We start from the raw sequence: 70,818 nt of genomic DNA, 5'->3' as shown, positions 1-70,818 counted from the left end.
GCATCCCCAAGGCATCAATTTGTTTTGAGTCTCTTTATGGAGAGACTTGTAGGTCTCTTCTGCCACTTCCGTGCAATCCCCCTACAGGTCTGCCAGTACTTTTCCACTACTTTCGCCGTGGAAATATACACGGTGGCCCAGAAAACGCGTGCCCGCGTAATACTCTCGAATTATGGTTTTGTTAAATTTGTCCGGAATTGTTGTTTCCATTGTTAAAAATAGAACCGACGATACGTAGAGGAAAGTCTTCTCTTACGAGATAGGTCTCTAATATCATTTCAACGCTCAAATTCAATCACAAATCTTGCTTTGCAACAATTGCACAATCTAACGATGAATTTTCCACTGAACATATTTCGCTCCAAGAGCAAAAAATTCATGGTGGGATCAACAGATGATGATAAGCGACGCTTCTAGATTCTCACGCGGTGAGAAGAATCGCTTCACTCGGGTGACATTGTCGCGTGTGATTGACCTAACAAATCCATAATTAAATTGTAGGTGCAATTTATTAAATTGCCGTCGAGCGATTCGCATATAAAACAGCGCTCCGTGCGCACGAGGCTCGCTACGTGGAGCCGCGAAGATTCGATTAAAAGGCATCGTCGCCAATAAAAGAATGATAGCACGTGTATAAAGTTCTGGTACTCATACAATTAAAGCGGGGCCTTGACGGTAAAACTGTTAAGGTTAACCCGAGGAAAGTATAAAAAGAAACCGGTCGATCGATGTCATTTATGTACAAAGGTACAACGATTGGGCGGCATCGCGCAAACTTCGCTCTCTATCTATTTATATTTCTCTTAGAACATTTCGGTAGAACGTTACGATTAATAGCCACAAACAGCCAATTCGGATTTAGCTCTGTACACGAGACAAACTCGTAAATGATGACTCGATTAACTTTATCGATAACGTTAATAAATATTTTCATTCTAGGTCTCCTTTCTGACAGTAGATAAACATAATTAGCCAATTACGGGAGGTTGAAAAGCTTTTCTTTCGTGTTTCCTACAAATCTTCTTGCAATCTAATCTGACGAGTGAAAAAAATGAAACGACGCAGCAAACTAATCAGCACTAAAAAAAAACTATCTCACTAACGCAAGTAGATTTTTAAGTGTCGCGACAAATATTGCTCGCTATTTTCTTGTATCTGTTAGACACCTGTTTGTAGACTGCAAAATTTACAGCAGCAACATTCCAGCAATATCTTCTGGATAGTTTAGGTTCCGTGACTAAATATTGATCGTTTGCATTGGATAAAAATGAATTTCGGTACCTTAGCTAGAACAATCTTCGTAAGGAATATAACTGCTTATGTACCACAACCAAGCGTTATAATGAATGGGCGCCGCAGAATGGCTTTCTTCCTAACATTCGCTAACAGTTCAGATAGAAATTCTGTTTCTGTTATTTAAATTGACTAATTACAAAACATATGCGATTTCGCAGCACATTGGCTATTCATTTACATGTCTTAGTTATTTTTTCGTACCTAGAAAATTGTTGCTGCACTTGCAAGATCATTTTTTTTTCAGTTAGAAAGATTGCGATAACTTTCCTCCCTCCCTTCTCCCCCCCCACACACACAATCGGTACGACAACTAATTGATAGGACGATAGGACTAATCAGTCTCCCGTCGACGGAACTTTCTCCTCGCGCAACGAGGCACCCGCAACGCGTCGCGTCGCCCATTTCGATGAACCAGAAGCGCAGGCTCACCTAGGTAAGACCTCTTGCAGTGCTCTTCTAGTAGATAATTGTTGAGACAGTCGAACACCTTAACGCCCATCTTTTTCTCTCCCGGAGTGAACGTCGAGCGGGCCACGGGGAGGCCTGCTTGCTCGGCGGAATTCGGCGGACCGTCTCGGCGACGGGGCTCTCCTCGCGCGGGGACACGTTGGCGCGCACTGGCTCTGTATATAGACACGTCGGATCGCAATGTCCACCCCCGGATCAATATGCCCCGCGGATATCGGCTCGCGCTACGGACTTCCCTCTGCCGTATCCTCCCTCCGCGCGCCCTCGGAATCACGACGCCGATGAAGATTCTCTGGGGAGACGCGGACGACACCTCGACGCTCAAGGTTTACGTGGACTCGTCCTCCTGCGAATTTTCGCGAACGACGCGTACGTTGTCGGAGCCACGGAGCAGCTGATTGCGAACCGCGTCGACCACCCGAGTTCGACTCTCCCACCCTACTCCTTTTCGCAGCTGGCGGGGTTTTCATCCCCCCGTTGGCGCATGTTTCTCTCAGCGCAACAGCCAGAAGACATCGTGTGAAAAAATCGGTCGAAAAGTGCAATCTGGCCGCAGGCCTGATATAATGTATTGAAATTTTCGAGATTTGTTCAAACAAAATTCCGTCACTGTCTTTTGAAGGAATCGAATCAATTTTTGTGGAACAATGGCAGCTAGGAATCATTAAAAAATTTTTGGATTTCTTCTACTGAAATGTGCTTACACGAATTAAAATTCCTTGTCAAAAGGCGCATGAAATCAGTTCAATGCTCTAATTACCGCGCTGTTAAAAATAGATCTCAAAGAAAAGAATTACACGGCTTCGAAATAAATCGAATCTCAACCTAGACACTACGTTAATGCTTGAAACAAGAAGCGACGAAGACTTTGGCCGGTCCAACTAGCACGTGATACGAGCGTGATGACTAACAATTTCGAACGACGTTCCTGTAAACTTCCTGTCCTTCTTTTAGCTCTTTCTTCGTTTCGTCTCCTTTTTCTTACAAAAAAAATCGACTATGCAATTTAACTTCTTCTTTCCGCCATTTGTACTCTCCTGCACTTCGCAGAAATTCCCGATAAAAGCATTTTGTATGGAAGCAAAAAAATTTTTACCGGCTTCGGATATAAATGAAGATATGATCTTCTCTATCTTGATTTTGATAACGAGATACATATCGGAGAAATTATAAATCGATGGCAATCATCTTCTGAGTTCTTTCAATAATTTCTTAATTAGTAATAAGAATATATTTACTTGGTCGTTTATTTATTTCAGATATACATATATTTTAAATTTCTGTGACTAAAACTATAGAACAAAATTTGTCTAAAACAAGAGAACGCTTATCAAGGCAGTTTTCCTTTCCAAAAAGGAAGAATTGTATGTGTGATAAGAAAGTATGCAGTAGCCTGTTCTAACTGCAACGATGCAAGTGGAACCTGCAGAGTCACCTAAAGGTTTCAGCAGTTACTTTTTAACGCACAGCATTTATCACACGGCGATAAATTGATTACTTTAGTCCGCTGAATTTCGTAACCGCATTATTACATTGCGGATAATATGAATTTTAAATGAATACTAATCTATTTTCGGTTGTGAAATTACGGTTTGTAAATAATAGAATTAATTTTTGGCCATAAGAATTAATTTAAACGTGATGTTTATCGTATGGGTATTGGGTATACGAGTGGCTTCCAGCGCGAATGTCCTTGAGCAGGTATAAAAAGTACTTTGCAAATCATTTCTGATGCGGCTATATATCCATTTGTATGCAGATTATTTCGATCGACCGTGAGTTCGGATTTTGACGCTCTTTCTGGTGTTAAAGAGAAACAGGTTTTCTGTATTAATAACTACTGTACCAATGAATCAACCTATCTCTTACATCTTACCTGAATTAATTACACATTAATTCAGGAAACAATGTTTTCTAGTTTTACAAAAGAACCGAGCTCTGTTTATCTAATATCCTTATTTTTTTTTCTGTACATGCAGGCAGAGATTATACAAGAGAAAGAAGACATACATGGACATATTTCATGTATAATTATATACACGTACAATTTATGTATATTTTAATATAAAAAAGTTTTGACCGGGTTCGAATTTAAAATCACGTTCAATATACTCTGCAAATCGCTATGTAATCTTATTCGATATTTAACGACGATACCCTGCTGGAAATAATTCTACAAAATCTACAAAAAATTAAATATAACTGCCTAAATCTAAGAAATTCTACGTAAATGTAAAAAGTGTTATAAAAATCTACATGAAAATGCTAGAATTGGAACACTCTTGTTAATTTTTGTAATATTCTACAAGTAAGCAGATGTTTTAATCCTTTAAGATTTGGTTGTTTCTCAAATTTTTAAAACTAGTAAAGTTTTGCACTAACAAACTTGTAAGTTTTACAAAATTGTACATTTTCATGAAATACTACTTGCAATAATTTCTTGATTTGAGAACATTGTAATTTGTGGCTCTATTTCGTAGATGCTTTTACAAAAAAATTAATGTTTCAACGAAGATATAAAAATTTCTACAAATTTTTATTTCAAGTCAATTTTTTTGTAGTTATTTATAGAAATTTTTTCCACTAGGGTACAACGACTTATTGCGAGTCACCCCTCACCACGTGTGCGATCGCGAGACCTTTAACTGTCACCCCTCTTGGCACGATCTCGAATTCTTTACAAAGCGAATTAATTGCTACTGTTACACTTGAAGTGCCTCTTGTTAATATACTATACATATATATATAAGCAAGGATACTTACGCAAAATGATGTTTCCCAGTTGATATTTTCGCGAGAGTACACCAATATTATTGACGGGACAAACTGATCGCTTCGTCAGACAACACAGTCGCTTTATATTGAACAGTACAATTTCCAGGCCCGCCGGCAACGTCGCCTCCCCTTTTCGCTGCCAAACGACTGTTATCACGAGCTTCCGATAACGGGTGAGAAGATAGCTGCTTCTCGGGGTCGTTCCGGATCGACCCTTATCCGGGACCGAGAAGTTTATCGCGGCTCGTGACGCGGTCACGCGCTTATATAGCCCCGAGAAATCGACGGACACATGGTGACGACACGACAAATTGGAGGAAGAAATGTGTACGAGTAGAGAGGGAGATATGATTCGCAGAAGCAACTGCGCAAACAAAGGGCCCGAGATCTTTAATTATTTATAAACGGACAACGTCATTGTGCACGATGCATTTAGTTGGAAATGAGAAAATGATCTCCCGCTCGATCGGCGCAGCCGCTGTCATGTCTCAATTAATAAACAAAACCAACTAATTCCATTCTGAGAAACGTAAACTATGACAGCGAGTATATTTTATGTATTAGGTATACATATGTAAGTTCCACGCGCTTTCTTTTAACTCCATTGTCAGGCAAGATGAATTTTTAGTTTTTTAAAATTATTACTAATTAATATACTGCATTGTTATTTGTCCGATTCGTTGAATCCGAAATCCATCATATCACGATTCGTTAAATCCAGAATTGAATACACGGAGACAATTTTCTTTTCAAATTTATCCTGAAAATTATATGTATGAAAGAATTTTAAGTTCTTAAAAATGCCATGTTGTTTCGCGATCATGTGATTTTTAGGATAATTTTTAAGAGAAAATTTTTTCGTGTAGTGTAAAAGGAAAGAGAATGTTTTTTTAACTATTTTTTCTTATTTTAATAAGACCGGCGATGGCTCCTCTGTGTCCGCTAGCTTTGCCTTTTAAGATCCATCGGTCGAGATGTAACTAATTGTAAGTATTGACGGACGGTATTTCTTGCGAGCTCGACTAGCACAACCGCAAGAAGTGTAGCAATCGGGAGAAGAAGCGTGGCAGTGAATACCCGACTTTACTTTGCTGAAAAATGCGCAATCGTGAAATCCCAGGTTTAATCAATATTTACTACGTTCTCTATTACGAAGAAGTAAGTCATTAAAGCGAAGACATTGCACATATTTGCACATCGTAAGCTCTCAATTTAAAGAAAGGTGGAAGGAATGCCCGTTGCTACAAAAACAGGGCTGTTTTATAAAATTAATATAAATGAAATTACGTAATGCAATATAGTGTACAGTAGAAAATGATTAAGTTATAATGAAGAATATGCAATATTTACTCACTTTTTTAACAATGTACTTGAAGAGCAGTTTTGGTAGTTTCGTAAATTAGTTTTAATTTCTGTGCCACGTATTTAATTCACGCTCTTCCTCAAAATCCTCCATCAGGTTTAAGATTTCTGATTTATTTAATAATAATTTTTAAATTATTAATAATAATTTTAACTTTTTACCGTTATTATTCTAATAATTAAAGTACTGCATAATTATTTGTCCGGTTCATTAAATCCGAAATCCTTTCGACATCCGTTAAATCGAAGATTTGCTGTAATTGGAAAAAGAATGTTTCTCATGTCAACGCGAGTGATTACTATATTCCAGAAGGGGGAGAAGAGCGTCCCGTTCCATTTGCGACGCGTTCGAGTGCATGACCAGTGACACATATCAACGACGGGGCCAACGATCCTCTTGACACGCGAGAAATTGTTTTCATTCGCGGTGCAAAGTCTCCTTACAGTCTGCAGAAAAACATGCGCTCTTTCGTAAGCCAGCATACAACGAAGCGGACGATACCAGCGAAAGCTGTTACGCATAACTGATTTCGGGCAGAAATCAAGCGAGATTTAATGTATTTATCACAATTTCGCATTTCTCGGAGTACAGCTTCTGGGGACCGTATCTTTTTCTGAGTAATTACTCCTTTGAGATACAATATTTCGTTAATTCGCTATACTCATATTGCCTGACACGTTTATCAAAAAATTGTATTTCTTATTCGCTTTTCTGTACACAGCAAGAGGTAATCTTTTATCTTCTGCACAGAAAAAAATGTGTCAGATTAGCTCGTATAATATACACATATTAATGCATTCCCTAATAGCACAGAAATATTTTAAAAGATTCAATATATTTTAAAATATTTATAAAGTATTTTAAAAAGATTTTAAAAATCTATAATCTTAAAAGCATTTAATAATCTTGCACTCCAACAATATTACAGCTTTATTTAAATACTATTATACAATTGCCATTTTAAGAATACATATAATTATTTTAACAATAAAATTATTTTAATCATTATAATCTGCGATTTGCAAATATGTTATACTCTATCCAATATTGTTTCCTTTTCATTCAAGAAAATTATTCTTCAATAACAAGCATATATTTTTCTTGATTGAATTGTATAAAATTGCTTCATTCAAGTAAGTTTTCTTCTTTTAACGCTAATATATTTTCAAAAGAAGAATATTGTTTTTTCTGTGTATTAATTTAGTTTATTTTGTTTTTATGCTGCTTAGATGAACACTTCGTGCAAGTTGCTTCAGATTATTTATATTCTGATGAAATATCATTAACACAGGCACAGCTTCCCGGTGAATTAAGATTACAATATCGCATTATGCAAGCGCGTTTAAAATCAATGCGAAATAAATATTTATACGACAAGCAAGATATACTACGCGTGATGATATTTTCTAACAATAAGTATGACGAATTGAAATGTCACCAAAAGTTAGCATCGAAATATCATTTCTTTTGCGGAAACTTTATGTGCACAGAAAATAAAAGAATATTCTTCTTTCGAAAAGATGTTTAGTTTCAACGTGAATATCTTGAAATGAAATTATATTGTGTTAAAGGAAGAAAAATTTATTTGAATGAAGCAATTTTATGTAATTCAACCAAGAAAAATATAGACTTATAATTTAAGAATAACTTTTCTGAATAGAATGGAAACAATATACATATATTTGATAGACAATAACATATTTTTAAATCGAAGATCATAATGATTAAAATGAGTTTATTGTCAAAATAATTATACGTATTTTTGAAGTGACAATTATAGTATTTAAATAAGGCTGTAATATTGTTGGAATGTAAGATTATTAAATGCCTCTAAGAAGATTATAGATTGTTGCGTATACACAAAACTATGAACGTGTCAATTTCAACATACAAGAGTGGATTTGACACTTTTTTCTGTGTGCATAAATTATAAAACAATTAATTGCTCTCGAAATCAAAAACTGACGAATGGCAAATTGAGACAGCGTCATTAAATTCGACCTTTTTCGGATTCCGCGCTCCACGTGTCCGAGATAAAGTGCAGAGGCATTAATGCTCATTCACTAACAACTATGCAAATAGCGAAACGCGTGCAGGGTTAAATAGATTGAGAGTTATCGAGGCTCGTCGGACCGTTTGTAAATTATGCATCGCCGAGTGCGACAGACGGCGCGCGATATCATTCTCGATTTATTCGCAATGCCATGGAAATTAAGTGCTAATCAGAGTTTTTTGTCGCATCTGCATAACTGGCAAGTGCAAGTGACTGGTCGAGCAAATGTTGCTAATCAGAAACGGTTTATCTGCCCGTTAAATTCTCACTTCTAACGAAGAGACTTTTCTACAAACTTTATTAATAACAGATAAACGGCCGCTCAAATAACTACTGCTGTACTTTTCGCTAATGCCTAGTATTTGTTACTTGTACACTGTACGACGTATAATGATCGCATGAGTGATGTTAATCATCGCGATTCTCGTCGAAGCAATAGTCTTAATAGCGGTAACTTTAATACCGCGATATTAATAACCTTTAACTTTCTTAATTAATTAAAAGCCAATCCAAGATGCAAATTTGCGAGTAACTAATATAGAACCGACAAGTTCGATTCTTCCGCGAACGAGAAAAAATGGTACCGCATACGTTATCATAAGTTAGTACACTATGACGTACAAACACTTCCTGCTTTGAATAATTCATACAATAAGAGGTAATCCGTATTAATAGTTTCGTCAGAATATTAATAATTACTGTAACTTTGATGAAGAGAAGTGCGCACGGTCCTCTTTTCCTACCGCTGGTCGGGATTGTCATTTCGTAACATATATGATCGGTTAATCGGCTTAAAAGCGGAAGGTCAGACGTAATTAAAGTCAAGCGGTGCGTTAAAGCTGCCCATTCTGTTTTACTTTCTCTACAAATCATTATTCGCGTGTTTTATTAGTGCTAGTTTATCTCTTTGCAAAAAATATACTTGCCGGTAAAATTATGCATAGATATGCACAGTACACAATTATCTATTTGCGTTATTATTTATCTTTTGTGCATATTACGATGATATATAAACTTTCTTCCCCAATTTTCCTACGTCTTCGCAAACTAGTGTAACTTAAAGAAAATCATACACGTGTTGCGGAAATTGAAATGTGTCTTTGTGGAAAAATATGATTATAATTAGGGTTGCATTTAAGTACTTCAATATATATCTAAAAATTTATGTCAAATTTAATAATCAAGTTTTATTTTTTGGGATTTGAATAATCTTTATAAGAAGTAATATTTGACACACTGTACTTGCAAAATAATTGGCTAGTTAATTTCGAATTCTAGAATGAAAAGCTTGCAAGATTCCAAATGTACTTCTAACTTTTCTCTTGTAAAAAATCGAATCTTTTACAAGTAATACTCAAACTTTAAGAATGTCTTAATCATATTTTTACCATATTATGTTAAATATTAAACCCAGAATAAAAAATTCGATTTGTGATTAATATAATTTTGATCGAAACAGTGAACTTATTGTTAACCCAATGGCAAATTTTATTGAATTCGTTACAACATTTGACCTTATTTCAGGTCCTTTTCAAGTAACAATACTACAAATTAACAAAATAGAAGAGATTAAAAGTATTAATTAAATGTTAACATTAGAATCAAGAAGTAAAAAGACAAAATACAGTTTCAATGGATTGCGTGACTCATAATAAAAATTTGATCCTAAAAATGTATTACTCTCTCATATATTAAAGGTTTGAGCGAAAAAATTAGCACTAAATTCAAAAAGTTAGGTTTAGACGCTATTTTTACCTAAAAGACTCGATAGACTAATCAAAAGAGGTAAAGATCAATTTAATTGGGACAAAAAACAGAAGTCGTCTACAGTATCAAGTGTAATAACTATAAAGCTTATATTGGGCAAACTAAACGACACTTACAGACTCGCATTAATGAACGTAAAAACGACATAAAAAAACACGAAAGCTGCTATTCCGTCGTTAGTAGACAACGCGTATTACATGACCATGAGTTTAATTGGTCGGCACCAACAATCTCACATACCGAATGTCTAACGAAGAAACGAGAAATCGTTTAAATGTTGTTTGTCAAAAAAATAATATTTTAAATATTAAAAATAAAATTTATGGCGTTACGTACGAATCAGTTCAATTATGGCGAACCTCAGTAACGTTTGGATGTGCGCTTATTTTTATCTTTTGACAGAATTCGAAAAAAAATTGTGATTGAATTTGGACGTTGAAAAGCTGCTATCTCATATTAGAAGCCCATCTCATAACGGGGGATTTTCCTCTAGTACTTTTACCTTTCGTAGTACTTATAGAGGATTCGTATACATTTCGTCCAGGTATACTCGAGTAGGTACACTTGAAGACACTGCTTTCATTTTTCAAAGTAATCAAAAAGAGTTCGACGCTGCACCAACGGATTCGAAGCTCGCAAAATACTCAATCCCACTAATTATAATCTCATAAAAAAGTACTATGAAACAAAACTCGATCTTTCGATACGTTAAACACCTAACATACGCTAACATAACAGCTCAATACCTTACATAATTACTTAATTGCGCTCACAATGCGCTATGTAACCACTCGTGGTGTTTGTTTGCAGAATAATTAAATGCAACGCAATATTATCCTCCTCGGAAAGCCTACATCCGGATAAATGTAAATTCTTTGATACCTGAATTTACAGATTTGATTCACAGTAGTCTTCCAAGAGCCACGTGTCGCCAATTAAGATCGAGAAGTCATCACGTGTCCGTACATAAAGATAAGATAGATCGTAATTTGCTACCCGCGAAGCCACCATAAGGCAAACAGTGAGTAACGGCTTTATGTGCTAAGGAATTTGGAATTTCACTTCCAAACGTACACTGGAATAATTTGCGTATTAACACGCACGTTTGCCACATTCGATCGGCCATGTGCGACTCGTTCTCCTCTGACGAGCCGGTTTACACGATGGTCACTTTATCGCTTTCGGCAGAGGCTGCGGAAAAATTCATACCCCTCTGCCATCGATATTTGCGATTGACAATTGCGGATAAGCTCGCGAAAGTATGCAGTACAGCTTCGCTGGTTATCATCGCCTTTATTTACCGAGTCGTGATAGTACAGGACACCGGCGAGGTACAAAACACATGGCGCGATGCCGATTTTGGCATTGTTTCTGCGATGGCACTTGGGAAAGGTGAATACGCGAAGAGAGAGGGAACCGATGATGGAGCAATTCCGAGCGGAAAGACACCGACGAAAGCGAAACGTACGTAGGATCAGGTCTGACATCTTATTATTCGTTTCGTCCATTTTATTATGTCATTGGCTCATTATAATCGTTATTCAAAAAGAGCTTTCTCATTTTTTTGGCGATATAAATCAATGTTTGCGATCTTACGATCGGCAACAGTGATTGCGCGTCATTCGGTCCAAAAGAATCTCTCGGTCCCTGGCGGAGATGTGAATCAACGAACTGCGTGCAGCGGTCAAGCCAGTATGCGCTGTCCTCGATGGAAGCATTTTGCTAAAAGTGTCACGAAATCGGGGAAAAGTGAAATAAAAGTGATTGAAAAATTGAAGCTAAATGAATCTCAAAATGAATCATAATTTTTCTAATAAAATTTAATATAATACGTAAAATATAAGGATAACATATAAAAACAAACTGTCGGGAATAAAATAATTATGAGATATTGAAAATTATAAAATTGATTAAACACTGAGAAAAATATCCTGGCCTAATCGGATAATTCAATTACATTTTGAAACCTTTCACCGATTCCCACTAAATAAAATACCAGCCATCCTTCAGAGACATTCTATTTCCCCGAAAGAAAAGAGCATGACATCTCCTTTTTTAAAAAAGTTAGAGACCGGATAAACTTTTTGGACACATACATACATACGTACAGACAGACATTTTTTACAAGTGTAATTTTTAGACGTTTTGGAACATTCTAAACATACTGGCAAGTAACCTCGAGAAAAAATTATTTCACGAAAACAAAGCAAAAGACCGATAGTTAATTTTTCATCGAAAACACTACTTAACTGATTTATCCAATAGAAATTTTTCTCAGTGAAGAATTAAATTTATTAAATTTAACTGAAAATGCCAGAAAACTGTGTTACTTCTAATCAGAAATGTTTGAAATAAATTTGCACTACATTTTTACGAAAGAAAATTGATGGAACGACAATAAAACGGAGTAGTAGGAGAGATTTTCAACTACATTACAGCAAAATTCAGTAAAATATTTCACCAGGGTGAATATATTACTACAAGTAGAGTTCTGATTTTTAATCTCGACACGATTGTCGTAAAAATTCCGCACGAGTGTGTCAGTCTGATGCAGAAAGGCAAAAGTTGCCTCGACGACGTCCGAACTTCTTGAGTGTCCTTTTTCGAATCGTGCAGGATCTTCGCAAAAAGATCGACTGTTAGAAGTGCGCGTGTCCGTAGAATGTAGTCTGTGCAAATTTTGCGAGCCAAAAAGAGTGTTCCTGCGCTCGTATATCTTGTACCTAGATACATTAATTTGCGATCAGTCGTAAAGAAACACCGTAAAATGTCTCCCTATACCTGACGCGCGGAAGGATATCCCGTGTTCTCGCGTGGGTGTGGGTGCAGGAGATGGCCTTTTCCCGTTGATATGCGAGAAAATTGTGTAGGTTCTTTTAGGAACCTGTTCCGCCCCACCGTTACGCGACGGACGCCTGTCGTCGCCGACGTCGTCATCGTCTTCCTCGCACTTCTTTCGTCCCGACTATACCTTTGAGCGACTCCAACCAAGGAAATCAGTTTAACGGCTATCGCGCACCACTGTGCATGTGCAGCTGAAGAAACGTTCCCAAAGAACATCCCTCTCAGAGTGGGGCACGCGCTAAAATCGACGAACAAGAGTTGCCGGTGGTACATTGCGGAGTATTTCACTGTCCGCCCGGTCGCTGCGTATCTTACACTTGAAATCCTTCGTCGACGATAGACAAAGATACTTTAATGAAACCTAAAGGCAAGTTATTCCGCCAACTCTTCAACGTGAGATTTTTGCAAGTTCTATTATCTTTAAACTCTTTCTGAAAACGTTTCTGTGCGTTATCACAAAACATATAGATAGACAGTACAAAAAAGATATTATAAAAATGATGTAAAAATGTATATACGTACACACGCACATGCACACAGGTACACCTATATATGTATATACATACTCAAATGCCAGAAAAACTGGAATACTTGTCTCGTAACGCGTGAACCCTTCGACACGACAATTGCAGAGACATCTGTACTTCAATTGAAGAGGATACCATGAAATGTGTGCGGATGTGATAGCAAATACTGGGGATGAAAGCGACTGTCTCAATTTTTCTAATACCCGAGTGTATATACATATATTTATACCTTTTACACAGTAATATTTAAACTTTCAGCAAGAAATATTGTTCTTAATTTAGCGTATTTATTTATTATTACCACTTATAGCTAATATTATCTTCTATATATTTATTACTAAAATTTTTAAGATATTTAATTTTTTTATACTAATTTACTTTATCGTAAATTTTCGCTACGTGGCAGATGGTAGACTTTCCCTTGCACCAATAACTCATGTCTTTATGAATTTCACGGATAATTCTTATAAGTTATAGATTAATTGAATCCATAATTTGTAGAGAGAATGAAGATCAATTTTTACACAATTTAATTGTTCCATTTATTACACGAACAATTTCATAAATAGGTGAATTATTTATGAAACATACTTCTCAGCAATTTCTTATTTGATCACTTATTTTAAATTTTCTTGATTTCTTTAACTAAATTGCATGTATATGTATCACTGCCTGTCATTTGAAGAAAAATATAATTTATGGATGCAAAGTTAGCGATTCATAAATACAAGTATGTAATACGTAATGACCTCCTGCGTCAATATCTCACAACATTTCTTCAACTGTCTGCAAATAGGTATGTAACGGTCAATCGGAAAAACTTCGAATGCAATCTACTAATCACGATCACTTATTAATGTATGCACTACGCATAAAGTCGCTTGTATTAATATTTACTTCCATTTATGTAAAATTTTATTTAACATATCTTTTCCGAAAAATTTAGCGGTATTATTTTCTTTAAATAATTTTGAGATATAATATAAATGTGCGATGTATAATACAATATATAAAACCTACTTTGTTCAAAATAATTTTTAATGCACATATTTAAAAAAATTAAAACTATATGTATGTAAAATTGTGTTTAGACTTTTTAAGAAAAAATCGTTGTTTTATTTAAACACTTGGAGATATACAATACGCATAAATATGATATATACAATATAGTATATAAAACTTACTTGCTAATTTTATTTTCATGTCTTTAATGTACTCAAAACACAAAATCTACATATACATATATACATAGTACCTACTGTTCATAGTAATTCAAACGACGCATTAGAAATTGTTAGGAATTGTGTAATGCATGTATTGAAAATTATTATAAAATAAACCGAAATGTTTCACTTTTATTCTCTAAGAAATTAACATTCGTAAAGAACAGGTTGAGAGAAATATAATTGCTATGTAAAATGAGTTTAATGCTTGATGGAATTAACGGTTTCTCTTTCTATTTTTAATTTTTTTGTTTCCAAATCTCTTTTAATTTTGCTTCTCATCTATTCTATTTTAGCACGATATCATAACATATTCCACACGCATTAATGCCTGCATTATTTAAAGTGTCAGCAAATCATAAACATTTGAAAACATTCACAAAATCTCATTATATTAGATACCGGAAAAAATTAATGAATTTTAAATAAAAAATAAAACATTTTATTTTCTAGCCTAGATTCGTCCACTTGTGCGACGTTTGCACATCTTTTTTGTGAGTTTAAACTAGGGCTTTTATTCCGTTTTTCGAATAAACGTCTAGACGTGAAACGTTTATCCGTTTACACGTTCTTCCAGAAAAACGTTTATTTGTAGAAAAACGTTTACACGTTTAAACGTTTACTAAACGTTTACTAAACGTTTGACAAACATTGAGGAAATTTCACTGCGAATCGAAATGTTTTATAAGGAGGTACGACTATTACTTGTGAGTAAAAAATGCAACTGAAACAAATGTCACTACAGCGATCCCGAATTAGATGCAATATTAGTGTAATGAATTATGGATGCTACTTATGTGCTGCATTCTTCGTAAATTATTAGTGCATAGAATATTAAGAAATATATGTGAGCGTCAACGACTCATCGAAAATACATTTGGCAACGTTGCGCTTCAGTGACAGATCATGGCGAGTGTGGCGGAAAATAAAAATGAGGTTCAGAGCCGGTATAAAGGTAAATTTTGTACAAAAAGAAAAATTAAATGGAGAGAGAGTGTTGTTGCTGCTAACAAACGAAGACGCACGGCATATCAACAGCCATATGTATAATATATATGTACAGGAGAAAAAGTAAAAACCGTAAAAGCGCGCGCGTTAGTGCGCGCTGTGTGTGCTAGTAAAACACTTAAAAAAGGAATAAACGTTTATAGAAAAACGTGAAAATATTGAAAAAACGTTTTTAGTAAACGGATGTACTAAATATACGTGTAAACGTTTAAACGTTTAAACGTTTATTAAGTAAAAACACGTGTATTCGGAAAAACGTTTCTTATAAACGGATAGCTAATTATACGTATAAACGTGTATCCGTTTAAACGTATAATAGCGAGCCCTAGTTTAAACGCGTATACTCACGTAGTTTATTATCTTCGATAACAGACAAACGTCCAGTACGCGGCCTTCAGCGATTACTTACCTTCCTTAAATTGCTTAAACCATTTTTATGATAAACAACAGAATATTGAACTAATAAAAAATTACGTAGCGTATAATAGACCAAACGACATAGATCTAACTTTCCGCTGATAATAACTTCATGCATTATATTCTTGCGAATTACTGACTGAAATCTGACTTCAGTTCATTACTAACAAGAAAACCGCATGAATTTTCCTTATTACCTAATAAGGTCCTTGATGGTAATATAACTATACTAAAGTTTGGAAAAATCTCCAGGTACTATAATATTTTATGAATTTGTCGAAATTTGTGGGGCAATATTCTTTTGGACCTTTGATAATCAAGAAAAAATATTAGATAATACGTTCAACTTGAGCTACTAAAAAAATAGCTTATTTCCAAAAGTCTCAGAAACGTTCCATTACAATATTGAAATATTGCATAAATGTTACAAAATGTAGATTCAACGTTGAAAAGACATTGCAAAAACGTCTAATATATGTCCACTAAATTGTAATGTCTTGTAAACGTTACAATTCAACATTCAGAAAACATTGTTAAATTATATTGAGTTAACATTGGTTGGGTTTAGCAGAATATTTTTTACAACTGTTGGAAGTGCTGAAATTGAATTATTTCACTAAAGAAAATAATAATCCAATCTCTTAGCTCAGAAAATTTCTGCCCGTTGCAAAAATATTATACATAAATACATTTTATAATTACACATTTTTTAAGTATCTGAGTGACTCCTTGTCATATTTTGTAGCGTTGTGTCATACAAGAGCTCTTTTGCAGAAGCTATAGGGAAGACGAGTTCTCTAAATGCTACAAAGTGCTCGTTGGAAAGATTAATAACGAATTAATATTTTATTTAAGATTTAGTATTTTTTGTATTGTATTTTACAATACAATCACTTATACATGTTTAGCATGTCTTATATCTTATAAATTAATATCGCATATACATAGAACAGCACATGTAATTCTGGTAACACATGCAATAACCCTTTCGTTCTCGAGGAGGAGAAGAGAAGGCTAAAAATACAGCCTAATTAGTATTTTCATTTGTATGTCTATTCTAGTGAGTAAAAATTACTATATTTACCACACATATAATTATATTTTGTATATAATTTTATTTTGTTGGAAAATTATTACTGTTTGTTTCTTGTAAATGTGGTCCTCATTCTCACTTTGATAGAATAGCACACGAGCTATAACAAAGAGCATTTCAATTCCATCAGCCATCAACAGCACGTGGAAAATACGTAGCATAAAATTCTGTACAAAAAGGTAGCATTTCGAGCACTTAGATGTGCTTTAAAGTCGTATTTGTTAAAAAAGCAGCTCTTGGAGCATAGGCTTTTATAAAGAACGGGAATGTTATAAGTGCTACGCTTACTTTTTGAGCATTTGTATGATGTAGGTTTTCGCCTCGGGGAATACAGGAATGTGTATATCGCATTACTGCGTTAGATTATCTCATGTATGTAGGCATTGATTTATTGTTATTTAGGTACTGCAGAAACGTACGCTAAATTATATTAACGATTAAGATTGTAATTGTATAACTTAATTGCAATTTACTATTGATTATACAAACCAGTCTGTCGGAAAATTCAAAATTTTATTGCATCGTGTTTTTCAAGAAAGCATCTTTATGCTATTAAGAAAGCCCGAAGGGCTTTAAATAATTTCACCGATCAATTATCGGAAAATTCGCCGAGTTCGATAACGTTTGAAATCGTAGGACGGTTCTAGAGTGGATTCTTAGACGATTTTGAGCGGCGATATGTATTAAGACGAATGTTGTCAAAATAAATCCTTAGTCGAGCTCGATCCGTCTCGCAGTATTCACGTTGATCGACGTTATCTTTCCGATCGCGGTAATCCTCAACTGTGAGATAATGCTGTCGCGATTACGAATTATCATGCAAATTGGAAGTGCATCTAACAAACTGCGTTTTATAATAAACTCGTAAAGCTTCCAGCGAAGCCGGAAAAATTAGCCAAACGATTATTGCAATTATTTTTTTTCTCATTGCGAGTGTATCTCCGCGTATTATCGAAGACAATCTGTGTTTAACGGCTGTGAAACTGCGTGCGACGACTTTAGAAGAGACAAATCCAATAATGTCAACAGATTCTTCGCGCGGTAGCGCGACGTGATTGATACCGTCCGATGTATCGTATGATAAACCTGTCTCTCCTGTAGTTGATTACGTCCTTATAAATGATGTTAGTTTTAATTTAATAGAAAGTCTAGTGACAGCACTTTAGTGTTAATTGAAAACGAGTTGTACGGTGATCTTATCGTCGTATACAGTGCCAAATAAAGCTGATGCATCCGCGAAGATAGTATAAACTCTGTTTTGATAACATGAACGGCGTTTCACGCGTCTATATATATATTGACTGTTTTTCCCAATAAGTTCGTGCGACGAACGCCGATTATATGTGCGTGGGCTAGTGGCAAGTGTAGCTGTGTTTGAATGGCAAATGGCAAAAGATGCTTTTTCGACATTTTCTTGATTTATTTACGATGTATAGATCGTACAGACACAGACATATGCGTCGTTTATCAGGTGTTAATTCAGTTTTAATTACGTAAATCTAAAGCAATCGCGTCATCAGGATTTGTAACTAATTGCTGTTTCCGCTTCCAGACGAGGAAGTAAAGCCTGAGGATTCTGGTCCCGCAGACTTCGAACGGGCAATTATAGCGGCGGGTAAGTAAACCTAAATAAATTATATAAATTATATATTACATCACTTACTTATTTAACATGTTTATTGCCACATTAATCACTTGTTCAACATTGTCGTCCTATTTTATCTCGCAGAATAAACCAGTGAAGTATGCTTGATTAAATTTTTAACAAATACTCACAATATTTATAATAAATGAGAATAACGGTCTAATTGAACTTCTGTCGGCATGATACGCACGTGGCTAAATATTATTCATTCCACAACAACGTGATGTATCGGCCGTTGGTCGTCCTCACGGCGTTTCATGTCAATTTTGAATATTTTACTCTTTGAACGCGGAGCCGATTTAATACATAAAAATAACTTCGTCCGTTTGCTCAGGATATGGAAAATTTAATTACTTGCTGCTGCTGGCGGTTCTACCGGCCAGCTTCTCCAGCATCTTTTCATCGTCAGCGATGTCCTACGTGCTACCGTCCGCCGAATGTGATCTCGAGCTGACGATGTTCGACAAGGGACTGTTGAATTCGATGGCGTTCGCAGGTAGTATCTCGATCCGCTTAACAATTGCATAACAACGCTTTATTACAGGTGCCAGAGAGCTCAATGAGAGCCCTGGAGCACTAGAGCTTGCACACTTAGAGTCTCTATGATTATCGTGCGGTGTACACTGCAGTTCATTGTAAGCAATAGTGAGGGCAAACGCGAGCTCACGGTAAATACCGTATCATTTTATTTCTTATCGCATGCGAATTCTGACCGGCCGACCATTTTCGGCCAGCTGTTTTCGACAGCGATCGCTTTCGACCCGCGAGCAACTAGCGGCCGATCAATTGGCTTCCGTAGGCCTAAGGTACAGCCATCATGGGGCTCTCCTCGCAACTGGAGCTGACATTGAGGGAAAGCTTTGTACCAATTATAGACATTTGTACCAATTATAAACAATTTTTCGCTACTGTAGCTAATCACGCTAAAAATATTTTGCTCCATTAGCTATAAATTTCTAAACCACAGTAAACGATTTGCTGTCGCACCTAGTACAATACAATAGGCACAGTAGCGAAATATTAGCTATCGCAACTAAACATTAGCTGTCCATATTTTACAACTAAAATTTAGTTGCCACACGTTTTCCCCTGTGTATTACTTTTCACCCTACTTTTATCGTAACGCAAAATTCTCAGAAAATTGAAGGCAGAATCGGCTCACCAGTTGGCTTTCTTTTCAGGGATGATCTGCACGGTGTTTTTCTGGGGTTGCGTGACCGACATGTTCGGTCGTAAGAAAATAATGTTCTACGGTTATCTGCTTACCGGTCTATTAAGCGTGGCGACGTGCTTCTCGCACAGATCTTGGCTTTTAATAACGTTTAAATTTTTGGACGGCATGATGTAAGTTGGAATTGCTAGTCAGTGCGGTATAATATTACAACTTACGTACCTACATACGCGCGCTATAATTATGTACATTAACTAAGGGAAAAGCTGAATATTTTGTTACATGTAAATATTACGTAATGGTTGACATCGCGATCAACAAATTACAGCATATCTGGCCCGTATGCGGCACTTATGTCGTACTTGGCGGAAATACACAATGAAGCACATCGATCGAGATCGTACATGTGGCTTGGCGTGTTCTTCTCGCTTGGAAACATTTCCTTGCCATGTAAGTACAGCCTTGAAACAGTATGTCTACAGATCGACGGAGGTTAAATTACAAAGCACCGATTTTCAAGCCGGAGACGCGTGCAACGGTAAAATATGCGCATTGCTGCGCACAGAAAAAGGATGTGTAGTTCAACTCTTATATACTCAAATTAACACATCATGGGTTTCTTTTCTTGTATATACGCAACAATCCACAATCTTCTTAGAAGCATTTAATAATCTTGCACTCCAACAATATTACAGCTTTATTTAAATACTATAATTGTCACTTCAAGAATACGTATAATTATTTTGACAATAAAATCATTTTAATCATTATAATGTTTGATTTGAAAATATGTTATTGTGTATCGAATATTGTTTCCTTTCCATTCAAAAAAATTATTCTTCAATAATAAGGCTATATTTTTATCGATTTAATTATATAAAATTGTTTCAGTCAAGTAAGTTTTTTTTTTGCTTTAATATAATTTTATTTTAAGATTTTTACGTTGAAACTAAACATATTTTTAAAAGAAGAATGTTCTTTCTTCTGTGTGGTATTGTGAAATTCGCTGGTAGCCAAAAGAGTTAAAATCGATTTGGAAATTTAAAACGAAAGCGCGAAGAAGAGGCGCGCAATATTCCATCTCACTCGAGTACAGTCTTATTTATTAATGCCTGGACCTCAGTTCTACTAGAATTCACATTTTCCTAATCTTTATTCCTATCATCAATGAGTTTCAGGCTGTAGTTCACACAGCTTCTATAGAAGTATGTGATGGTACATACATACAGTCTGAAACCCAGTGATTTGTACACTGAAAAAAAAATTTTCGCTACCATATAGCTGAGCATGGTTTGCTAGAAACATTTTGCTGCCATAACTGCAAATTTCAAAAGCCCAGCAAACGATTTGCTGTCGCACCTAATACAATAGGCACAGTAGCAAAATATTTAGCACAAATATTTATCATAACTAAATATTGGCTGTCTATATTTTACGACTAATATTTAGTTGCTCATATAGTTTTTTTACTACGGCAGCTATATTTTTCTTTACGCGTATAGATGAGAAAAATGATGATGAAAATGCAGGTGCAGGCATTGATGAATAAGTCTGCACTTACGTTTCGTGTGATAAATAAATTTGAGTTAGAATAAAGTTATAAACTTCTGATTTGTATCTTTCAACTGGCAGGTATAGCGTGGCTCATAATACCTCAAAAGTGGTACATCACACTTTTAAGCGAAACAAGAGAGATCAATTCCTGGAGGGTGTTCTTAGCCATTTGCTCTCTGCCCGAGTTTATAGCGTGCGCCACACTTTTCGCTTTCCCGGAGAGCCCGCGTTTCCTTATCCTGAAAGGTCGGCACGACGAGGCACTGAGGGTCTTCAAGAAAATCTACTCGCTCAACACTGGGAAGGATCCCGACACGTACCCGGTAATATGCATGTTAATAATGATGTTATTTTCGAAGATAATAGTGCAATGTATTTGTTTGAAATAATTCAAAGTTCAGCCACTTAAGACTGTCTTCGTTAGATTAAATTGCCTGATTGAGAAGTTTGTTAACGCAAATAAACACTGCTCGAAGAATTTTGGCATTAACCTGAAACCTATCATTGTTTGTAGACTTTTTTTATATTGAATTCAAATCCGGCGGTAAAATTTCTCTGGCACGCCAGAATTTTGGGAAAAACTCATTGTCAGTTAATTATGCTAGAAATGGCTATTTTGATAGTTCTTATCATTTTCTATCTTGACGTACCATATGTATGTAATTACGGCTCAAAATGAAGGTTGGGAGTTGTACTTTATCATTTAGAGCCGTAGCTACCTGCGACACGTCAGAACTTTATAACTAATGACTGAAAACTATCAAAATGGCAATAAATAAATATGATAATAATCATCAATATAAAACGGCCGTTAGAGTAAAATAAGTGAGTAAGTAATAAATTATATATTGAACATTAATTGGCAGTAATATAAGTTACATGGAAACGTTGGCAATAATTAACAAAATAATAAGTTACATAAAGTCGAATCTTATGAACTAGATCTTTTGGTTCATTTCCAGTGCAAAGAGTTAAAGGTCGAAAATTACAAATGTAAGCTGTCAGTAATCTTAATATCTACAATATAAATAATAGAAAAGTCACTTATAGATGACTAATTAATAATTTTAATCTCGTATATTTGTTGATTTGCAGTAAAATTAATAGAAAGGAAAGGCAATAAGAGCCGACGCAGATGTTAGAAGTCTGACTTGAAATAAAACTCAATTATAAAAATACGGTGCCACGTTGAGTCATTTCGACAATGTTTTAAAATACGTACGATAACTGCACGCACAGCGTGATTATAAAATCGTTATGTCACATTTACTTAAACACGTAAATTTATTTCACAAAAGGATTATTACATAAAAGATGAAAAAGATAAGGCTATTGCTATAATATTTGTTGCTATAAAATTTGTATAAAAAAAGATACGTTATTCGGAATGCAAAATTAATTATACAGCAAAACAAATAGGGCATAATCGAAAACTAAACTAAAATGTATGCATGTAAACGGAAGCGTGATGAAATTGTAAGAAATGAGATTGGATAAATGAAGCGATTACGGAATGAAAGAAACGGTTAATATGAGAATAATGACATAACAATATGATTGTTTTATGATTAATTGACAGATAAAGAGTCTGGAAGATGAATACTCCGTTGAATCGTGCGAAGAACGTATACAGGACAAGCTGAAAAACTGCTTGAAGCAGATGAAGCCACTCTTCGTGCGACCTAATATTTTCAGATTGATACTCGTATCGATGATACAGCTAGGTGCAACGATAGGGTCAGTTTAATCGACTCATTGTCTCTCTTAATTGTTATGAAAAAAAATGAAGTGACGTAATAATTCTTTATTTCGTTAAAATACATAAAGCAAAACTAAAATGGATGGAGCCTAAAGAGTTCAATTAATGCCGATTGCAGGTCGAACTCGCTCCGGCTTTGGATGCCGCAGCTGTTCGCAATGATCGAGAGTTACAAAAACACTCTTATGAAGAACGATAGCCACGTGTCGGGTTTGCAGCCCTCATTCTGTTATATGCTAGGCCAGGAGCAGTCGTATCTTAATTCCACGCAGTACATCAACGAGACAATGAGCAACTCTACAGTATGTATTCCGGTAAGTCGCTAATTCTTATTAAATCTTGCTCGCAACGCGGAAAACGAATTCTATGAAATATGCATATCAATTTCAGGCGGAGCTGAATTCTAGAGTCTTCATCAATTCCATCGTCATCGCTGTGACGGGCGTTATCGGTTATACTATAGCTGGTTCTTTGATCACCGTAATAGGAAAGAGAAAGCTAATGGGTAAGATGATGAAATAATTTGGTGACGAAGAGATAGTAATTTTATTTATGACGTAACATTACGAGTAAGAAATGTAACAACATTGAATAACAATGTTGCGCAATGCTCTTATTACAAGGAGATATTTTTTTCTTAAAATTTATCCTGAATTATTCGAAGAATTTTATAAGGGTTTTTTGAAAAATTACCATACATTTTACCAGTAGAATGTATGGTAAAATTTCAAAAAACTGTCATACAATTCTTCAAAATGCCATGTTGTCCTACGATTACATGATTTTGGGGTAAATTTTAAGTGAAAATTCTCTCCGTGTATGCTCGATACCCTTACGGAAATGTAAGCGAAATAATTATTATACTAGAGAATTACTGTATATACATCAGTGATGTACACTTATACATAGGCAATTAGTAGGGTTGGATAAGTTTTTTTTAACTAAGTTAAGGTAAAGTTAACAGCCTTGAAAATTTAACTTAAGTGAAGATACAGGTTAATCCATAATAAAATTAATTGAATTAAAAGTTAAGTTAAGAATAAAAGAAAGTAGAAAGTTAAAAGTTAAGTTATTTCATTTTTATATAAAATCTCAGAGACCCGCGATCATGTAAATTGCGTTGAATTTCAGCAATAATTGCTGATGATTAAATTATTGAGCTCTAGTAATTATTCAGTGCTCTTTTTCATTCCCAGTATGTACATTTCTGTAAGGGTGATTATCTATGTACTATTAACTGCAATTGCTGTATTTGGTTATTTGATTCCTGTACAGCAATTTGCTTCCTCGTTGCTGCTGGTTGTTGCGGCTCACTTTATTGGGCTGAAGATACCAACGGTATCCTCGGACTGTCCTCGGTATTTGTCGCTATGACGAGTATCGGCGGTGCGACTGTCGTTAATGTCATTGTCGATAATTTTCCTACATATCTAAGGTATAGCAATTTATTATTAATGATATATCACTAGTATTCAATTAGTAATGGCTAGTCGAATTGACGTCAATTCGCTAATGAAAGGTTGATGTCAAACACAGATTGATTTCTTTGTCGTCCTCGACTTCATCACAACTTATTATGTTACTTCAATAATATTTCTATGGCTTTCGACTTTCTGCCTTTGCATTGATTTGATGTAGAATGACTTTGAATTGACGTCAATTGAAAGAATCATTTTTGACTGAATATTTCATTATACATATTTTACTATATTTACTTTATCTATTCTATTATATCTATTTTTATATTATCTATTTATATTCTAATCTCTATATTATCTATCTGTATTCTAATATCCGCATGTTTCGTGTTTTAGAACCATGGCGGTTAGCCTAACAATGATGATGGGAAGAATTGGCGCGGTATTTGGCAACTTACTATTCCCCGTTTTATTCAACCTGTCGTGTTTAGGGCCATTTATCATGATCGGCTCGGCCTCTCTAGGTAAAACAATATCTGTATATTAAATGCATATTAAATTGTATCTCCGCAACTTTGACGTATATATAAAAATGTTTTTCACACATTTCTGATTAATTTACAGTGTCCGCACTTTTGGTTACTGTTCTACCGGGAAAACCAACGCAAGATGACAAACCAAAGGATATTGTTTGACCCTGTTATAGATGTATCCAACGATGATTTTGTTATTAGTTTTAATATTTGTCGAAAAGTCGACATGTAAATAGTTTACGCAGGTTTATAATCGCCATCGTTTTATATCCGCGCAGTGTCTTTCATTATGTAAATATGTACGCTCATTTAGTAGATAAGGTCTATTTGCTCCCACCTACTGTGTTCTACATATATATATATATTATATATATACGTAGGATAAACTAATGAATTATACGGTCGTACAATGTGTACGACGTGCATATGAGGGAAACGTGTTTTAAGCGCATTTCGCGGCTGCAATGTTTAACATCTCGAAATGTAATTTCTATGTCACCGATCGTTCCAATCTTATTTATCACAATCTCTTGTTGTAAGCGTTGCTACAACAAAGAAAAATTTAATTATGATACAAGGCAGGAAAATGTGATAATATTTTTTTATTATTAACGCCTTCATCCCTTCTGCATGCAACATGCGATTCAGAGAAGATCCCGATGGAAATATTTTGTTGGAATTAGTATTAAGTTGTTCCAATCTTATTTATTGCTATCCCTTGTTGCAAGCGTAACAAAAACAAAGAGAAATGTAATTATGATGCAACTAAAGCAGGAAAAATAAAGCAAAATGATTTTATTATTAAACGTTTTTTTCTCTTCTATGTATCTACAACGCGCGTTGCAGAGGAGACCCTGATGGAAATATTCTACTGAAATTATTAAAATCGATAAAAAATGAAAATTATTGAAAAATCACTGAATCTAGGTATTTCAGGCATAATTTTCCGAAATTCGACATGATTCTTTACAATGTAAAAGAAATTAAACTGTTATACTACTGTTTTACTTGAAAAGTACTAAAAGGTTAGTACTAAAAGAATTATGAAATGTTAACTAAAAACTGTGTTGCTTTTAAATGAAAATAATTAAAATATGTTCCTCGTTAAATTTTTACTACAATTTATTGGCGAAATGACAATGAAACGAAATCAATTGAGCATTTGAAATACCCCGATAAAAAATTTGTCATGCATAAGCATGTATAAATACATAGAATTATATAAAATTATATTATATGTTTTTGCTTTGTGTATCTCTATATACTGATATCGACACATTTGATATATAATTTTATATAATACTATATGTATATTTTATTATACTATAAATTATTTTTACATAGCATATTTCTATATAAGTCTTTATAATTCTATATAATTCTATAAAAATTATGTATACAGATATAATAGTATATAATTATACATTACATTAATAGTAATTAGTAGGGTTGGGTAAGTTTTTTTTAACTCATTGTAAGTTCAGTTCAGCTTTGAAAGATTAAGTTATGATATTTTTCGTAAAGTATTTCCACCAGGGTAACCCACGCCTCCTTCTACATGCAACGCGCGATGTGGAGAAGAGCGCTGGCCGTTCTCCAGAGGCTCTCCTCTAGAGAAAAGCGTCGGCATCAGCACAGCCAACCGCCTCGTAGGATCTTTCTCGCTTTACTCGGCCGCATTCGTGCATTATCATGCAAAATCATCGATCGAGAAGTACAATTCGCGTGACGTGGATCGCAAAATTCTCTGACGGGCGCCTCTCGGTGCCACAGATTTCCGCGCCGTCCTCGCGGAATTCCGTGGAAGAATTTTCCAGGCTGGCCGTGTTTCCCGCGGTAAAACGCAGCTGTGTTATAATGTCAGTGTCTGGGACCGGTTCTCGGTCGGATTGTGCGCAGCGTGTTACAGACTGCCTTACAGCCCTGCGACGCGGCAGTGTCGATACGACCAGCGTTGGTAGCAGGTCTACGTCAGGCGACCCGAGCGTGATGCGAGAGGTCGAACCGGAGTCCCGCTGGCTGGGCCCGTAGACAGCTGCAGGCAACGGCGATACGAAGGAATCATGGAAGAGGTCTTTCAGAACGGCAATTACCAGAGGGAGGCTAACGCCAACATGACCGCGATGGAGACGCGGAAGGAGGTAAAGGATCCCTCGGCCCTCTGGCTCTTTCACACGCATTCGTCCGCGTTGAATCGATAAGTCGCTCGTCGCGCGACCCGCCTCTTCCGAGTTCGGAGTCGCGCTCTCGCCTCGCACGGCGTCGCGTGACTTTTAAATCTCGACGAGGGCAGCTCCGGCCGAGCGCTCGATGGACCGGACGGACGTGCGAGACGTCGATTCGTCGATTTAATTTCCAATTGATTCGAGTAACGGGCGAAATGTGTGTCGCGCAGCGATCATCGGAGCACCGCGCAGCACCTCTGAATTGGTGTCAGTGACTCGTATTCTATTCCCTCCCCAACCCCCCTTCCCCGTGTGTAACTTCGTACATTGTGTGAGTCGAGCCACCAGCTGTTGCGTGATAAGGCTTTGCCTCGCCGAAACCGCAACATTCCGCGTGAGTGATGAGGAAATGGCAAAGAACGGTGGACAGGGTTTCTCAAACCTGCGCAGATGTCTCGAGAGGGACATACTATGCTGGATGTATTACAGAACTCTTAAGTTGTAATGACCTTTCATATGTTTATTACAAGGCACCGTTTATCAACAACGTAACTTCATGCCTGTAACGATGAATGTATGAACTTTCCTAGTAGCACAATATATTGGCGAAATGTTGGGAAATAATGTAAATCTAGTATTTTCAATATTGGTCCAATATTGTAAGATCGACGCCTTCTCTTGTTTAGCCAATGTGCCTATTTAGCAACATTGGTTTAATATTGTATCATTGGACCAATATTCGTGTTACGTTGAACAATATCGGCCAATGCATTTCTAATATCACCAACATTGGACCAATGTAGAGCCAATGCTCTACTAGAATTGGCCAAATAGCACCAAGATCTTTCCTTTTACTGATAAAATAATATTTCAGGACTGCCTGCTCGACCACATGGAGATCTCAATAGTGGAGGCCGAGAAGAGGGCGAATAGAGCGCTTAATTTAAGAGAATTCTACACGGTATACCTCATTGAAACTAAGTAAGTAAACAAGTAGAAATACGAATCGCGTAGCAGAGTTCACTTCGAACTGGCACGAATTATTTCGGAAGTAGAGGAATCCAGTGAGTAAATGTTTCCGCGAAACGATGTCGAGTCAGCATCGACGTTGTCAAATTGACGTCGACTCGACATCGTTTCGACGTCGATCGACGAGTCATTTCTCGCTGAGAAAGTCCCCTAATATGAGACAGATCTTCAACATCCACATTTAAGCACGAATCTTTTTTTCGCGACGGTTACACGATCCAGCAGTGAATTTTTCACTAAACGGATTTCACTCTAAGGATAATAGATTCATGGTGGAGCCAACAGATGATGTCTATTAATTTAACAGAAACCCCGTTATCTCATATCAGGAGCTTATGCTATAATGGGGAACTACCCTCTGCTATTGCCAGGTTATTAATTTTTCTCTTTTGTCTTGCAGAGTCACCGACTTGGATTTCAAAAACGCGCTGACTAGGATAAGCTCGCTATGGCGGCGATATACCGAGTTCGAGTTGCTACGCGCTTACCTGGAGATTTCGTATCCCTACATCGTGCTACCGCCGCTACCAGAGAAGAAGGTTCTCTACGCTTGGCAGAAAGTGACGACCGACACGTTCGATCCCGACTTCGTCGACCGCAGAAGGGCTGGACTCGAGGTACGTTCTCGATTTGCAAATAAAACGATATCGCACCGACGAATGCTGTTGTACATTGGGAAAGTTAAGGAGAATATTTCTGCGCGCAGAACTTCCTTGTAAGGGTCGCGTCGCATCCCATACTTTCGCGCGACGAACATTTCATGGGGTTTCTTCAGCAGAAGGACGGTTGGAGAGAAAGTGTTAAGGAAACAGGTAATTTTTATTTCTGCGCACGATGAAAAGATCGTTGAAACGTTGAATAAAAGACGAAGACCTATATTCTGAAACCTCTTTCATCGATAAAAGTGCCTGTAAAAGATCTTCTCAACCAATAAGAATTCTTCGAAACCAATTTCAGTAGCGCTTTTCACCGATAAAAGAAGATTCGGAATATCGACCTAACAGCTTAAGAGATATTTTAGATGGGCATTGAATCATTTATTATTTTTTGTAGGGTATCTGCAGATCGCAGAATCGAAGCTGAAAGCGCTTAGCGTAGCGGTACGATTAAGAAAGCCAGACAAACGGTTCGAAACTATAAAAAATTATGGAATTGAACTGCAGGTATGCCGCGAATCGATGTATCCTCCTAAATAGCGGGTGATCGTTATATGAACTCAAAACGAATGCTTTCGCTTTCCAAAATTCTTTATGGATTAGCGTAATCTGTTGAAAATGGACGCAAAAGAATTCACTTCCGGTAGGCTTTGAAAGGATTCCATAGAAATACACCTACTCGCTTTCTATGGAAATAAATTGAAATTGTTATTCTGAATACAAAGAATTCCTTTTGAATTCGACAAAGAACTCTAAACAAATTCTTTTTACACGCCGTTGTCCTACATCAACATGTATGAAATTAAATCTTCGAATATAGTTTTTGCGCTGCTGAATCTTTTTATTAGTTTTTACGCCTAAAATAATACCAGGATAAGTTGCGGACCGCATAGCAGAACGTTTTTATACTTGAAACACTCGGGTCAGAAGTCTAATGAGATAGATATTGATATTTGAAATTTTCGATTTTTTAATCGTGAGCAATTTAAATTTGGCTTTATAAAATTACAAAATTCTTCCACGCGATTACAGTACGCGTAAAAACAAAGCAGGGGGTTTACGACTTTATATAAAAAACGTATCAGCATGTAAAGCCTAACCACAATTACTTATAAAGCGATATTTTTAATTTCTCTTCGTTTTTTATATAAAGTCGTGAACCCCCCGCTTTGTTTTTACGCGTACTGTAATCGCGTGGAAGAATTTTGTAATTTTATAAAGCCAAATTCAAATTGCTCACGATTAAAAAATTGAAAATTTCAAATACCAATATCTTTCTCATTAGATTTCTGACCCGAGTGTTTCAAGTATAAAAACGTTCTGCTATGCGGTCCGCAACTTATCCTGGTATTATTTTAGGCGTAAAAACTAAAAAAGATTCAGCAGCGCAAAAACTATATTCGAATGTGTCGGTAAAACAGACGACTTTAGCATCCTCTTAACCTGCGTTTTTTCGTCACATCTATAAGTATGTCAACGACCATTCCCACGTAAGGGTCTCGGTTTTCACGTAATTCGTAATTTATAATATTTGTTACTGAAGAGGGTCACATCCCATGATCGAAACGTTTAACATATTGTAACTGTCTCCTAATTTATTTCTTAATTATTTTAAATACGTGACTCTACTAAATTCATTCCCGTGACTGGCTTCCATTGCCTATATGTTTTTCTTCTTCTTTTTATTACTTCTTGGAGCCCCTAGCATTCCTCACAATTCTTTCTCAGCTCTTAAGAATGTTTTTAGAACAGAAATGAGATGGAAAGAAATTTTATTTCATAATTCAGAAATGCAAAAAGAAATTTTCTGGATTCTCCGTGCTATCTGGATTCGTGATATCACATGTTTTATTTTAACAAAATTTGCACGATTTTTTAACGCTTAGCGATCCTTGATAATTTGTCTATAATGTCCTTAATTGTGATGCAAGTGTTATCGGCGTGCCTTCAAACAATTATTCTTGCAGAATAACTTGTGCAATCTCCTGCGAGTGCGTGCACGGCTCGTCGAAAAGCAGCACAGTCTATATAAGTTGCATGCAAATTATGGGCGTGTCTTCAGCGAATGGAGTGCCATAGAGAAAGGAATGGGTGACGAACTGCAGGTATTCCTCATTATAAAAAGTAACGCTATAATCGTGCCGACGAGCGAGAAGCATCGATTTTATTCGTTAACGTCGAGACGGGAAGAGTAACGCTTGATTTGATGAAACGTAAAGAAAGAAATGCAGTTTAAGTTTGCAAAGCACCGCATTACAGCTTGTTTTCTTAGAAATCGGGGCACTACTTGGACTCGTTAGCGGCGACGATAGATACTACGCTCGAGGAGGAAGAGCTCATAGCGGATCAGCTCAAGGAGTGGCTCTTTGGCGCATCGGCGTTGCAGGCTGTGGTTAGACGCAGAGAAGCCCTGCAACTGGCTAAAGACGAAGCGCACGATGCCTTGACTGCCACGTTCGAGCAGAAAGACAAGGTCATGCAAGGTACGTAATAAAAGGTCCCTAAATAATAAAAGGTCCAGAAACTTGTAGATATATGGTACAAAGGAAAATGGGATTGTCATTTGTATTGTTCAATACAATCAACCTCCAATATATCTTTTGAAACAATGAATTAATTTTTCTATACCACTACAAAAATATTTTCAACTTTTGCCCTTAAAATAAATATCAGCCTACAATTCCCATTCAGGTTCTAGTAATCACTTTTTATTTTGACAATTAAAGTTCGGTTTTTACAGAAGAAAATTTGTCAGTGATGAAGAAGTGATCTCTCCGTAGAATTAAGCCATTTTAATAACAAAAATTCACCTTTCTGAGATATAAAAAATTGTCGTTCTAAAGAATGAAATGAAATAAAGTGATTATATTAAGACACAACAATAATTGTTTATTTTAATCACTTTTTGATATCCTTTGGTCGGAAACACCTAACTACGTATTAGAATTGTGTTAGAGATATAATGTTTGATTTGTACATACACTCGGGAATGTAAAATTTCACTCTTTAAGGTAAGGCCGGTTTGATGTCGCGCTTATTCGGCTCTGTAGACACCGAGGAGGTTCGCGAGTTGAAAATCCTTCAGCTGGAACAGCGAATTGCGCAGCACGATGAAACTGTGAAGCAAGTGGACGAGGATTTGAAGTAAGACTACACCTACGTTTCGAGATATTAACCTAACCGATATTCGGGGATAACATTAATAATTTTTTTACAAATTACTATCTTTCTCCGTCAAATAGGTCTTTCTCCATTAAAGCCATGATGGACATCGAGAGGTTCCAACATCAAAAAGTCGTCGATCTGAAAGAGACTTTGGCAGCTTATTGTGTTCTGCAATTTAAGCTAGCTAGGAAGGTCGATACATTAAATTTCATATTCTACGGAATTTATTTCGCGATACTTCTCGGCGATAACATTATTCTTCACTGTTACAGGGTGTTCAAGCTTGGCAGCACATCAAAGGTTGTCTCGAAAGTATACCGTGAAAAATTCACGACACTTCGCGAAACAGACTGTCACAGAACAATAATCGTCTTTACGTTTCTCATACGATATACATTCCTGTATCTGTAAGTTCACTCATGCCGTACGCTTATCACATCGATGTACATGATTGTTACTATTTAAAATATCAGACTATAAGGGATATTATATGTATGTAATTCATGTTGGATATATATATACATATATATATATAAATATGTCGGAACACATTTAAATATTTATATGTCTTTAGTACACCGCTTATGCGCGAAAGATCGTACTTAATCGTGTATGAATTACGATACACGAATCGTATATGACTTGTAAAATTTGCTATATGCAAATGACGATAGATGTAATTATTGTGATGTAATTTTTTATACACTGCCCTTCTGTCGTTCGAGTAATACGCACTTTAATTCCATTTTCACGGTTAAATGACATTTGATTACTTTCGTGCAGAATTATATTTGTTTACGAATATAAATATTTGTTGTAATATCCATTATCGAAAATCGATGTGCGCGACAAAAGCTAATTGTATTATTATTTATATCATTATTTATTATATACATTTATACATATACATATTTGTATCCGTATATGTTCAGTATTGTTACGTTATAAAAATGATTGATATTTAGGATTCGAATCTTTTTCCGTTATGTTTGTAAGTTTTATGATCAAAAAGATCACGTCGCACTAGCATAATAAGATTTATAAACTCATTATTACTTTTATTATATATTTCAACTGCGCGGATCTCAAATATGTTTTGTAAAAATTATGCATAATATTCCTATGCAAGGATATCCGTTTAATTATTTCTTCCCGTTACATTTAAATATAGAGAAATGTACAATTTCTATGTGTTTTTACTTTTCATTTAGTTTCTATGTAGGCACACAGTTACATCGTCTCATATACTACACATTTTTATATGTATTGGGCTTTGTGTTATATGAACAGGCAATTAAATATATAAGATTCAATTTGTCTATGTCTCTTTATTAGCTGGTATAGTATTTATAATTTCAGATCTTATTTTTTTCTGAAGAAAAAATACTTTTTCGTTGCTTTTCTTCTTTTTACTTTTTTATTATGTGCGGCAGAGGTTTACCAACAAAGAATATCAGCTGTGTAGAGAAAGAACGGTAAAAGTACATACAAGATAAACTTATGCAGATTCCGTATACATGTTTCCATTTGTTTATTCTATTTTTGACACTAAATCAATTAATTACAGCATCACATTGTGCATTTTTGGAACATAGAGTGTAAATGTAATTTCCAATACATTTTCAATGTAATTTGAAATGCGGTGGAGGTTTACCGCCAACGTAACAAAGAATACAGCAATCAGTTTTGTAGAGAAAGAGCGGCAAAAGCACATTGTACAAGATAAATTTATGCAGATTTCAGATCTCATGCACATATTCTCATTCGTTATTCTGTATTTGCTATTCAATCAATTAACTACAGCATCACATTATGTATTTTCGGAACGAAGAGGGTGAATGTATTTTAAAATGTAGAATATATCTTTTCTGCTGAATGGTCTATTTACACGTGCGATTTCAGAGAATTACTTGCCGCCAACTCAAACATGTCCCCGCTCAACTGTCAAAATATTAAAGATAATTTTATCCAGTTGCGACTTCGCTGGAACCCCCGAAATAATTTTCAAGGATATGATTATAAAAATACATACATATACGTATATAGAGGAAAGTCCTCTACTATGAGATAAGATTCTAATGTGAGATAGTAGGTTTTCAACGTCCAAATTCAATCGCAAATCTTTATTCGCAACGATTACACGATCAATAATCAATTTTCCGCTTAACAGATTTCACTCCAAGGGCAATAAATTCATGGTGGAACCAACAGATAACGCCTATTAATTTACCCACGCAGCAAAAAAGTCACAAAGATATCTAGGAGATATCTAAATATTACAATATCTGATACAAAAACTATTCAGATATCGCTTGAATATTTGAGAGATGTCTTTCAGATTCTAAAAATTATTTCATCTGAGATCTAATTTTATATTAAATATTAGATATCTATATTTTAGTGAAATCAGATTTTACGTATTACAGAATAGACACATGTAATAAATAAAATATATTTTTCTTTATAAGTTCCGGTATAAATTATTAAAGAAAACCGCCTCCATAAATCAGCCTTTACTGTTTTATACTATTATTGTAAACTCATATTAATTTTTTCATTTTTCTATCGTGCTATTTCTTTTTTAACAATTAAGTTGAATATCCAACACAACTGGCTACAAGAAACTTCCTTTATTGTAACACAACGTTTCGACCATGGATTTTGGCCCCTTGCAAGTATATTCTACAGCTTCTAGTCGGCGTATGGCATGAATACGAGTATCGTTTAAAGAAGCAATTGTCGTCCGTAATTATCGCAAGAAGTAATTTCAAGATGTATAGATCGCATGTGTGAATTGCGCGAGATATCTGGCTTGCCGGTTAACCGAGCATCGATGGCAAAACGCGGGGATTCAGCGATCGCGCGATGATATCGATCGCTAATTATTCGCAGAGAGCGATCGCGGTTTCTTCTCGAATTTTCGCAAGCGCGTATCAAGAAAAACACGCGGTATGCGGAACGGCGCGGGCGTAACCGATTCATTCAATTGTCGCCACGTGAATGACCTTGCGTACGGCGTGATCGTGTGACGCCGAGCGCCGTAGACTGAGCGTCGATTCAAAGAGATGACGTAGCATTGTAAACAACACAGTCGAAAACCGAGCACGGTTCCAAGAAATGACGTAGCACGTTAACACTTCGGGCAAAAACAGTTTATCATTCGGCGCGGCTCAGCCGAACGAGACGGATGTTCCGCGTGTTCTCGCGTCGCTCTTCGTATCAATCGCTTGCCAGGAAATAATCTCTCGAACAATTATACGTACAAAAGTGCGCGTATAACATAAAGTTTCCATTTTCGTCGCGTTCGGGAGTGCCGTTTAAATAATCGAACCAAAGACTTTTCAAACGGGAGTGTAAAATCGCGCGAACGATCTGTGTGTTTTCGCGAGTGTGCCAGTGAACAATCTGAGAGGAGGAGGAGGCCCGGGAGAGGCATCAGGCGCCGGCGGAGCAACTTTAGGGTAAGTATTTTTTATTTCGTATAAACTAATCTTCCTTTCATTATTTTCAATAATTTAAAAATTATTTTCTTGAAGATTGGATTCCTTGAATACTCTGTTCTAATGTGAATTTTTTAATTCTATGTTACAGACTCGTCGTAGTTAAACTCCGCTGCTGCGCATCGTGTGGTGGTGAGTCAGACACTTTTTTATTAAGGCAACAAATCTACTTCTCGTAGATCGTAGATAGTAGATGTAGATCGTAGATTGATTAGTATATCTCGTAGATTCGTTGCCAAAATGGATAGAGTACAACAGAATTTCATATTTATTTGTATACATTTCGTCTATCTATCGATCGCGATTTTTACTGTGGAGGGTTGGGTGCCCCGTTACAGCACATCACATATTTTCACGCAAAATATGACGAATATTATTGATGTATTCGTCGAGCTAATCCTCTGTAGTCTATCCATTTTTCATTAACAAATTTATATATAAAGTGAAACGATATGACGTGAGATACTAATATTTTGTTGAGAATGCTGAAACTTTATATTATTTTCACACATTATTTGAGATTATTGATTAATTAGAATATTCATTTATCCGTCTATCTATCGTACGGAAAGTCTCTTTTCTCTAGGTCTCACGTCATTTCTGTATATGTTTTCTGTATATCATTTTCTGTATATGTATCTCGCGATACACTGTCAAGATGCGTCTCGCATGAATACATGCATACACCCACAGAAAAAATTTCTTGATCCAATGCTATTACACTTGAATGTGTCATAAAATAGGATCAATATAACGCCAATCATGTTTATCTAAAATATAGAATAAAATGATAGTATGTATCGTCTTTTGTTGAATATCGTGGTGCCAACTTTGTGCGTTGTAAGATGGAGGGAAAATTTATTCTAAACGTAAGAATATATAAACTTACATTTATATGTATAAGTTACTCTTGTCTCAATATAGTAAGTCAATCTTTTTAAATTCGATAGAGGAGAATAAGAAATTTTGATTTTATTTTGACATTTTCTTATTTTTATACTAAATGAGGTGAGAAATATAAATACGTTAAGAATATTTTTGTCTCAGTAACAGAAATCCTTTCTGAGAGTGTAGTTACACGCATCTTCGTATTTTCGCGGTCGGTTTTCGCGATTAGTTCTTCAAAAAATTTTCAAAAATTATTAATAGTTTAATTTCATCGATATTATAAATATAAATTTATCGCGGAGTAAATTGTTTCTTTCTATATATGTATTTATATACTTGAATTTTGAATTTAAAGATTGAGTCACGTAGAGACAGTCATATAATATATCTATTCTATATCTATTCTCCAATAAATAACGGAAGTAAAAATATATTTAATTAGTTTTATTCAGAAAAATTTTTAATTAATTTTCTTCTTTATTTAACTTCTCGCGGTCGTGCATTTTGCGATACGATTGACATTCGTATATTCGAACCGTACGAAATATTTGTCGGTGACAATAACCGACTATGGAAGGAGTTTTCTTCCTTCCTGATCTCTGGTCAAAATGACCAGATTGTATGGCCGGGAACAACGAATGGTAAGTCCAATCTGGCCCGACGAAGGAATACAACGAGGCAAGTGGTCAATATTGGCCTTTGATGGAGTATGTAAGTAAGGTGTTGTACAAAATACGTTGACTTTATTTCATTTGCCAAAATTTGGGTGGGTTATATTCTTATCTTCTTTACATATTCTCGCAAACGTGCAAGATTAAAAAGATCCCTATTAAATCCTTATTAAATTGTGCGCGTATAATCAAATCGGACCTCTTATAAATCGCGTCGCGGTTTTAACGAAAGACTTGTATTGTTTATTAATAAAAAGTTGAAACACGGGTAGGTAGGAAAATGGATAGGACTATACAGGGGAAAACGGGTAGAGATTTGGGTAGGCAGGGATAAAGGAATAACTCGATAATGATAGCCAATGTACTGTCAATGTAAATGCAATATCGTACAATTATTGACACGTAACATTGGCGTTACATTAGTATTTATTCTATATTCAACATTACAATTATATTGGGCAATGTAGCCAATGCACTTTCTGTGTAAACGCAATACCGTGCAATTATTGATTGGCACGTAACGTAAAATAGGCGTTATATTTTATATTCAATGTTACAATTTTATTGGCGAATCTTGGCCAATACAATTTCAATATCAATCCAATATTAAATAATCATCTAGGTGCAACATCAGTAGTATATTTACATTTATTTTATGATCAATATTGGCCAATGCACTCCCAACATAACCAATGTTTAACCAATGTTAGCCAATGATTAGCCAATAAATTATGGTACTAAGGAGGCATTTATGCTCAAAGTCAAGTCCTAATGCAATTTGTGGAGGTTTAAAAAAGAAATATATAAAGTAACTATTAATGTAACTATTAAATTAGTTACTAGTTTCAAAAAAATGTAACTGATTGTGAGTTAAGTTAAAGTTACAGCTGGAGGGAAAGTAAGGAAGTTAAGTTAGAGTTACCAAAGAAATGTGACTGTAATTGTAACTTCGTTACAAGTAACGAGTTAATTCCCAACCCTGTATATATATCGTGCTATTTAATATTTATTATTAGCAGAAAATTATAAACGATGCGCTGTGTATAGAATAAGTTAACAGAATCGTTTTTATAGAATTAAATTGCGATTAGTTGAAGGGAAGAAGAGAAATAAAGAACCAAGTAAATTTCAGACACATTACAGGTGTCAATCTGTAATTATCAAAAATATCGATGCCCGAAGATATCGATATACATACAGCTACGAATAACATCCAGTGAGACACACGGATAAAAATAAATAAGAAAAGTTTTATAGTTAACAGTTTATGCCTATATTATTTACATAACAAATAATATCACATTATAAAAATTCCATTGATTTAAGACGAGCCGTGATATATTAAATTGTACTTATATTAAATTGTACTCTAGAGCATTATATTTCACAATAACACGAAAGACTTGCCTCTGCATCATTTGCAGAATGTAACCTGCAGTAATGCGACATGCAATTTGTATCAATTTTATCAGCCTAATTAACTGTACAGCATATTTCTACAAGGAATAAATTTCCTGGTAAGAGAGCATTTAGATTTTATTTAAAAATTAATTGTCGTTGTAACTCGTACGATTTATGGCACGCGATGTCAAGTGTACACGCGATGTGTTTTAAGACGCTTGACACGTCTGTGAAACCGGGTTATCCGAAATAATCACTCCTACTTGATTTTATAATTTATTTTAAGCGCGAATTGTACATTACGCGAGCGTACCTTTAAACAGTCCACTATAATTATTAGAACGCTTTATGTACAATGTTCAATGATAAGTGAAACATCTAGCACGATTTTTACTTACAATTAGTAGGAAATTTGATAGTTTCTGTCAAAAATAATTAACAAAGAGAAATTAGATAGAATTTCAATTAAGCTCTTCAACGCTTTTACAAGTAAAAATTCGTTGCACATTATTTCATTTTTAATGTCAGTGAATACACTTATTAGATGTCAGAGATACGAGAATTCACAAAATTAAAATGCACAACTCGATAATATTATGTATGCGTGTTTATCATTCCAGATTTAACCAGATTTAAATTGTTACATGAGAAAATCTCTGTTTAATGATCAGTGAGTGCATGCTTAACGGGAACGCGAACTCGGGAAGATTTACAAGTCGCAAAACGGTACATGTTATTTGATTTACATATTGACTTACTATAATATACGATCGCAATATTTCTGACATGTTTACTCTTTCGATGCTCCGAATTTATTAAATTTCACGCGACATTAGATGCCAGCACCCAGCAATCGTACAAAATTGCACAAACGAGTAATAAACCAGCATGTTGATTTTATACATTTTCCTAGAGATCTCTCTACTTTTTTATGTTCGTTGGATACTCATTAGAGCGCTTTTAAATTAATCATGAGACAGAGTCACAAGCATCATTTATCTCAGTCTTCTCCATCCCTAAAGAAATCTTCAAACTTTAAACGATCTCGCTCTCAAACATCGCGCGATGTTACGATCATCATTTCCATCAGGTCGTTAGATGATGACGTTGCATCGTCGGACGCGAATAATGCAGAAATTGACGACAAAAAATCAGTCTTCTCGACGATCTCGAATCGCGAAAGCATCCACGAGTGTTCTACACGGGTCGCTGTTCGTTGTTGTCGCGAACGTTCCACATCGTCATCGACAGCTCCTCGCGAGGATTCCCGGTCTCGTCAAACACGCGATCTTCAGGTACAGTTGAGCCCCTGGGAAACCTGAGGACCCTCAAACCGGGCAACCACTTTAAGAACCTCCACCATTTCTTCTCGGAATTGTCGACGTTGGACACATTTGTGTAACTCGTTCTCTTGGTCCACGAGGTCTCCTGAGTCCTGCGAATCGGCCGGTTTTTATGACGTCCGCTTGTCGGCGATCGCAGATCGTTCTTCGGCGGTAGGACGTCATTGTTGTTCCTCGTTTCTTTTACGTGTCCACCTCGTACCGAGTTTGTCCGAGTTGCACCCGGAGCGTTACTGGATACCGGTAAATTTTCTGGATTAGTTACGGGCCGCTTTTTACTCTCTTCCGTGGAATTCCCCGAACCTTCCATGCTATCGGCAATTATGCCGGATCCTCCATCGGTTCCCGGTATCCTCGATCCGTAAGCTCCAATGGTTCTCGGCTGGGATCGCGACAAGCTGGAATAGGACCGGTGCTCGTTACGCTCTGGCAATCCAGCGAGTCTGCAACTCTTTGATAGTGTCTCCTGGAACGAACCAGACTCGATTCATTTATAACGGGTAAAATATATCGTATGTTTCTTAAAAATAGACGATACGCAGAAATTTTATCAGAGACCGAGGTAAATGAAAGACAGCAAAAAGAGAAGCTTATTTACATAAAAAATATGGATTTAAGATTTTTGAAAATTTTCGTGCCCACAATACATTTTATCGTGTTTTTTCTGTGTACCAACACGGAAAAAAAAACGTGTCAGATCAACTCTTATATACACAAATTATAACGCGTTCATTATTTCGTATATACGCAACAATCTATAATATTCTTAGAAACATTTAATAATCTTACATTCCAATAATATTACAGTCTTATTTAAAATACTATAAATGCCACTTCAAGCATGCAATATGATTATGTTGGCAAGAAATCATTTTTATCATTATAATCCTTGATTTGAAAACATGTTATTTTCTATCCAATATTTCCTTTCCATTGAAGAAAATTATTCTTAAATAATAAGCATGTATTTGTCTTGGTTGAATTATATAAAATTGCTTCATTCGAGTAAGTTTCCTTCCTTTAACGTAATATAATCTCATTTCAAGATTTTCACGATAAAACTGAATACATTTTCAACGTAAGAATTCTTTTTCTGTGAACACTTGCTTCGAGCAAAGAACTTTATTTGTATTTAAATTTAAAGTTGCGTTTGTGTAATTTTTAAGTTTTTGCACAACACTAGGCTCCGTTTTGCTTACCATAAACGCCATGCGGAATTTGTTTGACATGATATTGTATAAGATCGGGTTGATCGTCGTAGACACGTAATAGAAAACACCTGACACGTAGGTCATTAGAAGGTAGATAAATCCCATCCATGGGCCGTTCGATGTGATGTGATCTTCTGTGTTAGTGCCATATATAGCGATCAATCGCTGCACATGAAATGGAGCCCAGCAAATGAAGAATGCTATCACAACAGCGACTGTAACAAGCGTTTCGAATAACATATAATAATCAGACAGAAATATCATTGTTTAATTATTTTATGCTTTTGTAAGAAATAAAATGTTATCGGAATTATTTCTCGTTTTTCAAATAACTGATTATTTATAAAACAGCTAAGTTAATCAAATCGGTAGACATAATGCATTTATAATCGTAACAAAATTAAAAATGCACATTTAAATGATGTCAAGTGACCAAGATTAATAGCATACTGTATCAAGTGCCACGGAGTCGGACACGTGTCAAAATTCCATTCCTTTCGCCCTATAAATGCAGTAAATACGAGCCGATAAATGCTGTATAAGTATTTTACTTTCAATCTCGCTTTCATTGATAGAGATAGAAATAGAAATGGCATTGGATAAACATAATTTGGATAAATTTAATATTTCTACGAGGGAGGTCAAAGATCTTTTACGTGGTCCAATAAATTTAGAGAGAGAGAGAGAGAGAGAGAGGGGGGGAGGGGGAGAAACACGTTCCAAATATCAGCAAGATTAATAACGTGCATTACGAGGGGTCTGTAAAATTGATGCAAACGCCAATGAAATTCGCGTTAATCGATTTATTACTGCATTACGTAATACCATATTTTCCAGCGAAAATCACTAACGTAGGCCATACTGTGGCAGTTTGGACCTCTGTTAAGTACCTCGTAAAGCGTATCGCAGAGTGACCGGTGCATTTTCCGTCGCATTAATGGTTCGCCCATTTTTATGGAGCGAAATACGGTTGTTCTTTACGCAAATGAAATATTACGCTAAATTGTTTTACAATTGAATTTTCCGGTGTACAAGTACTCGTGAATTTATTAATTGAAATTTTTTGTTATCATAATGTTTTACAAATTATAATATTTACATATGTGGAAATCATTAATTTATGTCACTTGACACGTACTTCTTTATCGCGTTAAATCGTCTGATGTATCATAATCGCGCGTGTACATTACTGTACATCCTCGATCACGATGAGAATATTGTTTGTATATTCAGAATGAATGACCACATTGTCACTTTCCGACCTCGATATTTTATACGTTTTATACGTTTATGAGATATGGATTGGTTTGATAGAATATCGAATAATCATCTCTCCGAGGAAGGAAGTCTTTTGTGGTTTCTGGATTTTTCCGATCTGCGTATTTTCCTTCATACAATGCAAATAACGTTTAAGACTTTGACCTACTTGATTACCATGCAAGAAAAAATCTTTATGCAATGAATAGCTTATACGTAATTATACCTCATAGATCTTATTATATCATATTACTTCCAATGCTGTCCATTACTTCGTGCAAGTATCATGACGAGCAATCGTCCATGATTATGGTGTTATACAACTTTGTAATGTAATAAGATACAAATAAATGGTTAGAAAGATAAAGAGCATGGACATGACTAAATATATGGAATTATAAAAAATTGTACATCAAATTTGTTCATATTTTTACATTGTATATTTCTATATAATTCAATACAATTCTGCACAGTAGTTCTGTATAATTTTATAGATTTACACATGCTTTTATACGAACAATCTAAAAAGAGAAAAACTGCTCATTTATACAATATATACTATATATACATATATGTATACATACATATTGTACACAAATATATATAATCGGGAATAAGCAATTTTTCACATTTAAAAACTTTTAATGTAAAAGCATGTATAAAATTATACAGAACTGTGTAGAGAAGTGTATACGATTATATAGAAATATACAATATAAAAATATGTATGAACATATTTGATGTGTATTTTGATATAATTCTATATATTTATCCATGTTCATGCATGAAAAATTTTTTACCGGGTTATTTCTTTAGTAAATATAATACATCTCATCACTCTCTTGCCTTTCTACAAAAAATTATAACTAATCTTCCATTATCAAATAGCCATGTCAGTAATGGCTTTAAACTGTATAATAGGCCTCCGGAGAAAATTTTGGCGGATTCTGAGATTTTAATCTAGTTAAATATAATTTCTGTCTTTACCAACATTTCTCTAGATCTTGCAATTGATGATTTAACAAATAGATGGAACTTTATTGGATAGTCTAATCGAAATACCGATGGATGAATTCATTAATTCTATTATATTAATTTTATCTTGAATTTCGTTACATTTAATCACACTGTCTATAAACAGGCTCTCTCTTGTATCTTCCTTTAAGTGCAAGATCCGAAGGAAAAGGTCTCAAATATTGTTAACATTAAATTACCTTTTTATTTCCCACACGTACGAGTAGACCATATTCTTTTGACTGCTCTTGCGGGATTACAGATATTTTATAGCGTTTTAATAGTTGATACAACAGATTAAAATTTACCCTGAAGTTTGGGAACAACAGAGATTTAAGTTTTCTCAATCTTTTAAACGTACATAACAAAATTATTGTGTAAATTAACATAAAAAATCTTTTCCGGGAGATTTTATACCTTTATTCCAATCACTCTGTCACAAGAAAAAATATTCATGAATTAATGGATAGAGGCATACTATAATACTTTCGCATCAAACTTTTTATGAAAAAAAACGTTAGATTATGTCCTAACATCTTATTTTTTTCTCTTTTAAAGATTATTCGTATCAAAGCATATCCTAAGAGGAATGGATCCAGTCTTACGTTATTTCTTTATCGCTTTGTTCTAATACCCAGCTCCCGGGAAAAAAATAGAAATATCTTATTATATACATGGTTGGGAAGTAACTCGTTACTTGTAACGAAGCTACAGTTACAGTTACTTTTTTTGGTAACTCTAACTTAACTCCGTTACTTTTTCTCCGTCTGTAACTTAACTCAGTTACATTTTTTTCGATAACTAATTTAATAGTTACATTACTAGTTACTTTATATGTTTTTAAACCTCCACAGATCGCATTAGACCTTACTCAAACAAGCGCATACGACTTTCACAATTTACTTTTCTTTTGTTAATTTTGATATTGAAAATATTTAGATAACTATCCATTTATTAGAATTTATTTTATAAAAATATGATACATATGCACATAGTGTAATAATACGTTTCATAAATATTCCCTTTTTAAAAAGGAGATATTACCGCCGCGAATATCGTTAATATCGAACAGTTGAGAGCTTTTTTCCGAGATGCCGATTGGTTTGCTCGAAGCGCGGTGTGCTTTACTTCTCTTTTAAATTCAGGTCAAGCTTCACTTTACATGTAAATTTTATGACAGTTTGTGAAAAAATATACTTAAAGAAGGCTAGAGAATAAACAAATTAAAGGAAGAGAAATTAAAGTTAAACATTTAATTGAGTGAAGGAAAGTGATACTGACAAGGATAATGACAAAGTAAAATTGAGTAAGAAAATAAAAAAAGTTTGAAAAAATAATCAGAATACATTGAAATGAGATCTACCTATTTAGTAAAAATGGATAAAGATAAAAAGTAATGTAAAAAAATTATGATGCCTTATTTACTAGTAAGAATATTCTTAAAGTCGCCAGCAGTAATTTAATAAATTAATAACATCGGTTTGTCGACTGTGTCTGGCAATTAAAATTCTTATTGCGAAAAATATTACCCCAGCCAGGATTCGAGCTGGCTAAGACGCGCCCGTCACGGATTGTAGGGAGGTCCCAGGTTCGAATCCTGGCTGGGGTAATATTTTTCGCAATAAGAATTTTAATTGCCAGACACGGTCGATAAACCGATGTTATTACCTTATTTACTAAATTTAAAAAATTTAACTTTAATTTAAAGAATAATGTTAAATGATGCGCGCGTAAAATGTTCTAGTCATAATAAATTTCATAGAAGTGTAAAAATTTAGCAGGCAGTCGAAAGTAAAAATGGCATAATGTTTACAATACTGTCATTTCAAATATACGCACATAAACTATTAAATATTAAACTTTTTTTTAATGACTACAGAAATGTACTAATAGTTAGTAAAGAAATTACAGCCTATGGTCATCTTTTATGCATGATCGTAAAATTTACTCTATATCTATAAACATTTTGATTTATTAATATTTTACATTTAACAATGTAAACTTTATTATTTCTAAATGTGTAAGTTCTTGTTTGATAGCAATTATATTTCAATGACAAAGGTGCAGTGTATGAATGGAGGCTCTCGAATATTTTAGCGTCCGATGTGTTACATATCAGAAAACAGGAAAATGGGAGTTCGTTCAATACGATTAACCTTCAGTATTATTCATACACTCGCGTTTTCGTCAGGGAAAGAAATTGTGAATTAGTGACCAATGTTTGGCATAATTTGCGTAATACTTTGTTTTGTTTTTGGTTAAATCCGTTATGCTTAATGTAGAATTTAATGCAAGATCTTATCGCAAATAGGTAAAGTTCACAGAAAGTTTGGCCATTCTAACAACTATTAATGGCATAAGGAAGCCATGACGAAACACCTGTGTTGAAGGGCTGACCTCATTAAACTTGCTTAGACAGAATACAATTTACATCGTCAACACGATACGAATGCATTCGAGACAGACTATAGCCTAATGACTGCGCCATTCGGCGAACTTGCTTTGAGCATAACTTGTCGATTTGTAAAAAATTTCCAAGCCAAAGTATCATGCAAAATAATATTTCACAAAGCAAGATCATGCTAACAATACATACCGTACTTATTAAATAATAATTTACGAGGGATAATGTAGTCGACTGAATAATTAAATCTTGTTCGCAAGTGTGATACTTTTATGTAAGACGAGCTAAATAATAAATAAGGATTACATGGGTAGTACACGGAAAAAAACATTTAGCTGCTGTAGCTAAAACTTGGTAAAATAGGGACAGCTAATATTTTTAGTTGTGATAGCTCAATATTTTGCTACGACAGCAAACCGTTTGCTGTCGCACCTAATATAATAGGCGCATGTGCCTATTTTACCAAGTTTTAGCTACAGCAGCTAAATGTTTTTTTCCGTGTAACTCATTTACATAATTTGAAATTAATGAGCGATATCTCGACGAAGAAACGGGTTTGTTTTTTGCCGTGTCATGTGAAATATTCCTCGTTACGTGCACACAACATGCCACGTTCATCGTCAATTAATTCACTTATAGAATTGAATAACATATGGTGTAAACAATTAATAAGTTGCCGGTGTGAAGTTATTTTTAGTTTTCTCATTGTACACATAATGAGAATAATAATGACTAAACAAAGAAACAGAAAGCAAAATGACAGGCATGTTAACTTATATGTATCAAGTTTGAATTTTGAAAATTTTGTAAAAATTTAATTAAACTCGATATTATTTGTTTGCACCGCATTACGACGCATTGAACGCAAGCAGCACGGTTTGAATTTAATGATTTGCAAAATTTTGTGGAAACACAGTCAAATGCTTGAATGCAATGAACTATTATTGATCAAGTCAGACGCACAATGTACGACACGTGCGAATGTTATGCAAAGTACATTAACGTTATCACGAATTATATGATATAAATTGTGATTTTCCGGGGCGAGTTTCGTGAAAACATTATTAATGAATGATGATGATGAAATGATTCATCTACGTGTAATTTACCGAAATAATCGAAAACATTTTACGCGCATACATCACGCTTGTTATTTCTCTCTATCGGCGATTATAGATAATAAAACCTCTACGGATGACTGATTTTATTGAAACTCTAATTATAGAGGCAGGTCCTCTATTATGAGACAGGATTCAAATACGAGATAGTAGGTTTTCAACGTCCAAAGTCAATCACAAATCTTTTTCGCAACGATTACACGATCTAACAATAAAATTTCCACTAAACAGATTTCACTCCAAGGGCAATAAATTCATGGCGAAATCAACAGATGATTAATTTAGCAGAAACTAGGAGCCGATCTCACAATGAGGGACTTTCCGCTACTTATCGAAATAAATTATTTGCATTAAAAGAGTCTCTTTGCTTTTATGTGCGAAAGAATTATTAACCTCGGGCCGTACATTTCATGACAGAGTAATAATAGTTTTGCGAGTCGATCGTTGTAGAAAAATGCGTTCTTTATTACATGCAACCTACGCGGCGCGCGATGGATACTAAAAAAAATACTGCTGGCAAAATCGCCGTCGTAGAAATCCATTCGCCCATAGGGACGTTACCAAGGTGGAGTAAGATTCGTCAAGGTACAATCCATCTACCTATCTCGTATCTCTGTTCTTCGTTTTCCCTCCCAACTGACTTGGGGCCGTTGCTGTATCGATTCTACATGTTTTGCTTTCATCTCGGACATATTCTTGGTAAACGAACTGCGGCTCTCTTGTTTTCATTTGTGAGAAATTGTGTTAATTGCGAATATCTTCGTACATATCCCCGTACATGCTCTTTAGGAAATTTTGTATTCCAGAGATGTGTGTTCCAGGGGTAGGTAAGGCAAAGATTTTCATGGATCTACGAGTGTGCGCAAAAACCAACAATTAATCATGTGGGTCCACGTGCTGATCGAACGATGTGCTTATCAAAGCGAGTTATATGTTATTGGGGGTGAGAAAAAGAAAAAGTTTATAAAAATGTATTTATAAATATGGATATATAAAAAGGATGAGAAATGTAATATACATTATGAATATATTTATAAGTACAGATGTATGGAAAAGATAAGAAATATTACATACCTTATAAAAAAAATGCAATATAATAACATGTTTTAGTATCGTAACATTATTTTCTTCAAATATTTAAGTGAGTATTCACATCAAGAGTCATCCACTCTTAGATGGAGAACTGAATTTCTAAATTACTAAATTAAATATGATTTTTCCAAAGTATCAGCTTTGAGGGCACATAATTGTAACAATATAATCAAGTGCGGTCTGTCGACCACTCGAGCCACCGAAAGTGCACATTTCTCACAGCTCTACGTGATATTTTGGAAAAACATCCGCGGCGTACGGAGGATCCCCTCTTTCGTTTACTACCGCAACTGATGGTTATCCTCCTTCGTGACGTGCTTCCGCAATTCATCCTTTTCACTATTATCGGAAACTGACGACGATTTATTCTACGGGCATAGATTCGTCTTCTTCCCGATGACACCCCAGTATTTTCCAACCACCGATCAACAGCGGAAAAAAACGCAAAAACTCACGTTGAATATTCAGACGCGCTAAAAATTCATCATTTCCGTTATAAATATTCCAACGACAGTGTGACAATCATAGATTACGTTACGTACTGTTTTCTAACGAGCCCACGGTCGATGTCTTTATAACAAAAGTCTGTTTTCAATGAAAAAGCTGATGATCTTAATTTGCGTTAGGAAAAGTTTTTTTTTCTCACGTGCACGGAAAAGAAATGTTGTATCAACAAGAACAGTGTAATTGAAATAAAAATCGTTGAAACAACATTAGTATTAATGAATGAAAAATATTAGAGAGTTGTCTTAATAATCCGGATATTTCGATGCTTAAAATTAAAATCCATATACAATTAGCAAATACAATTGAGTGAATTATTTATGTTTGTGGTGAGACGTTAACGTTTAATTCAAGCAACTTAATTTTTTTAATTCGACAGCATTTTTTCCCGTGCGGAAATGTTTTCGACCTACATTTCATTGAGAAAACGGGACTGATATTTACCGTCGAGATTGATGAATAGCCTTGTCTGTAACGACTAATTTGTACCTATCGCGAAAATTCCATCAATCAATTGACAATCAGTAACGCATATATATTCAACAAAATGAATTTGCCATTGTCGGACTTAATGTCCATATTATGCCGGATTAGAGTGTGACGGGCGTTCAATCTCTGTACTTGGTAATAAATAAACTTACTAACGAGGCATTAGTGTCAGATGTAGTAATTGTTTGTTCTTCATTAATAGAGACATCGTGATTTTTATTTTTGACACGCATTCTGATCATAAATATGTCGTTAAATCACGAATTATATGCATAAAACGTAGAATTATCATATATGAATATATGTGTACCCTTAAGAAATAATGCAGTCAAAACTGATTAAAAAAACTGATCACTAACTGATGACAACTGATCATTGTAACTGATGGCAGCGCAACCTGTAAATTGAAACAATTTTACCAGTAACTGATACAAAAACTGGTCATTTGTTCAGTTTTATATTCATCAGTAATTGATAAAACTTCCGGTTCTAGTTGAGCCAACAGTTGAGTCACAAGTTGTAGCTGATCGGTTATCCAGTCAGTTAGTGTCCAGTTGTCAGTTCATTTCCCTTTCACCAGTTCTGTTAAACATTTTTCATAACAATGTATATATATTATACAAGTATTTTATTACTATTGTTGTTTGTTTAACAGCAATGTAAAACTATTATATTACAATTGATTATCGACTGTCACAAACTTAGTAATTAAGAAAAACTTATTAGCAACATCAGTAACTGATAATGTTGAATCGGTAACTTGTAGTGTTCACAGTGACTGATTATAAGAGCCAGTTACTGGTAATGTTCCTCAGTTGATGTCCAGTTTTAATAATCAGTTTCTGCATCACTCTGAAAAACCAATTACACCATGATTGTTATTATTGGTAACTAAATACAGATCAATACTTAGTTACTGATCAGCACTTAGTTTTTCAGAGTGATGTAGAAACTGATTATTAAAACTGGCCGTTGACTGAGAAACATTACCAGTAGCTGACTCTCGTAATCGGTCACTGATAGAACGTCACAAGTTACCGATTCAACATTATCAGTTACTGATGCTGCTAATCAGTTCTTTTTCTTAATTTTTTTAATGGTATATATACACAGGGTGTCTGATAATTACCGCGTCATCTCTCGTAAGCAGAAAGAGCGAGTTAAAAAATCCTCTTGCGAGTTTCTCGATAAGGAATTAAACGTCTGCACGAGAAGAAACAGCAATGCGTTGCTTATAGTCGTTGCTTACCAAGTTATGCCTCTCAATGCCTCGCCGCACGCGTAGCAATCGTAAACGCTGAACTGTTACCGTACGGATGCACGGTGACTCGCACGTATTTATCAAAATCAATTTCTCATCACGTTGTTAAGAGAGAAAAACTCGCGAAACAATACAGAAATTTTTTATCCAACTGAACCGGCTCTACCTGGCCACGAGGGATGACACAGTAATTACCAAACACCTTGTACAATAAATGATAATATAACTTCCCAATGTAAACCGTGCCGGTAACTAATCCTGCTTCAGTCAAACAGTTTAATCAAAAGTTTAATTAAAAGTCAGCAGTGTGATACGAGAGTATAACTGCTTTGCGCGGGATCATGGAATGTTATTGAATGAAAGTCGCGCATAAGCGCGTGCCTTCACCGAGATGTCGATCGGCAAACTAATTGCAATTTGCGGCACTAGACTTTTCCGAACAATCTTCGCCGCCGTAGATTAACATTTTACCATCCATTTTATCGCGTGCTTCTATTCATTGGGATGATAAATCGTTGGAAAGCCGCGCGTGTGTATACTTGCGCAAATATTATGATAAAACGATATAACAGAATTAAACTAGAGTATTACACGACATTATAGCACGAGAAATTATTACAAGGCACGACAGCCTCGTAAACGCGACATCTTAATGCACCGTTGCGTTCCTATCGATCACCGGCGAATATTCTCTAGGAGTGCTTTCCGATAATTACTAGAGCCATTTCTTTCGAGTGACTTTGATTGAATTGTACACTTGGCGCGACTTTGATAGAGTTTCACGAAGGAGAGAGAATCGAGGATAAAACAAACGAGCGAAAAGTCGAGAGGGACACCTCGCAAACGTTTGCGCGCGTATTCTTATTTTACATGTACGCACACCTCGACGCGATGACACGGGGGAGATCATCTCGAAAGTTATGATCGATATTTGATTAGATTTTATTTGGGTGTTATAATTAGATTTATACCTTTAACACAATCGGCTAACTTTTATCGCGTCTGTCACAGGGGAGGTCCTTCTCGTGATGAACAGAATGAAGAAGTTAATTGAACGGGTGAAGCTTTCGGTGCCGATAAAGTGTAATTTCTTTCTCTCAGCGTGCGTTTTCGATAATTGCAAGCGATCGGACGATAAAAGACATTTTTGTTACGTTAACCCTTCCGTCTAATAAGAATGTTACGTGTTCAAGGGCGTGTAAGGACAGATAGAACTTGTATATCATTAATTATTTTGTTGCAAATGCCATTATCGTGCCGCGAATAAATTGTGTATGCGCGCATGCACGAAATAAAAGATATCGGAAATAAAAGATATTTACGCGAAACTGAAACATCGAAGGCCTAAAATACATTAATTGCAGCGATAAATAAATATATTTTCTACTTCTACTCTGAATTTATTAATTCATTACACCACTTAACTTATTAGCCAATTGATTAATTTATTTAACTTGTTATCGTATTCCTTTGACTGTTTTTTTACTTCCTACTCTTACTTTATTAATTTATTCATTTCTCTAACTACAAAAATATAATTTACTTGTAACAAGTTCAGATATGATATTATGAATTTGCTACCACAGACTCCTAAACCCATTTTGTTTCGGCATAAATTAAAATGTTCAGTCAACTTTAGGTAATTGTTCGTACAGATACATACTAAATAGTTTTTTTTCTATATTGCGGTTTGAGCACTTATAATATTTCCAGATTGCACTTGAAAAGGACCCGATGAAGGGTTCGAAACGTCCTGACTAAAATAAACATAATTTTTGCCAGTGCGTGGTCGATTTAAAAAAAATTCCCCTTGGTTGATTGCCACTGGCGACAAAAAGTTACTCAAATTGTTAAATACATTTTGTTATTATTAAGAATGTATAATTCAGGAAAACTGCAGTATCTCCTTTCAACAAGCTACTCTGCTGAGTAATTTAAAAATTTACAATTTCATACATCAGAGGATGTCACGCCTGTCGCATTTGGATTTTTCATATTTTTCTCGCCATACCTGCACGCCATTCAAGCGACTGTTTCCCATTTTCTCCGGCAGAATCCGGCTAACGTAAAGAGTATACTTCCGCGGAATCGTCGGCTTTAATTTTGTGGCAGTGAAAAAAATTAAATACGTCCTCATCTGTCCATCGTGATGCGTGTGCGACGTGGTATTTTTCATGTTATTCGCGTATTGTGATTACAGCGCACCCGTCACGTTGATTGCTTTATTTCTTCCAACTTGACGGGGAGAAGTTAGGTTGATTAAAGCATACCCGCACGCAAGATTAAAGCGTAACAGTTTCCTATACGCGTGCGCTGTCTACCAGGGCTTGGAATTTTCCAATAGCCAAACAATTCGAGCGAGTCGACTTCGAATGCAGGTGTTAAAGTGTTCGTATCCTTTGCGAGACAATCGAGTTCACGACTCGCGAGCAGCGGGAACTTATAAAAGCGACTCGAGGATAGGAAGAAACGTGCGGGAAAAGGGTGCGAGATATAATCGTATCGGCGGTTAGCAGCGAGATCGATACCTCGCGAACTAAGACCGCATTACATTTAATCCGACACGATGAGTTACGTCGTCTCCCACGTAGCGACGTATTCAAAATACGCTGTATGTAAATCAACGTACTTTGGAATGCCGCATTCTCCGTGGGATGTTCCACATACGTTTACGTGCAATTTACTTTGAAGTATCGCCGTGTGTTGACGCAACGCATCGCGCCAAATCCAAATGCGACCTTAAATCCGCTCATTCGCTCCCGGCGGCGCCTCGTAAAATACAATTCACACGGAGAGCTAATTGGGAATTAACTTTCCGGGGATATAAACTACCAGACTTCGTACCGCGTTGGTATATTAATTTCCTGTTACTTACAGACAAAGAAAAAGGTTGTTATTCGTGCTTGTTATACACCGGTGGCCAAAAAATTCGGTGATATTGGGGATATTTAACTACTTATTAACGTCAATAATTAATCGCCTATCGATTGTGCTGTGTTTTCAGATCAACAAACTAAGTCGCCGCGCAGTTCACTTCAAAATCGTGAATATAGAGGAAAGTCGTCTATTATGAGATAGGGCTTCTAATATGAGATAGCAGGTTTTCAACATGAAAATTTTATCAGAAAACTTTATTCACTACGATTACACGATTTAACAATGAATTTTTCACTAAACAGATTTCACTCTAAGGGCAATAAAAATTCACGATGAAACCAATAGATGATAAATATTAATTTAGCAAAAACCCTGCTGTCTCATATTAGCAGCTTATCGCACAATAGGGTACTTTCCTCTATCATGAGACTGTTTTTTTGCGAAAAATATTACCACATACCTCGGTGGTCGAATTAGTGAGATATCACGGTATGAGAGAAGTCCAGGTTTAAATCCTGGCTGAGGTAATATTTTTCGTAATAAGTTCCTTCTAATTAGGTATTCATTTTCTGTTAATTATTCACCGGCGAAAAAAGATTATTACTCGTATTTGATACACTTTTTCATAGCGATTACACATTACACCCACGAGAAAGATTTCTGGATCCAATGTTACCGCACACTTTGTTCTGTGATAAAATAGTATTAATACAGGAGCGACAATCATATTTATTATTGAGAAAAGAACATTTTAATCTAAATGGAAAATTTGGAGCTCTAGAATAAAATGCTATTGATGCATACGTTATAACGCATCGAGAGAAAATTTATTCTAAACGCATGAATAATACAAACTTATAAATTTATGTAGGTATGTTTCTCATCTCAATGTATTATAGCAAGTCAATCTTGTTTAAAAGGCAAATGGGAATTATTGCTTTGTCTTCTCACTGCAGGAGATTGCGATAAGTTTAAATATGTCAAGAATGTGTTTTGTCTTGTTATTAAAAATCGTTTCTGAGATGGTAAAAGTATAATCATTACAAGACGAGAGATAAACCGCTTCTTCGCCGGTGGCAGTCTATAAAGACTCTAAATATAAATTTAGAGCGGCATATTCAAATATGAGCAAACGATATACCGAGAGAGAATATCAGTAAGTTACACTACCGAGAGGCGTGAGGTCTCTCGGAAACAAGGGCATGAACATTGTTGTCGTCGCTTATTCAAAAATTTATGTACATAAGAAGGGAGTATAAATTTCAGTTCCCTCAGACACGATCTTTATCAAAATTTTAGAAGAGAAACTATCTGGAGAGAACGTCGATACGGGGTACGAGGCTATGTTATATTCAGCTATCGAAACCTATATAATAAATCATCGGATAGGCAAATATAATGTTAACTCTGGATGTACACCGTCACGTACGCTGAAAGAATTTTCTCTTAAAATTCACCCTGAAAATTATGTAATCGTGGGACAATATGGCATTTTAAAGAATTATATAAAAGTTTTTTGAAACTTTACACCATACATTTCACTAATTAATTATACTTAGTGTACATTTTACTAGTAGAATGTACGGTAACATTTCAAAAAACTCTCATAAAATTCTTCAAAACGCCATGTTGCCCCACGATTACATAATTTTCAAGATAAATTTTAAGAAAAAAATTCTCTCCGTGTAGAAATCGCAAAAATGAGCATAAATTTCACGGCTGTTCATCGACGTTCAATCAAATATATTGAAGCACTCTTGTGCTTTACTATAAAAAAAAATACTCTTGAATTGAAATGCAGAATTAAGCGGTAGCCGATCATCCAATAAAGAAATATTGATCGTGGAAAAATAACCGGCACGACTAAACTCTTGCATCGACAGAGAGGGAAATAGAGAGAGAGAGAGAGAGAGAGAGAGAGAGAGAGAGAGAGAGAGAGAGAGAAGTTTGCACATTCGATACAGAAATATACATACTATCCGCGAGATCTGTTTGCCCAGAGAAATAACACAGTAAATATATAGCGCGTATGCAGATGCATTTGCGTGCTCTGCGAAATAAGTTCGGGTGATGTTTGTCCACCTATAGTACAATTATCGATTCGCGCAACGAAACGATCAATCGCGCGTTTCTTTCAGAGCCTCTTTTTTTCTCGTGCATGGATGGCCAGCGCGTGCAACGATATATCCCACTGCTGTCGGTTTGCACCGAATTAAGAGAACAAAAGAATAATTCGGGAAGCGTAACTTCTACCATTAGTTTCAGTTAAACATATTTACGGGAATAAAAGAAACTAACTCGATACTGTCACGAATTTGCTTCGCAAAGCTAAGGACTGGAAAATTCAAATAAAGTTTAAAGTTCGTTATACATTTTGCGTCGTACCCGTCCGTTTTATATCATTTAAATATCAATTTACATGTATAAAAAAGCTAAGTCGCAATTCAACACTGCCTCCTTTTCGAGACGCGCTGATTGATTTTGCCGTTGTGCACTGTTTATTCGTTTCACATCGTGAGTTGTTATTGAAAAAATTATACGTTTAGAGAGTTATTTTCTCCCATATGAAAAGAGTTAATAGCGATGTGAATAATTTTCACCTTCATGAAGACTTTTGTATCAATGTTGAAAGGTGGGAAATCATAACATGCACATTCAGATTTTGTGCCGCGATGCGTATTTCATACGCAAAAAAAATAGCTGTTGTTGTAGAAGTTGTGCGTTGACAGTCTGATGGAAGGAGATTGATAACTGTGCGAGTAATTTTATTAAGAATGAATTTGATATTGATTGATTTGTGCAATAACACGCGCCGTTTTATTTACTGTTTTCTTGGTGGACATCTCACTGCGCACTTGAGATCACCCGTGATATAGCACCCGCAATTTTAATTAGATTTCAAAGTCTTGAACTTTTGAGAAGTAATTAAGATTTATGAGGAAGAACTTAAATCTCATTTCAATTTGTAATTGTCATTTGTAATGTAATATGAGTTGAAAGATCAAAGTAGCTACTAGTGAAGTAGGAGCAAGACTTAGTTGCGCAATGAAAATTAATAACAGCTAGATTGTGAAAATTAATAGAATGATCTATGTTTACACGTGCAGCATTACGACCATGAGCTACTTGCTAACGATTAACCTTAATCGCATAAAATTCTACAGCTATTATAATCCCGATATTCTCATGATCGAACTCTTGATTATACTTTATTTTCAAAACACAATTAAAATTATTAATCAATCAACATTTCCCATAGCCACAATCGCGTTTACAACCATTTCGCTTAATGTATTTAAAAATATATGAAAACTTGAAATGTGTATCTGATGCAGTATTGAAGAAAAATGCAAAAATTAATAAAAATGGAACATTTAGAAAAATGTGCATTTAACGAATGTAAATCTATGACATATAAAAATTTAATACGAGTTTTATACAGTTCAACAGAAAATTTCTGACTAGTGATTTTTAAATAAATTGAAATTGAAACTAAATATATTTACTTTAATAACACAATTTTTTAAATGTTGGCAAAATTTCACAAAGTCGTAAATACACCGCGGACGCGGCGAGTGCATTGTTGTGTTCTCTGACAGTGTCATGATAATCTTCTTTTGCATATTACGCTGCGTTGAAATCGAGTTTACCCGCAGGGCTTTAATATTAATTCCACGATATTTATAGCTGGCTCAAACAATTCTAAACAAAAGTTTGGTGTTTGGCCTAATTTTTCGCCGAAATTTTTTGCGGCGGTTATTATGTTTAAAATATTGAACAAAGTATGATCGTAACTAGACCAATCTTGCACGTAATTTTCGGCGGTGTCTCACATTACATAAAACAAAATTCACGCCTCAAGATTGTAATTTTTTAATTATATATGTATAAATAGGCCTTAACAATTTGGGGATTTTCCTTTAAACTTTTGGAGTCCTTTTTCTCTTAAATGTCCTTAGATTTTTATTGCGTATAAAAATTATTCCGCCATCTGCGCGGAGAAGTTATTTTGCGTCTTTTGTTCATTTATAGTTTTCTAGCAATCTCGCAGTTTATATAACTATTATTATCACAGTTATTATTATCGACATTTCACATTTATCATAAAATAATAATGCGCATTTAGAGCAACCATGCGATCATTACAGCGCGCAGCGTCGCGGTTAGAATAGCGTGATATAATTACGTGCGGTTTAATGATTCGTTCACGTATTTGCATATTTTGGCAAAAACAAAATGATTCATGAAACGATCGATTCTCAATGTTGTTGCGCTTTTGTTACGTATTAAGTATTAATAAACAATTTACTTTTGTATTTCTTAAAAATTGCAATAAGGAGTGCTTCAATATCGTCGATCGATTTATAAAGAGAAATCCGGCCGTTCACCTATAATTATCTGTCCCAACCATTTTGACATTCTAAGCTTCTAATATAAATAGATGGATGACCCTGACGGGGTCGCAAATATTTCACTAAAAATACAGTGAAATTCTTTCAAAATGCATTTGAAAGTCTCTCTCAATTGACCCCGTTTCATTATTATTTCAGTACTTAGCTTTTGTTAAAAAGTAACACAATTTTCAGTTAAATTCAGTAAATTTTAAAATTTTTGTATTACTTTTCGATAGTATACTTTAACTTTTATTAACTTTCACAACGTTACGTTGAATTTCACAAACAAAATTGTGATTCAACTCGATAGAAAAATTTCCATTGGACAAATCGATTAAAGGCCAGTTTCACACAAACGTCGGTTAACTGCTAACTGAAGGTTAACTGATCCTCTGTCTCTTCTTGGATAATAAGATAGAAGAAGATAGGGAATCGATTAAACTCTGGTTAACAATTAACCGACGTTTGTAAAATTAACCATCGGTTTTTCTCATTAAGTTTTCCGATCAAATTAGGGATATATTCAATGAAATATATCCAATCAAATTGCCAACGAAATTTAATCGAAACCCCGATTATATCTTGCATCGGTTATACAATTTAATCGATACATCCGTTTGTTAATATGTAATTGAATTATCCGATTAGATAGGCCAGGATAGTTTGCTCGGTTTCAGTAACTTTCATTTCACCTTTCATCGATTTCATCGTACTTTTAGCAAATTATTTCCCTAAGTGGAGAAACTGAACATCGCGGACTGAGTTCTCCTCCGAAATATCGCGAGAGCGTCTCACCCTCACCTAGCATCTTCAACACCCTCCTGGACGATCTTCCGGGATGATGCCTGCAGTTTCTCACCGACTCGCTTCTACCCGGGACCGTCATGTTGGACTTCCTGAGCTTGAGGCCGATCAGCACGTAGAGAAACGTGATGAGGCACATCGGTATGACGAAGAACAGGAACGTGGACAGCGCGAACGAGTGGCTGACGATGATCCTCTTGACCGTGCACATTACCATGTCGGGATGATCGTTGTGCCGGACCACGCCGAACTGCAGGGCCTGCGGTAACGCGAACAACAACGCCACTAGCCATACCACCAGGATCAGCTTGATCGCGCGGGACAGATTCGACAGGGTCTGCGAGAGGAACGGGTGGCAGATCGCGACGTATCTCTCGACGGTGAAGGCGGCGATGGTGAGGACCGACGCGTTCGTCGACGTTTCCGACGCGAGGCCGCGTAACACGCAGAAACCCTCGCCGAAGATGTACGGATACTTGCACCAGACCAGGTACATCTCCGCGGGTAGGCCCGACACCAGCAGCAACAGGTCGGACACCGCCAGGCTGAAGAGATAATAGTTGGTGGCGGTGTGCATAGACTTGTTGCGCGCAATCACGATGCACGTGCTGACGTTGCCGATGATCCCCGTGAGGAAGATCGCCACGTAAATTACGGTCACCGGTATCACCACGTACAGAGGATCCCGGTACTGGCCGGGCAACATTTCCCTGGGGCCCAGGATGTCCGTGTACGTGTCGTTGAGGCGAAACTCCGAGAACGACGCGAGGATGTCATCGTAGCTATCTCTCGAGTGAGTGCCGTTTGACAGGGCGGACACCGCCGTTGGGGCCATCGCGATCTTAATCACTCGATGGCAAGTCCTTTGCTCCTTGACATTCTGGACCACTTTCGGCAAGCGATTCTCTACTTCGTAGCGAAACTGCAAACGTTCCTTCGTGCCTATCGCCCGTCAATTGGTCTCGGTCAATGAAGTTGAAATCCGCTGCGCGCACCGTTAAGTTCTTCCTTCTCTGTTCAAGTTGCTCTTCCTTTCGTCCCGCTCAGAGTAAATTGACCTCTCGTATATGAAAGACGGAAACGAGAGCGACTCTCGTTTGATTGGATTTTCAAGTTCGAGTTGCCAAAGAAAATAAAAATTTTCGCTCTAACGCGGAAGCTTGTTTCCAGCGGGGCAAGAACTCGTCATCACTTCACTTTGTTACTGAAGCGTGTGTAACGAGCTTGAGATCACGAACCTCGCGAAATGTCTCGTCGAGTGAAACCGAAGCGAGTGCCGCAATGTAGCTTTTTACTGGGTGCCAATTGGAACCTGTCTTTTAATTTCCGTGTCGACGGAGCGCTGCTTATTTAGCTTCCCTCGTGTATACGGAAGGTCGAGAGCACGTGGTGGCTTCACTAACAATCTTGCGTGGTCTGTTTTCCCGCGGGCGTTCGTTCGCGCAAAGTGCGCTACGGACGCTGGTCGAATCACGACTGCCGACGTCGCGACGCGCCGAGCAGACACGCCGGCCGTCCGTCTATCCGGCAGGTTCAGCGCTGGCGCGCCAATATGTGCCTCCCGAGCTCGTCTGGATTTCCCGTTTTTACAAATTCCTTTTCTTCGATTGATCATGAAACAGCCAGCGAACCCCTCGTTTCTTTTACAACCAGGTCTTCGATTCGCGTACCTGCGACTCGAATAACGTTTCGATTTTTACGGTAACATTTACTCGCAACCGTATAATGTTGCGCAAGCTTCCGCCCCAATTCACAGGCTAAATTATATTTATATATTTATTCAGTGATTTAAACAGAGATGAAGACAGACAGACAAAGAGAGAGAGAGAGGGGGATGCTCTCTCCCTTGTGTCTATTATGTTTCCCTCAATTTCTTGTCACGTCACGCATTTAGATTTTTACGTTCCGATTCTGAAAAAATCAAACTTCACAATGATTGGCTGGTTGACGTCGAAACGATTTCGACGTCTACTCGGCATCGGTCGACGAGCATTTCTCGCTGGGATAGAAAGACTTGAGAGGTAACTGTATTTTCAAAAATTTTTATGACATACTTCTTGAGTGATGCAATTAGTCAGCTGTCCAGAAACGTATTGACAACTGCCCGAGAAAATGGTGCAGTCGAAATGTCAGAGAAATGCTGTAAAAATACTATCTTTTAAAGGAGACTCGTTACAGCAGCACAAGTCGTCCTGGCGTTTCCTTGGAATCTTATATTTTACTACGCAAACGCAATTAACGTTATTGTGTTTCGATACAGTTATAGTGTATCCACTCCAATTTATTTCCAAGAGACATTTTTCTTCTAGTTTAGCTTATGCTTTTCGATGTCTGATTTCAGAGTGGCACGAAACAGAGCGGATATACGCGAAAAAATGAACGGGAAATAATCTGGAAATATTATACGCCCTATTGTCTTATCGTCTGTTGTCTCTGTCAGAAGTTATTTGGTCATATTTATGGAAGCCCGTGTACAAATGTGACAAGTAATTATTTAATAGCAATCACGGAGTATAAACATGGTGAAGCCGTTCACAATCGCGTGCGTTCTCGTACACGTGCCGCATTATGTAAGTCGAAACTGCAGAAACTCACTACGATTCAAACCGCGCAAAAAGAGAAATTAATTCGTAAAACGTTACCTCGCCGCGGGTGGGGTGAAATTGCATCGGATTACTTTAATATTCTGGAGCGCCAGGTCGACAAGCGAAGCTAACTCGAAATCGCCCGGAAATTAAATGAAGTTGCATCTGTGTCAGCGTGCAATTTATTTGTCTCTTAGTCAGATTGTTTAACATTATTGCACGTTGAAGAGGATCGTCATCCTTGTCGCACTTGTCTCGTGTAATAGTGTCACAGGGTCTAGAGTGATCCGCACTCAAGGACGATAACGTTATCGAAACAGGGTTGAAATGCGACGTCGTTCGCCGCCACCCTCACAATTTGCGGCGACCTAGGAGAACACGATGGACATCGTAAGACACGTGACGCATAATCACCTTCGCCAATTACGCCCAGAAAAAAGTTTATTTGAGATCAAACAAATTCGTGTTGAATTTTGATCTTGCTGGACTTTTATTTAATTTCAAAGACATAATTTCTTTACCTCAACCAAAATTTTATTTGATCGAGGCTGGAATTTCTAAGAGAATTCATATCTATTTTTTTTTTAATCTAGCAAAGCGTTTTAGCAGAAGTAAATGAAAATTTAGTAGACTCAAACAAACATAATTTTAACGTATCTCTTTGTTTAACCTAATTAAATCTTTTTTCTGGGTGTAGATAGCACTTGAAGTCCTACGCGATTCTATAGATTCTAGAAATTGATATATCACTTTGCGCTTTACCATGCTTCCTGATTCTGCGCGGCCAATTGCTTCCTTTTTCTTTTCACTTCTCAGCAAATCCTATTTTAAAGTATCGACTGTTTATCTCAACTGTAACGTTTATGAAGGCGTATCGACATTATTACTGTTGTCAGAGATTATTGTGTCGATACTTTGAGCGTGTCGAAGACAAAATCGACCGCGAGTAATGGTGCACGACGCTCATTGTAGAAATTGACAATTCTCGAGCTTTGAACTGTGCATCAATTGATTATTTGGACAAACTGTAGAGCGCTAACTTGCATATTATCTCGTTTAATTAATGTACGTACGCGCGGTCGACCGTTCTTTGTTACATCTCAATTCCTTAGAGTGACATTAAGGTCCATTCATTATTAGAACTCGTTACGTTACAAATTAATAGTGTTTAATGTTAAACGTCACGATGCCGAGTCCACGTGAATCGGTAAAGAGAAGCAAATTAATTATACTACCCTTAAGAAAAAATGCAATCAAAACTGATAAAAAAATTTATCACTAACTGATGGATAACTAATCATTGTAACTGATGACAGCGCTACCAGTATATTGAAGCAATTTTTCCAGTTATTGATATAAAAACTGGTCATTTGTTCAGTTTTTATATCAATAACTGGTTTTTATATTCATCAGTAATTGATAAAATTTCCAGTTCTAGTTGCGTCATCAGTTGAGTCGCCAGTTGTAGCTGATCGGTTATCCAGTCAGTTAGTGTCCAGTTGTCAGTTCAGTTCCCTTTCACCAGTTCTGTTAAACATTTTTTATAACAATATATATATATATATATATATACAGGGTGTTACACAAGTATTTTATTACTATTATTGTTTGTGTAACAGTAATGTAAAACTATTACAATTGATTATTGACTGTCACAAACTTACTAATTAAGAAAAAGAACTGAGTAGCAGCATCAGTAATTGATGATGTTGAATCGGTAACTTGTAGCGTTCTCAGTGACTGATTACAAGAGTTAGTTACTGGTAATGTTCCTCAGTTGCCGTCTAGTTTTAATAATCAGTTTCTGCATCACTCTGAAAAACTAGTTACGCAATGATTGTTATCGGTAACTAAATATAGATCAATACTTATAGTGAACTCGGTTGCTTCCACTAGTGCGCACTGAGTGCACACTAAGCCTTGTTTCCAGTCAATTCTTATATTTAAAGATCATCTTAAATGCCTCTTGCAATATTTCTTATCCAGAAAAATAGTCTGTATAACGTTTATACGGATCATTTTTTTACTAAATACTCTTTAAATATGTATTTAAGACAAAGTTAAATGCAAGAACTGACTATAAATAAGCCTTAGTGTGCACTCAGTGCGCACTAGTGCAAGCAACCAAATTCGCTATTAGTTACTGATCAGCACTTGGTTACTGATAATAACAATTATTGTCTAACCAGTTTTTTAGAGTGACGTAGAAACTGATCATTAAACCTGGCCGTTAAAGAAACATTATCAGTAGTTGACTCTCGTAATCAGTCACTGATAGAACGCCACAAGTAACCGATTCAACATTATCAGTTACTGATGCTGTTAATCGGTTAATTCTTTTTCTTAAGAGTATAATTGCCGCGAGTAATCACTTCAGTTTTTGAGAGAGTCACACAAATCTCTTTCTTATTTTTCCGTACGATTACATCTCCGTATAAAAATGATAGTTAAAAAATATCGCGACAACAAGATACACTTATTTTTCATTTATATGCAAACTGGCATGAAACAATATTATATTTAGGACATAGCACAAGAAGATACGTTTATCGTGCAATAGGGAGTTATCTCGACGATATCGCATTTCACGCCTCCAACATTTGCATGTAGGATTACGATACCGGAGATTGCAAGAAAATGTCATTATTATTTCACCGTTTTGATAACGCGAGACTTTACTGCCTAAACATAGGCGCACGATTTTATATATAAGCGTACAAATTCCCCTACAAATTGCTGTGCACAAAGTGGCAATTAATAATGAATAACGCACAGTTGTAAATAATAAATCGTCGAGTACAGCCCCTCAAAAGTTGCACAGCGTCACCAACCGGTATCATATACCATCACTCGATCGATTGATACGACATCGGTGTCGCCCGACGAACTATAAACTTTCTCAACTCGATACCACAGGTAAACGTGGCAGTCGTAATTAGAGATGGTTATAAACCGCGGATATGTGCTACGTGCGGCGTCCAATTAATACAGATTGAATTTAATTGTAGAAACTCGATTATATTCAGCAATCGGGATGTCGACTGTGCATGCACTTCTTCCCTTTGAAGTCGAAAACCTCGTTAGTTAAAAGAGATATTATTCTGTGGTTCCGTCTTATTTTCAGAGATATTAATGTCTTAAGAAAAATCCACAATTCGCGTTATAGATTTTAGGATATCGCTTGTGATAAAGGGGATACGTAATGACGCTCGTGCGCTGATATGTGATATGAATATAATATATCTCAAACGCAAGCAATAAGAGGTGAAATGTTCCCAGATTAATACGTAGGTTTATGCCGGTAATGTTCCACGCAACAGAATAATACAACAGAATTGTAATACATACGATTGCATGTATGGTAAATTCAGCATTTCTGATTCTTCTCGTAAGCCGAACATATTCTTTCATTAGCTTTCATTAAAGACCTTGTACGATGCCTATGTAATTTCACTGTAACATAACAAACTCGCGAAAAATCTTCAAATAACAATATTTATCAAGAAGAATATTATTGTCGCCAGTAATTGATTAAAATAAAAACAGGAAGAAAAATGTTTGACGACCTTAAACTGGCTAAAGTGGTTTAATTTAACACTTTATTCCAACGTTTCGACCATATGGATTGTGGTCCTTTTCAAGGAAATATATGGATTGGTTAAAAATTAAATTATAAATAAAATGTCACCCGTCTCTGGATATCGGTCGGAAAAACTGTGTTTGAAGGCACGTCCATCCGACACAACAGCCACAGTGGGACTGAACAAAATTTATAAAAGTAAAATTTCTCTCAAAAATAATTTCCTTTTGAGAGATTTAGAACATTTTTACTTTTGCGAGAACGAAATAAAAGCGAGAGGAAAAAAGGCGTAGAGAGAGAGAGAGAGAGAGAGAGAGGAGGGGAATGTCGTCTCTAAAAGATCTCGCAAAGTACACGAGTAGTAATTTTTTAAACAACTTTTAAATCTACATTCCATCTAAAGTTTTTTCAGATGTATTAAATTTTCGCAATATTATGAGAGTGTACTCTTTGCGAGATTTGTATACTGTATTTAAAAAACAAAATAAGGTTTTATCTATGAAAATTAGCTACATGATGTAACACGGAGCAATTTAAGAATAAAGACTTATTGTCGCCAGTAAATAGTTAACCAATGTAGGAAATTAATGATCGACACAACTGGCAAATTCCAATTAAAAAAATTTTATTACGAAAAATATTACCTCAGCCAGGGTTCGAACCTGGACCTCCCTACAGTCTAGGCGGGCGTCTCACCAATTCGACTACTGAAGCATGAGGTAATATTTTTCGCAAGAAAATTTCTTTAATTAGAATTTGCCATTTGTGTAGATTATTAATTTCCTACATTGGATAAAGCAATTTAATTTACACTAATCAATCAGTATTTCTTACAATAACATCAGGACTTTTTGGACAAATTCGGAAATGATGTCATTAGAGAAGATAATGTTCTGTCTTACAAAGGAAGATCTTTGATTCGGAAATTCAAAAAGTAATAAGCTACTTTTTGTTATTAGAATTTAAAATTGATTTCTATAAATTAAACAAATAAATTAGACTCTCGAAGATATAAATAATAAAATGGCATATGGGCAGTGAGAGTAAAAAACGCAGGTAGTGTTGCGTGAGTTTCATCAATCATATTCACTTAATAATCCATTTTTCGCTCTTACTGGCTAAATGTTATTTTATTATTCCAGAAATTACCCAAGTTTCCGTTTGCGTTTTTATTATTTATCAACAAAAACGAATAGAACAAAATTTTGTTTCTTTTAGTGAGATTTAAAGATCAGAAAACTTATTAATTGTTCAAAAAGTCATAAAAATGCATAAACGAAAGAAGGAGAAATATATTTGCATTTAAAGAAATAAATTTTCTTGTATTTTCTGTTGGCGAATAATAAAACAAAAGCGAAAAGCGAGGTTCAAGAATTGGATTTTACGCTTTCAGGATAAATTTGGTCAGCAGAAAATGACGTATTGCGTGTCAGAACATCCTCTATGTATTGTCGAAATTTTTATAAGTTTTTTAATTTCCGAAATGAGAATCTTTCATTGTCAGTCATGCAAATATCATGGTATATTGTGAACCGTAATAAAAGGATCCTAACACGGTACGAACGGACATTATTAAACATGTAGAAATCTATTTGGAAAGGGAGGAAATACGATTTATTTTATGTACAAACTTGTGTATGTTAACGTACGATATCTTTCAAACGAAGAATCAGTCATTCTGTATTCGTACACCGCTCTTTTGCCGTTGTTTAATCGAATACATAGTACCAATATCTATTTACATATCAGTTTTACGACAGACTCCATTTAACTGTAAAGTAAGCGTAATAATTTCCTTGTCGACTAAGAAAGCACGCGAGGAAAAAGAGGAGTACATCGAGTGATCATCCATAATAACGTCGACGGATACTCAGTGCAGGAACTTTTATCTGCAATCATAGTAACAAGTACAATTAGATTTAGCAGCACGCGATTACTCAACGTAATGATCGACGTAACAATGAGATTTGAAGCACTTTACTGAGGGTATTAAAAATACAGAATTGCATTGATAAAGAAAAAGTGAATAAAACAAATTTCTTGCTTCAACTATATGCGGTGGTCGAACAAATATTTGTTCATTCGCAAAAATACTTGTTAATTCAAAAAAATATACGTCTCGCTAAACGACGTGTGTTTCACTTAAAAATATTTCAACTAACGAATTACTGTAAAATTAAACAAACGGTTATATCAACAAAAGTCATATATTTTTCTTTCTCTTTCAGTGTTTTGTATTTTATTCTTTAATACGTCAGCTTTAATTCGTATATCGTATACGTAATGGTAAATAAATGTATTTGTGAGCATGTTATGTCAAAACTTACCTGAAAATGATTGGTGACACCGTAGTAAGGATATATGCCACCAAGGACATAGCGATAATAACCATTATGTCTGATGCGGTATTCGCCCGGTTTAACGTCCTGCGGGATTTCCCACGTAATGGTCACCTGACTCGACCCCAGTATCATAGAAGTTCGCTTCCATTCAAATCTAAAAGCGCACATATCCCGTTGCGATTTATTACGCTATGAAAGGTAAAAATAAGACACGGCTAAAAGGAATAGAATTGCGTTTCGTATTTCAAACTGCATCCCTTGTATCTATTATCGCTGAATATGTATTTCAAGATGATTGGCATGATTTGGTACACGTACTTGGTTTCCCAATCAGCATCCGTGGCCACTGGCACCCAAACTTCATCATCCTCTAACTGTTCCACGGTTAAAAACGTGCCGTCGGACATTAAATTGTTACGAGGATGGCCGGCGACCTGTAACAGAAATAACCAGGGCCATCATGTAACTCGGTCAATTTCTTCTCACATGTCACAATTGTCGAATTGGAAAAGCCACCCGTCGCGGATTTGGGGTGAGTCCAATTTCAAACCCTGGCTGAGGTGATATTTTTCGCAATAAATTCTTCACAGGGGATTTAAATAAGACGTGTATTAGCGGCCAACATTTAAATCGATTATCGATTTAAAGTACGAACGGAAAAAAGCTCTTGAATTAAAAAACTAAATAACGCAAAGAATTATTTAACGCCAGTAATTGTTAAAAAATATTAAGTTACTTATTGAATTAAACGTTAACGTCACGGGCTGCCACAAACATAAATAATTCACTCAATTGTATATTTGCTACGGATTTTCAGCATTGAACTAAATATCCGGATTACTAAGACAACTGTCTGATGTTTTTTTATTCAATACTGATGTTGTTTCAACGATTATATTTCAGCTACACTAATCTTCTTGATACATCATTTTTATCCCGTGCGTGAATTTATTTTTGTAACAAAATTGGAACTGTGTCTCAAGCGCACAGTTCACTGAATTTGGAAAAAATATATGAAATACGAAGTATAATAATAATTATATAAAATACGAAGTTCGTGATTTCATGTCAGAGCCTTATGAATTTTGAAACTTAAACGCCATTTAGGATCTGGCATCTGGCCACCACCTATGCCAGGTTCTAAATGGCGTTTAAGTTTAAAAATTAATTGTTGCTTATGAATTTTATTTCTTTAAATATATAAAATTTACACAATATTATTTAGGCTACGAAAACTCAGTCCCGAACGAAATTAGCGTATTATAATATAATATATTATAATATATTATATTATAATATATTATAATATATTATATTACATAATTAGTCTTTTTTCTCTTCTATTCAATGTTATTGGACCATAATCAAACGCGCGAAAAACTGTATCTTTGCTCGAAGATAAACGAGAATCTCGCTATTTCCTCCTCAATCTACGGCTGTCCATTTCGAACGGAATTGCAAAGCGACGTGTTTTACATACCACATCTGATAGCGCGAGTAACGGGTCCGGCGAGAAAAGTTTTTCCAAACGATCAATAGCGAGACAAGAATGGAAAAGTTCCAAACTAATCTCGCGCAAGTCGATTCATTTGTACCTGTGCTTTCACGATGCATCTCGCGCCTTCGCCGCCGGAAATTATAGCCAGAGGGTAATTTACGATTACTTAATCCGTTCGCACCGCGCGTCACCGAAGGCAACCTATTTTCCGAGCGTTACGCGAGCGCGCGGGAAAATGTCCGCGTTGCTTTTTATTGCGTGACTCAATCGCGATAAAAACGCGGATCTGCCACGATTAACGATCCAACGACGATTTCCGCCCGTGGAAGATCGACGAAGCGATCATTCTCACCTTTATTTACCGAATCAACGAAAGCAAGTATGTATTAGATAAGTTTCTTGAGAACAACTACATATTGAAATAAAGTAAATTTTACAGAGTTTATTGCATAAGAATAAGTCAACTCGCGAGCTAATATAAGAGTTATTACATAATTTTGAAATCAATTTTATTCATAAATATATGTAATGTTGAACATTTCGACCCATTTGATCGTTCTCGATACTGACTCATTGTCAGAACAATTGATTAAAATTTTACGTAGGAAACAGTCCACAATTTTTTAAATTTTAATTCTCTGGAGTTTACAACAATCGTGGTTTATAAAAAATACAGGAAGCAGTGACAAAATATCTAGCAATTAGTCAACGAGCAATTAAATGTTGACCAAATTAAAAATTAACAGTCTACAAATTGAATCAATGTTATAAAAAAATATATGGTCCACCATTGTTAACTGTAAACGTCAGACTATCCGCATCCGCTTCTTATTATTCTAAAGTCGTATAACCAATATTTTACACGACTTTAGAATAAGAAGCAAATGCGGATAGTCTGACGTTTACAATTAAGTTAACAATAGTGTGTGTATACATATATATATAAAACAGTTACCAACGTCAGTGTTTTCTTGACCATACCTGACATTTTTAATAATACAGAAAATTTATTGCGAAAAATATTACCTCAGCCAGGATTTGAACCTGGACCTCCCTACACTCTAGGCGGACGCCTCACTAATTCGACCACCATTAATAATTTTCGCAATAAATTTTCTGTATTATTAAAAATGCCAGGTATGGTCAAGAAAACACTGACGTTGTTAATTACCGCTGGCGACATTGAAGAATTCTTATTAGTTAAAACAGTTAATTTAGAGAAAATGCTTTAGTCGGGCTGGATACTGGTAGTCTAATAATAATATTTCTGTGCTCTCTAAAAATCAAACAGTGAATTATCACTGAAAACAGTGAATAGGCACTGATTTATAGTTATAAGTATAGTATAACACTGCGACTTTCAGTGGTACACTATATAGGAACAAATTGATGACTCCAAAATGGCGATAAATATTTTAATGATAAATTCATTGTATCATTTTAAGAGAATTCGTACATGAAAATATTGTGGTTACAGCAGTTTTCAAATGGAGAAAGCTGTAAAGCTCGGGGTTAGAATTTTGCACGCTCAAAGACGGCAAAGTGACTAGTTATAAATGCACTTCTAATTTTTAACAATAATGAAATTATTTTACAAATACGCAATAAGAGTTTCATTAAGAAACTCTTTACTACTTCTGTTAATCCGTAACAAATTTATCATAAAACAGTCGCAGTTTTTATTCAATACTGTATTATGTATCAATGCTGTCTGCTGTCATTACCATATTTATGGATAAATAGAGATTTCTTCTTAGTGAAATTCTTATTGCATATTTGTATTTTGCAATTTCATTATTTATATCAACAATGTTTGGTTTACGGAAACATTTTTATTACTGACTATTGTGCCATCTCTGCACGGAGAGAATTTTCTCTTAAAATTTACCCTGAAAATCATGTAATTATGGGACAACAAAGCATCTTGAAGACCTTTATGCGAGTTTCTTGAAATGTCACGTTGTCCCACGATTACACGATTTTCAGGATAAATTTTAAGAAAAAAATTCTCTCCACGTGCGTACAAAATTCTAGCCCTATCATTTGAGATCTTAAAAATTTGTTTATTTGAAAACTGTTAAAAAAAAGATATACAATAAATTTGCCAATAAAATATTTATCATAAACTTAGGGACATCCTGTACAAATCTGTACGTGTATGCTTATACACAAGGGTGTGCACAAAATTAATTAATTTAGCAAGTGTGTTTGATGGTTAATATTTGTACGTAATAAATAATCAACAACTTGATTAATAATCCATGCCTTTTGATTACTGTGTCATTATTTATTGTCGATAATTAACCGCTTAATTATATTTGCCATTGTACGCAATTCTTAGTTAATTTATGATCAAAGTCATAAAACAATATAGGGTTGCAATTATTTAACCTGTATCCGTTTACATTATCTACTCATGTCACACGCGCCATTGTAGCCTCCGGATAAAGGAAGAAAAGAGGATGGGATACAAAAAATAGCGGCGTAAGATACTCTTTTGTTCGAATTTTTGTCATGAAGCTTTTATGTCAAGTTGGTAATATCGTATCAGCAGTAATTTCGTTTCCGTTAGACGGAAAATTCCATTATAACTTATAACTGTAAATCACCGACTATTCGCTGTTTTCAGTGATAATCCACTGATTGACTTTTAGAG

The 70,818-nt window shown here is 35.6% G+C and overlaps 5 protein-coding genes and 1 long non-coding RNA gene across 10 annotated transcripts in view; 3 read left to right on the top strand and 3 right to left on the bottom strand.

Annotated features, from left to right (window-relative positions):
* The window catches only part of LOC105564657 (peroxidase-like), a 24,109-nt gene extending 22,220 nt beyond the window's left edge, over positions 1 to 1,889 (bottom strand). Inside the window, exon 1 of the mRNA XM_012017199.1 lies at positions 1,726 to 1,889. Within this exon, the coding sequence (XP_011872589.1) occupies positions 1,726 to 1,795 (70 nt within the window). The 5' untranslated portion in view covers positions 1,796 to 1,889. The remainder of the gene's footprint in view (positions 1 to 1,725) is intronic.
* LOC105564659 lies at positions 1,598 to 2,459 on the top strand. The gene is made up of 2 exons (XR_001009143.1): positions 1,598 to 1,729; positions 1,813 to 2,459. It is a non-coding gene; the product is annotated as an uncharacterized LOC105564659 (long non-coding RNA).
* Positions 2,460 to 10,764: 8,305 nt separating this feature from the next.
* LOC105564656 (synaptic vesicle glycoprotein 2B-like) lies at positions 10,765 to 25,720 on the top strand. 3 transcript variants are annotated; one of them, XM_012017194.1, is made up of 12 exons: positions 10,765 to 11,186; positions 18,387 to 18,449; positions 18,814 to 18,975; positions 19,661 to 19,823; positions 19,979 to 20,100; positions 21,283 to 21,527; positions 22,784 to 22,941; positions 23,082 to 23,277; positions 23,354 to 23,468; positions 24,239 to 24,398; positions 24,778 to 24,905; positions 25,006 to 25,720. In XM_012017194.1, the coding sequence occupies exons 1-12, from the start codon at positions 10,847 to 10,849 to the stop codon at positions 25,074 to 25,076; spliced, it is 1,923 nt and encodes a 640-aa protein (XP_011872584.1). In that variant the 5' UTR covers positions 10,765 to 10,846; the 3' UTR covers positions 25,077 to 25,720. The 3 variants fall into 3 exon arrangements, with proteins under 3 accessions (XP_011872584.1, XP_011872586.1, XP_011872585.1); XM_012017196.1 differs by lacking the exon at positions 10,765 to 11,186 and adding an exon at positions 12,732 to 12,933; XM_012017195.1 differs by lacking the exon at positions 10,765 to 11,186 and adding an exon at positions 17,123 to 18,305.
* Positions 25,721 to 26,780: 1,060 nt separating this feature from the next.
* Positions 26,781 to 32,606, top strand: LOC105564655 (sorting nexin-4-like). Of its 2 annotated transcripts, XM_012017192.1 has the most exons (10): positions 26,781 to 27,055; positions 27,954 to 28,060; positions 28,509 to 28,725; positions 28,815 to 28,920; positions 29,162 to 29,271; positions 30,732 to 30,869; positions 31,037 to 31,247; positions 31,776 to 31,908; positions 32,007 to 32,121; positions 32,202 to 32,606. In XM_012017192.1, exons 1-10 carry the CDS (start codon positions 26,978 to 26,980, stop codon positions 32,250 to 32,252), a joined length of 1,266 nt encoding a protein of 421 aa, XP_011872582.1. In that variant the 5' UTR covers positions 26,781 to 26,977; the 3' UTR covers positions 32,253 to 32,606. The 2 variants fall into 2 exon arrangements, with proteins under 2 accessions (XP_011872582.1, XP_011872583.1); XM_012017193.1 differs by lacking the exon at positions 26,781 to 27,055 and having other exon boundaries at positions 27,980 to 28,060; positions 28,795 to 28,920.
* A 5,504-nt stretch (positions 32,607 to 38,110) lies between these two features.
* Positions 38,111 to 59,637, bottom strand: LOC105564654 (neuromedin-U receptor 2-like). Its single transcript, XM_012017190.1, has 3 exons — positions 58,155 to 59,637; positions 40,932 to 41,158; positions 38,111 to 40,198 (listed from the first exon to the last, which is right to left on the bottom strand). Exons 1-3 carry the CDS (start codon positions 58,990 to 58,992, stop codon positions 39,587 to 39,589), a joined length of 1,677 nt encoding a protein of 558 aa, XP_011872580.1. The 5' UTR covers positions 58,993 to 59,637; the 3' UTR covers positions 38,111 to 39,586.
* Positions 59,638 to 65,917: 6,280 nt separating this feature from the next.
* The window catches only part of LOC105564653 (neutral ceramidase), a 59,151-nt gene continuing 54,250 nt past the window's right edge, over positions 65,918 to 70,818 (bottom strand). For both annotated transcript variants that reach the window (XM_012017188.1, XM_012017189.1), the window contains exons 13-15: positions 66,983 to 67,098; positions 66,650 to 66,818; positions 65,918 to 66,211 (exon numbers count right to left, since the gene is read on the bottom strand). In XM_012017188.1, coding sequence (XP_011872578.1) covers positions 66,167 to 66,211; positions 66,650 to 66,818; positions 66,983 to 67,098 — 330 coding nt within the window. In that variant the 3' untranslated portion in view covers positions 65,918 to 66,166. The remainder of the gene's footprint in view (positions 66,212 to 66,649; positions 66,819 to 66,982; positions 67,099 to 70,818) is intronic.

Source organism: Vollenhovia emeryi, unplaced genomic scaffold, assembly GCF_000949405.1.
Source record: "Vollenhovia emeryi isolate VEMERY1.0 unplaced genomic scaffold, V.emery_V1.0 DF939161.1, whole genome shotgun sequence".
Taxonomy (NCBI): Eukaryota; Metazoa; Arthropoda; class Insecta; order Hymenoptera; family Formicidae; genus Vollenhovia; species Vollenhovia emeryi.
This window is presented reverse-complemented; position numbering and strand designations above follow the sequence as displayed.

Bases quoted from the DNA above. Each gene is read 5' to 3' on its own strand.
- LOC105564656 (XM_012017194.1), top strand. From the start codon at position 10,847: ATGTGCGACTCGTTCTCCTCTGACGAGCCGGTTTACACGATGGTCACT. The intron at 20,101-21,282 runs GTAAGTACAGCC...TTCAACTGGCAG, and splicing joins TGGAAACATTTCCTTGCCAT to GTATAGCGTGGCTCATAATA. The intron at 23,278-23,353 runs GTAAGTCGCTAA...TATCAATTTCAG, and splicing joins ACTCTACAGTATGTATTCCG to GCGGAGCTGAATTCTAGAGT.
- LOC105564655 (XM_012017192.1), top strand. From the start codon at position 26,978: ATGGAAGAGGTCTTTCAGAACGGCAATTACCAGAGGGAGGCTAACGCC. The intron at 28,921-29,161 runs GTAATTTTTATT...TATTTTTTGTAG, and splicing joins AGAAAGTGTTAAGGAAACAG to GGTATCTGCAGATCGCAGAA. The intron at 30,870-31,036 runs GTATTCCTCATT...TTGTTTTCTTAG, and splicing joins GAATGGGTGACGAACTGCAG to AAATCGGGGCACTACTTGGA.
- LOC105564654 (XM_012017190.1), bottom strand. From the start codon at position 58,992: ATGGCCCCAACGGCGGTGTCCGCCCTGTCAAACGGCACTCACTCGAGA. The intron at 41,159-58,154 runs GTGAGGGTGAGA...CGCTTGTTACAG, and splicing joins GAGGGTGTTGAAGATGCTAG to TCGCTGTTGTGATAGCATTC. The intron at 40,199-40,931 runs GTAAGCAAAACG...GGTTCGTTCCAG, and splicing joins AATTCCGCATGGCGTTTATG to GAGACACTATCAAAGAGTTG.